This window comes from Onychostoma macrolepis, chromosome 12 (genome assembly GCF_012432095.1).
Source record: "Onychostoma macrolepis isolate SWU-2019 chromosome 12, ASM1243209v1, whole genome shotgun sequence".
NCBI lineage: Eukaryota > Metazoa > Chordata > Actinopteri > Cypriniformes > Cyprinidae > Onychostoma > Onychostoma macrolepis.
Window position 1 is genome coordinate 2275553 of NC_081166.1, and position 72089 is coordinate 2347641.

General features: G+C 38.4%; 5 protein-coding genes across 7 annotated transcripts in view; all 5 read left to right on the plus strand.

Moving 5' to 3' along the window:
- The first annotated feature begins 4164 nt into the window (after nt 1-4164).
- On the plus strand, nt 4165-26002 carry LOC131551495 (uromodulin-like). Its single transcript, XM_058794500.1, has 9 exons — nt 4165-4776; nt 7013-7070; nt 8959-9063; nt 9117-9297; nt 11832-11993; nt 12640-12872; nt 13320-13459; nt 22389-22464; nt 25372-26002. The coding sequence occupies exons 1-9, from the start codon at nt 4165-4167 to the stop codon at nt 25830-25832; spliced, it is 2028 nt and encodes a 675-aa protein (XP_058650483.1). The 3' UTR covers nt 25833-26002.
- A 3130-nt stretch (nt 26003-29132) lies between these two features.
- On the plus strand, nt 29133-34930 carry LOC131550879 (pancreatic secretory granule membrane major glycoprotein GP2-like). 2 transcript variants are annotated; one of them, XM_058793373.1, is made up of 10 exons: nt 29133-29204; nt 29389-29779; nt 29901-30299; nt 30399-30488; nt 30769-31149; nt 31231-31299; nt 31762-31887; nt 31967-32151; nt 32571-32728; nt 34082-34930. In XM_058793373.1, the coding sequence occupies exons 2-10, from the start codon at nt 29461-29463 to the stop codon at nt 34329-34331; spliced, it is 1977 nt and encodes a 658-aa protein (XP_058649356.1). In that variant the 5' UTR covers nt 29133-29204; nt 29389-29460; the 3' UTR covers nt 34332-34930. The 2 variants fall into 2 exon arrangements, with proteins under 2 accessions (XP_058649356.1, XP_058649357.1); XM_058793374.1 differs by lacking the exon at nt 29133-29204 and having other exon boundaries at nt 29657-29779; nt 29911-30299.
- Nucleotides 34931-35508: 578 nt separating this feature from the next.
- On the plus strand, nt 35509-40269 carry LOC131550894 (zinc finger and SCAN domain-containing protein 21-like). Of its 2 annotated transcripts, none has more exons than XM_058793399.1 (2): nt 35509-37313; nt 40211-40269. In XM_058793399.1, the coding sequence occupies exon 1, from the start codon at nt 36410-36412 to the stop codon at nt 37094-37096; it is 687 nt and encodes a 228-aa protein (XP_058649382.1). In that variant the 5' UTR covers nt 35509-36409; the 3' UTR covers nt 37097-37313; nt 40211-40269. The 2 variants fall into 2 exon arrangements, with proteins under 2 accessions (XP_058649382.1, XP_058649381.1); XM_058793398.1 differs by lacking the exon at nt 40211-40269 and adding an exon at nt 39685-40011.
- Nucleotides 40270-50139: 9870 nt separating this feature from the next.
- Nucleotides 50140-72089, plus strand: part of LOC131550904 (alpha-tectorin-like) — a 54353-nt gene continuing 32403 nt past the window's right edge. Inside the window, 4 exon segments of the mRNA XM_058793418.1 lie at nt 50140-50205; nt 50289-50315; nt 52227-52646; nt 53340-53729. Of these exon segments, the coding sequence (XP_058649401.1) occupies nt 50157-50205; nt 50289-50315; nt 52227-52646; nt 53340-53729 (886 nt within the window). The 5' untranslated portion in view covers nt 50140-50156.
- Nucleotides 54536-67093, plus strand: LOC131550867 (uncharacterized). Its single transcript, XM_058793333.1, is given in 20 exon segments — nt 54536-55059; nt 55139-55225; nt 55598-55978; nt 56060-56128; nt 57827-58246; nt 58936-59325; nt 59416-59487; nt 59697-60089; nt 60251-60307; nt 60310-60651; nt 60731-60817; nt 61190-61570; nt 61652-61720; nt 62181-62306; nt 62400-62584; nt 63762-63919; nt 65270-65515; nt 65793-65955; nt 66167-66269; nt 66390-67093. Coding segments are annotated over 20 exon segments (4332 nt in total). The 5' UTR covers nt 54536-54560; the 3' UTR covers nt 66494-67093.

The following is a 72089-nucleotide window of genomic DNA, read 5'->3' on the forward strand; positions in this document are numbered from 1 at the left end:
GGCGGCAAAACTTAAACTGAGAACATGAAACTCGCAATGGAAAAGAAACTAATATAAAAGAAAGAAAGGATATAATGAGACTAGGTGGTTTTTCTTCTCATCGTGGTGTTAAGTAGCAACTGGCCCGTAGGCCAGAACACGCTCAAAGAGTGCTAAAAAGCAGCATCAAAACGCGGTGGCGAGAAGAGAGAAGAGCGAGGAAGAAGAAGAAGAGAGAAGGGCAAGATTTGATGGTGTCCTGAGTTTTTAAACTCGGCTTCTGGACACATCCCATCTGGTGTCTTGACCAATTAGATAGGCTATTATCTTAGCTAGGTGTGTTCCTTCCATCATAAATCAGCATGTTATCAGTCACATGGTCCAAATTTTCCACACTCTTGCAAAGTATACTTTTGGATGTGATTTCTATAACCAGAATATGATACATTTGACAAAGAATCAATTGGAAGAAACGTTTCAAGTGTGGGATTACAAATTTATTTAAATGTTTAATTTAGATCCCTATGTAATAGTGTACAAACTGAAGAAGTTATATACATTGTATTTAGCATTTATGGTGAAGATGATGACATCAGATGAACGATTCAAGAGGTCCCTGCCAGTTCCTGTTCTCTTATTGTAAGTGAAATGAGCCAGACGACGGAGACTCTTGCCTTTTGTTTGTAATTGCTCTTGCTGCCCCTGCCCCCGTCTTTGGGCAGTTAGGCTGATTAGATTAGGAGTCGTTAAATGGGGCAGTATGCTATACCTGAATACTTCATTTGCATGTCTTAAGGTTGTCACCCAGGTGCTTGGGTTCCATTCCTAAGCACTGCCCCCTAAATGTATATAAACTACAATGTATCACTGCTTTAAGTTAGATTTTCGATGACTACAGCTACCGACAGCTTGTGTTCTCAATAAAAGAATCCTGCTGAAGATACAACCCGAAGTCTCCTGGTCTTCACTTCTGAGTTGCCTAAACTTTAGAAGACATAGGTTTACAACAGATGGTGCCGTGACCCGGATAGAGTTCCAGCTTCCTCACCTGAATCCAGATTGAAAACTTCAAGCTCAAACAAAGATCTGCTTCCAGACTGCATCTTTTGGAATCCAGCGAAAACTTCAAGCTGAACAAAAGATTTCCAGACTGAATTTTTCTCTCAACTAAGGTTGTGGTGAGTGCTGTCTCTAATCCAAAAGAACCTTTAAGACCAGTACAAATTTAGTTATCCTCTGCGCACAGAGAAGAGTTAACAGACAGCTGTAGGGTTTGGTTAACTAAGTTTTCCTCTAAAAAAATGAACTTTTAGAGATGAAGTTACCCTCTGTCCAGGCAGGGAAGTTTAGCATCAAGTGCTAATATTGTTTTATCCTCTGTTCTGTGTAGGCAGGGAAGATTGGCATTTACGTGCTAGTTATTTTGTTTTATCCTCTTTTCACAGAGAAGTTTAGCATTTCATGCTAATAATTTTGGTTTATCCTCTGTCCTTGTAGGCAGGGAAGTTAAGTGTGACGTGTTGGTAATTTGGAAAGTTAACAATGGTTAAGCTGTGTTAACAAGTGTACCCTCTGTTGATCAGAGAAGTTTTAGTGTTTTTGATTGTGTGGTAACAAAGAAACTCACAAGATGGTTAGAAGGAATGCTAGGCTGATTCAAACAACAGAAAAGGATGGTCTTGCGACTCCATTGTGGTCAGATAGTGAATTCAAAACACTGTTAGGGGAACAAATGAACCTAATAATCACTGAGAAAGTTAGACAAGAACTAACGCAGAAATATGAGATCCATCCAGACAAGACTTGGTCTGTAGATGAGTGTAAAAAGGTGTTAGGAGCATGTATTCGCAAGAACAATGTTAAAGGCATTATCTGCTGCCACAGAGAATTTGGTTTAGCGCTAGCTACACAACAATCTCAGCGTAACTCAGAGCTAGAGAAACAGAACAAAGAGCTCCGTGCTAGAGTATCCTATTTTACTAAGAAATTGAACCACAACAAAGCTTCAGCAAAAACTGATGTGGAAGAAGTTAGTCAACCGAATGACAATTATCCTGACTTACAAGCTTTCTTTGAAAGAGATGTAATCATCCAATCAGTAATTGATGTGCCTGTAGATTCAGTGAAGGTATGTGGCGCTAAGAGACGATCTCAAGGAATTGAGGGAATTGAAAGTGTTGCTCCCAACTCTTCTGTTGTGCAAGTACAAACTGTTGCCAAAACACTAGGACCTAAAGATATAGAGACTGTCCCAGAGCTTACCCTCAGCACGCACAGATTTTTCTGAATTTAGAAGAGCATTGATCAACAAAATGCGTCTCTCGACATGTCGTTAGCAGAAGTCACACAGCTGATGTCACAAATTCTAACTGAATCTGAATTCAACAGTTTTGAGTCTGCTGTTACTTCTGAACTACAACATGCCAGTAGAGACGATTTGAGAGAAGGTGTTTTGAAAATTCTAAAGAATGTCATGGGACCCAAAATAGACTGGTCCAGAATCACTAACTGTGTGCAAAAGAAAGAAGAAACTGTGAGTGAATACACTGAAAGGTTTTGTCAGTCAGCTGTAACTTACAGTGGAATAGTGGATGATTCTGAAAGTGTGCTTGAAGACAAAGGACCACTAGTTCGAACATGGTTTGATGGCCTTTTATCAGAGTACAGATCAGCTTTGCCGTTCTTAGATCTAACATGGTCCACTGGAAGCTTGCAAAACAGCTTGGACAGGTTAGCTACTTGGGAAAGAGACTCTGATGTTAAAACCAGAGTAAAGATTGCAGCAGCGTCCTTTAAGGTTAACACAGAGAACCGACAGAAACGTAAGTGTCCTAAGAAGGAGGGCAGTTGTTATTACTGTGGTAAACCTGGACACTGGATGAAAGAGTGTAGGAAAAGCAAAAGACATTAGGAGAAATTAACAGCTTTACTCAGCTTCTACTCAGTCTACTTGGTACTCTGAAGCAGCCCCTCCCCGCTTCACCGAACTGTTGGAGCAGTTTGCTCAGGTGTTAACTGTTAGGGCTGTGAGTGCTTAATTCCCCAGTAATGTACAACAAAGCTGAAAGATTCTTTGTAAATAAAACTACAGGAAGGTTACTGTCACTTCCTTCCACTGAGAGAATGCTAGTTAAGTACACTCACAGCCTTCAAAGCTATACTACAGCACACCACAGTCACTCACCTATCCTCTTTGGGTTATGATGTTTGTTATGACTGATGTTCCATTAGAGGATGGAGATGTCACACACTAAAGTTTGCACACCACCTACAGGGATAGGATAGGACACATGGACCAGTAAGGAACCCAGGGAAGAACCGGATGCAACAGGCTTCGGGGGCCAACCCTGTGGTGAACACACCCTCATAGGCCTTTCCCCATCCACTAGTCCACCCTCACCTCACTGTTCTTTAGGTGTCTCGTGAATTAAGAAATAGGGAAAGAAGGAACAACAATAGCAGACTCAGATTGAACAGAGGATACAACCCTAATGTTTGCAGTCTTTAGAACAAATACTGCTCTGTCTTTTGTTTTCTTTCTTCCTCTGTGCAGATACCACTTGATGGCTGTTCCAAGACCCATGCGCACCGAACTCCTCACCTGCGTGTGAAGCCACAACCTCTAAAGACAACGAGACCCACTGCCGAGCCAACTGTCACGAAGACAGAACAAAGAAAAAAATACACAACGCAGAGAATCACATACGGGAACTTCAGTCATCATCAACATGAACAAGATTGTCGTATTATTAACCATCATGGACATCACGCTAAGTGTAGACCCCAGAAACAACATATTCTTAGAGCTGATGAATATGTCAAGAAATGCCTTGTTTGCTGGAAAGAACGTTTGCATGCCACACGCACCTTCAGTAGGAGCAGGAATCCCATGGGTGGCACACCCCATCTCCAAATGTGATACGTGTACCTTATTCGATCATCATACCAGTGGATTATACAACAAGGATACATGTCACAACGTAACGATTCCTCCAGCTTCTACGTGTTGCATTCCTGGACTACCATCCTGCAACCTAACTTCAGCTACTCCCATCATGACAGATCTACTCATGCCAATGATGTTCTATTGGTGCATGGAAAATTATGCTCCAGCATCGACTACACTGGGTGAAATTCCTCGTGAACGTTGCAGCTTTGTGATTAAAGAGGAACCAAATTCAATGTATGCGTTACTACATCAGTTACGAAGAGGAGAATGACTTAAAAGAGTGTCTCTACGGGAACCCATCCCTACCGAAATTTTTTGCTATAAATCAGTTGTGTATGATTCCTCCACCGACTGGCACTTTGTGGTTATGTGGAACTTCTGTCTACAGCATCCTACCCAGCCAATTCAACGGCAGGTGCACCCTGGTTTATGTTCTACCAGCTATCAGAGAAAACACACACTCCACCTCAAATTCTCCACATCTACAAAATTCAGCTTCTACCAACAAAGAGGGCTGCATTCCAGGACTCACTTGTGTACAAACGTGGTGGTCAAGAACTCTTGGAGCATTAATCCCATCGTATGGCGTCATGCAGGCTCTCGATCAAGTCAGAAGCCTGTCGGATTCTGTACAGAAATTGGCCAATGATACGGTTTTGGCCCTGGGCAATATCACGGACACTCTCGCTTCACACAAGATGATGATCTTACAGAACAGAGTGGCCTTGGATTACATTCTTGCAACACAAGGGGGAGCCAGTACCATTATCGGCCCTGAATGCTGCACCGGTTTAATGGATCCAACCAAGAACTTGAACAATATCCAACAAGACATCCTTGATCTTTCAGTAAAATTACACCAGATGACTGAAGATAATTCTTCATGGTTCGGAAACTTGTTAGGTAAACCCTGGCTGTGGATCAAGGACATAGCAATTCTGCTCTGCTGTTGTTTCTCATACTGGTGTACTATCTATGCATCCACAGTATCAAGTGTTTCATTCAGCAAATGACTTCCGCCTCTCACGAGGAAATGACAGTTCCAACCAGAAAAGATTATTACCCGTAAGAACTTCACGGACCATAATTGTATGTTTTGTTTCTGTGTCAGCATGCAGTTCGTCCCTACAGACAATCAACACAGAACAAGTGCTATGTGCCTGTAACGATCACAAGTTACAAGAATAAACTTTTAAGTGTCTAAATTTGTATTTTGTGAGAGTTATTAGAACTCTCAAAGGGGGAATTGTGGGATTACAAATTTATTTAAATGTTTAATTTAGATCCCTATGTAATAGTGTACAAACTGAAGAAGTTATATACATTGTATTTAGCATTTATGGTGAAGATGATGACATCAGATGAACGATTCAAGAGGTCCCTGCCAGTTCCTGTTCTCTTATTGTAAGTGAAATGAGCCAGACGACGGTGACTCTTGCCTTTTGTTTGTAATTGCTCTTGCTGCCCCTGCCCCCGTCTTTGGGCAGTTAGGCTGATTAGATTAGGAGTCGTTAAATGGGGCAGTATGCTATACCTGAATACCTCATTTGCATGTCTTAAGGTTGTCACCCAGGTGCTTGGGTTCCATTCCTAAGCACTGCCCCCTAAATGTATATAAACTACAATGTATCACTGCTTTAAGTTAGATTTTCGATGACTACAGCTACCGACAGCTTGTGTTCTCAATAAAAGAATCCTGCTGAAGATACAACCCGAAGTCTCCTGGTCTTCACTTCTGAGTTGCCTAAACTTTAGAAGACATAGGTTTACAACACAAGCTAGAATTGTCAAACTCATACATACCAAACACGAATAACCCTTAAAGTCATTCAATAGTTATTAAAAAGACATACATAATATGCGCTTAAAACATTATAGTCTAATGTGTGGGTTACATACATAATATGGGGTTATGCATAGAAATGTCCTTTTAGGATGATTTTAGGTGCATATGAAAAAGAAAGTCTCTGTGTAGTTCTATGGAGACCAAAATACATGTTCTTTGGACAAAGGAATTTCAGTCTGGTTCTTTGTCTTCTATGTGTGGGGGAAAGTCAATCTAAAAAAAGCTTGTGATTTCTCTCGTGGAACACATGTGATGGCCATCTCTTTGACCATTAATCTTGATTATTTGCCCCAAATTTGACGATCTCCTTCCCGCGTTGGACTTATCAATAAGTGTTCTTTTGTCTTAATGTTGCAAGCTGTCCTGTGAAAGAGGCTGGTGCTAGGATCTAATTTATGATGTTGTCCTGTTTTCTTGGGGCCTCTCTGCAATTTCGGCTCCTCATGTTTCGATGATCTGATCGAATCTTAAATTATCTGATTTGTTCTGATCCTACAACGTGCATCACATTAGTTTTTTTGAATAATAATGATCTCCTGCTAAAATGTGCAGAGGACGAAAGTGCAGAAGAACATTGCTGGTAAGCATGTGAATATAGTGTTCACTTTCTTAAGGAACAGGCCAGAGTTGATTCTTTTCTTTAGTTTAAATGATCAAATCATGTGACATTAGTCTTATTCTTTGTGGTTCTTGTTAATCAAGTTGGTGTTGGTGGTTAAACATTATTGAAACAGAACAGAATGAGACACCTTTGGTTTACCCATGCAGGTGTTTTAAGGTGACTCACCATCATTCCATCTACAGTCACATCTGTTCACACACAGAAAAGAACGTCTTTCTAAATGATGGGCTCATGCAAAGAAACAATACTGTACAAATATCGTAATAGCTATTGAACAATGAAAAACTGATTTAAGTCACTTTCTTGAGATTACTTTTTGTTCCAGTGATGATCCACCCCCAGTTATTAATAAAGGCACTGATGAGATTGTGAGAGCTGCTGTTCATCATCCCTGTATCCTCAGGTAAAGCTATTTCTCTTCCTTGTTTTATCCTATTTAGATCAAATTACTCTTTAGATCACAGATGATGTTTTGATGGATCTAGTTTAGGCTATTTAAATATCTGTCACATTATAATCAAAGGTGTTTTTTCCCCCAGATTTGCACAAAAACACATCTAAAATAGTGTAAATAAGAAACATTTTATGTGTTTGTATGTTGTATGTGTGTGTGCAGGTGCAGGAGGAGCTGCTCATCACAATGAGGTTTCTGATCTCTCTGTGTGTGATTTATGGTCAGTGATTTACAATCGGTCATTTCCAAATATTCAATCCTAATGTTTACCTTGTTTATTTAACAGGTGAAATAACCAGTGGACAAACATCAAGTATGATCATTCTTTCACTTCATGTAAAAAATGTACTTTAAAATTTACAGGATTTTACTGGCAAAAAAGTTGCCATTAAAATCCTGTAAAAATGATGTTAATTGCAGTATTATACTGTAATCCATTTTACAGCAAAGCAAATTACAGTTAACCCATTTAAGCCCACTGGCAACTATAGTTGTCGCAGTTTATAGTTGTCATTTTCCTTTTGTAAGTATTTTTCTAGATGTTATCCATGTTTTATGTCTCAATGACATGCAAGCTAACAATCAAATAAAGGATTTCAAGGGGGAAAAAAAGGTATTCACTTCCTTCCTTTCACATGAGGCTGTCAACTTCCTACCCCTATTTCTAGCAAGCATGGCAAAGGCAAACCCTCCCAAACAAAGGTCTTTTTCATGCTACTAATAAGTATTTTTTGTTGAAATATATACATCCACATAATCATGAAGGTCTCTAGAATCATTCAAACAAAACAAATCTTACAAGAGATCTATAGTTTTCTTGTATAGGCCTACTTAGTCAAAAGTCCAAGCGGCAACTATAGTTGCCGGTGGGCAAATGACTTGTAAGTACATATAACATACATCATGGGGAAATGGAGGTATACTGTTGCTAGCATCATGCTACTCATGTTACCTTCTTGTTAAAAACAGCTTGTTAGCATCATGCTAGCAACATGCTAATCATGCTAATATGTTAATCATGGTAGTATGTTGCGAGCATCATGCTAATCACATTAACAGCTTGTTTAACATGCTAACATCATGCTAATTTTGTTTTAAAATTTTACTTGTGTTAACATGTTGTTAACATAATGCCAACACGAATATAGTTAATATTAGTGCGAGTGCCAAGTTTTCCCACGGCAAGCACCACTCAAATTTTCTTCAGAAAATGTACAGTGCCCTCCACTATTATTGGCACCCTTGGTAAATATGAGCAAAGGCGGCTGTGAAAATAAATCTGCATTGTTTATGTTTTTGATCTTTCATTCAAAACATTCACAAAAACAATTGAAAGTGGGGAGAAAATCTCATGATGAAACAAATGTTTTTTTCTTTTTTTTTTTCTCCAATGCATGTTGGCCACAATTATTGGCACCCCTAGAAATTCTTATGAGTAAAATATCTCTGAAGGATATCACCATTCGTATTTACATTTTTTTAGCACACCCGGGTGACAATAGGAGCATGAAATTGTCCAGCCATGACTTCCTGTTCCACAGGTTTATAAATGGCAACTGATAAAAAAAAAAAAATCTAAACCTGACTGCCTCTGTTAGAAATCTTATAATGGGCCGTGGTTGGATCTTTCATCAGGACAATAATCCAAAACAAACATCAAAATCAACACAAAAATGTGTCACTGAGCACAAAATGAAGCTTCTGCCATGGTCGTCCAAGTGCCAATTACCTGAACCCTATAGAAAATGAGTGGGGTGAACTGAAGAGGAGAAGCCCCTACATGGAGCTGTGAATCTGTATGAAGGAATGGTCTCTGATCTCTTATCAGGTGTTCTCCAAACTCTTCAGGCATTATAGGAACAAACTCAGAGCTGTTGTCTTGGGAAAAGGACGTTGCAATAATTGGGTGCCAATAATTGTGGCCAACATGAAAGCGCGCCCCCCACATTCAGTTGTTTTTCTTCAATGACTACGTTTACATGCACACAAATAATGCAATTTTTTTCCAATAATCATTTATTAATCTTATTTGCAGATCAATTAAGAACATGATATTAGTTTATGCCCTTATTGTATCATTTAATTCATTCTTTGGTTCTCTTTTTCAGACCTCTGTTCAGAACTCAACTGCACAGAGGATGAATGGTGTGGAGAGAAAAACGGCGTCTATGGCTGTTTGTGTACCGAGAACCAGACCAGACCAGATTATTTAGGTGACTCATTCTACAACAAAAAAAATGTGTTTTTTTTTTGTTTTCTCTCTCAGATTTCTCAGAAACCTGTGAAAGCAGCTCTGGATCCATGTCTGTGTCTCGCTGTCAGCTCTTTGAGGCTGGTTTTCCAGCAGACGTCTTACACCTCAATGATCTCAACTGCAAAGGAACGATCCGGAATGGCAGAGTGGAATTCCATTTTGATAACGATGAACACATCTGTGGTGCAAATCAATCAATCAAAATGCTATCAAAATGCATGTCATCTCAATCTTTGTACTGAATGTTTGGGAAAAAACCCTAAAAGAATAAAGCAAACCTCTATCATCTAGAGTGCTTCTGACTTCTTTTAACATAATGTTCTGTTTTAGCCTTCTTTAGGCCACGGAAGCATGGTAGTGGGTTTAGTCTTATGTACTTAATTCCACAATACGATTTTGCTTTCTTCTTGTTTATTTGATTTTGATAACTGATCAACAAAAAGCATATAAATTAAGATACAAATTATACAAAATGAAATTTGTTCAAAAGAGGGATTTTCTACAAACAAAAATGTATGAAGTGGTCAAAAATGGTCTGACCCACTCCATTTCTCCCAGCGTGCTGCCGTCCAATTCATTACCACGCCCTTTATGACATTTACAATTTTCTTTCAGAATTAACAGATTAAACTCAAAGAAAACACAAACAAATAATATTTAAACATAAATATAAAACAAAAATATGGCTACAACATGTTCACTTAAAAAAGACTTGAGTCAAATCAATGATTTAAGCACAGCTATTCTTTTGTGCAAAGAAGGAAACTTGCCTGTTTATGCAGCACAATGGCCTTTTTTAAAAAGAGAAAACAGATGAAAAGGGGTGTGCCATTCTCTTTTGCAAAAAAAGGCATGACAGCTTCATAATTGCATTGGGATCAGTCTGACAGGTTAAGGGGGCAGATACAAAAAATGCAGAAAAACAAGCTGTATTTTTAACAAATGCTCTGGAGCTGTTAAAAAGACAAAATAAAATGAGAGCTCTTGTTACAGGTAATATAGTGAAAGAATGGTAGATACTGTCAGAGGTGGGTAGTAACGAGTTACATTTACTTCGTTACATTTACTTGAGTAAATTTTTTGGGTAACTAATACTTTTAGAGTATATTTAAAAATGGGTACTTTTACTCTTACTCAAGTACATTTTTAGTGAAAAAACGGTACTTTTACTTCGTTACTGTGGGCGACGCTCCTCTCGTTACTTTATCTTAATGCATTAAAAATCCTTCAATTTATTCCAAGCGCGCCGTCTACTTTTTTTTTTTTTTTTTTTCTGGGCAATGAGCGATGCCCGTTCGCGAATGATTCATTCTTTTGAGTCAATTCTGTTCGAAGGCTTGATCAAACCAGTTGGCAGACCAGTGAATCGGTTCGCGAATCAGTTTGAATGATTCGTTCAGTTCCCTGCCGCACCCCGCACGCGCTGAGTCTGACGCGGCTCGAACGTCAAGAGCGTTGAAGACGTGGAAAGGCTATTGCTAGCTATGAAGATCTTTATTAGATGAACACCGCGTGTGCTGTCGGTTCCACAGGTATAGATTCGATTACAGTACACGATACCATGACATTACCAATTTGTTGTACATGTACCTTCTATACAATGTATAATTTATTCATTGTCACAGAGTATGAAATAAACAGCCGCCAAACCCGCGTTAGTTCCAGGAGGAATGCCTTGCCAAGACACAATTAATATTGATATTTTCACAATATTTACGCTTGCAGAAATAAAGGCTACATTTGTTTACATTTTGCAGAACAGACGGAAGAAGTGCATTTGTTTCGTTATGTTCAGATGTTCTGTAGCGGTCATGTGAGGAGTTTTCACTCTTCTCCGTGTCAGAGGTTATATACATTTATAATACATAATTAAACTTTAAAATATAATTTAATTTAACTCAGTGATGCAAATCAGAATTTGTATCAGCTGTTACTCCAGTTTTCAGAGTCATATGATCCTTCAGAAATCATTCAAATATATTGATTTATAACCAGTGTTGTTGAAAATAAATAAATAAATAAATTAAAAAAAAACAGCATATGCTGGTTAGGTATGTTTTGAAGCTGGGATGTTGGTTTGTGCTGGTCATGTGCTGGTCTTGAGCTGGTGCTCAAACCAGCATCCCATGCTTCAAAACATACCATACCAGCATATACTGTTTTTTTCAACAGGGAACAGTTTTGCTGCTTAATATTTTTTGGAACCTGTGACATTTTGTTCAGGATTCTTTTATGAATAGAAAGCTAAAAAAAAAAAACAGCATTGATAATAAATCAGGCTGATAAAAATTCTGATTTGCATCACTGAAATAAATTACATTAAAAAAAACAAACATTAAAAGTATTTTGAACGGCAGTGTGTGTGTGTATATAAAAAATGTATCTAAATATCTATATATCTAAATAAAAATAGACTATATTCAGTATATCCAAAGTAACTAGTAACTAACTACTTGAGTAGTTTTTTATCCGATACTTTTTTACTCTTACTCAAGTAACTATTCAGACTATTACTTTTACTTTTACTTGAGTAAATATTTCTTCAAGTACTTTTACTTTTACTTGAGTACAGTTTTCGGGTACTCTACCCACCTCTGGATACTGTTGATTTTCATATGCTACTGACATTGTAGCTATACAAAGCTAGTTGTAAATACTGTATGTTAACATTTTATTTAATGAGTGAAATAAAGTGATTGATATGTTCAAATAATATATATGTTGTCCACAGGCCAACGGCACCCACTTCATCTACAGTAACTTTATTCTGGGGACACCGAGGTCAGAAGGTCTCATCAGCAGAGAGAAAATCCTCAAGCTTTCTTTCAGCTGCGTTTATCCTCAAACACAAACTTTTTCTATGAATGCGGAAATCAACCCACTGGAGAGGTGGGAGTTTTTTTAAGCAGGAAAAAAATAATGCACAGTGTAAAAATTTGTAAATATATATTTCAAGAATATGTATGCTATTCTCTTCATTGTTATTTATATAGTACTTTACACAACACAGATTGTGTCAAAGTGCTTCACAGTATTAAATAGTAAAATAGTGTGTCAGTAAAAATTAAATTCTGCTGTAAAGCAGGTCTAAAAATAGGACAATAGTAAAAAGTAATTTTTTAAGTTAAAGTCAGTTCTTTGTTGATTCAGTGATGTTATCGTCCAGTTCAGTTCTCTTCCACACTGTAAAAAAAAAAAAATGTTGAGCCAACTTAAAATTTTAAGGCAACAAACTTCAGCAGATTTTTGAGTTTTCTCAATTTGTTGTTTTAAGTTTATACAACAAAATTTGAGAATCTCCCACAAAAACAAGTTGAGCAAACTCAAAAATCTGCTGAAGCTGGTAAAACATGTTTTTTAAAGTTCGCTCAATTTTTTTTTTTTTTTTTTTTTTACAGTGCAATAGTGTCTGTGCAATCAAGTTGACAATATTGGCAAAAATTAATGCTATTAAAATATTGTTAAATATAGATTAAGTGGAAATCCAGTTTTTTTTTTTTTTTCTTTGTTTTTTTTAACTTGAACATTTTAACAGCATTGTGCACGAGACCCTCCCCGCTGGTGAAGGCAGATATCAGGTTCGGATGACTCCATATGAGGATGATGAGTTTACCCGGCCCTTCACTGGTAGAGTGGATGCAGAGCTCGACCAGAAGATGAATGTGGAAGTTCGTGTTGAGGGGGTTGACAGCCGTCAGTTTGCCCTGGTGATGGACACGTGTTGGGCTACACCTGTGAATGGTCTCCGCTGGGATCTCATCGTTAGAGAGATCGTTTTTTTTTAAGGCTCATTCCTAAAGGGATAGTTCCCCCAAAAATGAAAATTCTGTCATTAATTACTTACCCTCATATCATTCCAAACTTGTTCATCTTCGGAACAGAAAGTAAGATATTTTTGATGAAATCCAAGAGCTTTCTGACCCTGCATAGACAGCAAGGGAACTACCATTCAATGTCTAGAAACTTAGTAAGGACATCGTTGGACATCAGTGGTTCAATCGTAATTTTATAAAGTTATGAGAATACTTTTTGTTCCCCTGTCTAGGCAGGGTCAGAAATCTCAGATTTCATAAAAAATGTTTCAGGACTAAAGCACAAGGTTCCTTTTTTTTTTTTTTTTTTTAACATGGAATGCAAATGTGTGAAGATTCACAGAATCACTTTTGAACTGAATAAAATAATTTGATTTGTTGATTGTCATAATTGTTATTCTCAGGTGTCCCAATCCAAATGATGGCGTCTCGACATCCAGCCGTTTCTCCTTCAGGATGTTCATCTTCACTGAAAACTCCACTAAGCTTTACCTGCACTGTGCTGTTCACCTTTGCCTTCTGTCGAGCACTCGCTGCTCAACGGTGAGTTTACAAAACCTTTCAAAATGATAATGAATAATATTTTTAAATAATTGATTGTAGCATAATGAAGGTTCAATCAGAAAAGATGGAATCACAGTCAGTGAGCTAGTTCAATAACGTTTATCAACTCCAAAAAAACAATCCTCTACAGTCTATAAACAAAAATAAAAAGCTTTTCAGCATCATCTCACAGTCTGTCTAGCTTCCTCTCCCTCATCAGCTCTGGAGCTTTTTAACCTCTCTCTTGCCATCACTGCCTTATGAGGCAATGACTTTGCAGGCAGCGTTTTTGCACAAAGGCACCTCATGAAACTGATTTTGGACAGGCTTCTGAGGCAGTGTAAAGTTTTATTGATCTACAACAAAATAGAACAGGTTTTGGTGATAACTAAACGAATATTTAATTAATATAATACTAATTTCTTGCTACAAATAACATTAAAAGTGCAAAGGTTAATCAGAAATATATTATGCTGAAAATCTAATTGATATCCATTAAAAAAAAAAAATGCCTCAAATGCAAATTCAGCTGTAGTCATTTGTGACCCTGGACCACAAAACCAGTCATAAGGGTCAATTTTTCAAAATTGAGATTTATACATCACATGAAAGCTGAATAAATAAGCTTTCCATTGATGTATGGTTTGTTAGGATCGGACAATATTTGGCTGAGATACAACTATTTGAAAATCTGGAATCTGAGGGTGCAAAAAAAATAAAATCTAAATATGGAGAAAATCACTTTTAAAGTTGTCCAAATGAAGTTCTTAGCAATGCATATTACTAACCAAAAATGAAGTTTTGATATATTTAAAGTAGGACATTTACAAAATCTCTTCACTTTACTTAATATCCTAATGATTTTTGGCATAAAATAAAAATCAATAATTTTGACCCATACAATGTATTTTTGGCTATTGCTACAAATATACCCCAGCAACTTAAGACTGGTTTTGTGGTCCAGGGTCACATTTCAGTTAGAGAATGAAAAACAAACAAACAAAAAAACACCTAGGGTATTTCTCATAAAATTTTACAGTTTTGAAGAATGTTGCATGTTGAAGTGTTCTTTCTTATAAGAAAGGGTTGGGTTCATCCATTTCATAAATAACCAAAGTTTTGAATGAATTTGAGAGATACATTTGCGTATGTTCATACGAGCAGTGTGGCACTCTCTTTGAATATACCAAAGTCACAGTAACCTGAAGTCACCTGAAAAAGCATGTGTTTTTTTTTTGTGATAATGTGCTTAAACTGCAAACAATAAACTTTTCATTGCATGATAACGGAGAATGAAATTACTAACACTGTCCATGCAGTGATGGTCATATAGGTATTGGGGAATCTTGATCAGCTAGTTCTACCAGAAAGACTCGGTGTCACGATTACGCTTGGAGCAAGGAACGAGGAAGCACGGATATTCTTCATATCTATTATCTTTAATCACACAATCACCAGGGAATCCAACAGAGGAAGACAAAAATGACATTTAACAGCGGACGCTAGACTCAGGGAAACACAGGGTTTAAATAATTATCAAACTAAACAAGATAATTAAACACAGCAGGACAGAAATTAACCAATAATGAACTAATAACAGGAAACTAACCAAATAAGGGCACAAGAGGGAGGAAACACAAGACATAGGGACACAGGACTGACACTTGGGAGGTGATTATTTTACAAAACCAAGACATAACAGAATTCTTTGGCGTAGGCCCCAGCCGTAGCTTGAATCTAGGTTGATGATTCAGCTATTACTGCCGAGACGAAGGCAGGGGTGGAGCCTACCCCCCTGCAAACACAAGGAAGGGTGAGTAGAGCGCTTATATATTTCTCGTGTCGATTCACTAGATCTAATTGTAATGTGTGACGTAGCATTAAGTCTTCCTAGTAGAACTTGCACTAAAGCTTCCATTTCCTTAAAAAAACCTGACTATTGAGTTTGACTAAACATTATTTCTCATGAGGTGAAGCTATTTTATGTTATAGTTCAGAATACAGAGGTGTTTTATTGGTTTTCTTTATATGCTTGCTGATAATGAGGAATAACAATATTATAACTTAACTGTCATTGTTGCACACATCAATAATAAATGAAATTCAGTTTACATAATTTATTATTCTAGGTTAATATTAATAAAATATTTAATTGTATTAAATATTTAATTTTATTGTATTATATTTTATTATTTTAATTCACAGTTTATTTTAACCATAATTCTTTTTAATGGTAGGTTTATTTGAACAGTGAGAGACAGAATAACAACAAAAAAAATCCAGAAAAACACATTTCAAAAAAGTTATAAATTGATTTGAATTTTAATGAGTGAAATAAGTATTTGATCCCCTATCAATGAGCAAGATTTCTGGCTCCCAGGTGTCTTTTATACAGGTAACGAGCTGAGATTAGGAGCACTCTCTTAAAGGGAGTTTCAGCTTGTTACCTGTATAAAAGACACCTGTCCACAGAAGCAATCAATCAGATTCCAAACTCTCCTCCACGGTCAAGACCAAAGAGCTGTCCAAGGATGTCAAGGACAAGATTGTAGACCTACACAAGGCTGGAATGGGCTGCAAGACCATCGCCAAGCAGCTTGGTGAGAAGGTGACAACAGTAGGTGCGATTATTCCCAAACAAAATAACTGTCAATCTCCCTCGGACTGGGGCTCCATGCAAGATCTCAGCTCGTGGAGTTTCAATGATCATGAGAACGGTGAGGAATCAGCCCAGAACTACACGGGAGGATCGTAAGGTCTTCAGTTCATCATCACTGTATTCAGCTGCTGAAGAGAGAATCTCCCTGAGTTTGATCTGCAGCAGCATTTGACCTCAGGTAAAGATAAAGTTGGGCTCAAATAATAAGATCCTTGATTTTTCACTGATCCAAACTATTTTTTATTTATTTCTTTTATGAATATTTATAAGTAATGTGCATAATTTAAGTTAAGTTTTCACTAATCAGCACAGTATACACAGAAAATAAAAAATCTAACAAAATAAATAAGCAAATATTTAATGTGTGTAAATGTGTGCAGGTGCTGGAGTTGACGTTGGTCACAGTGAGGTTTCTGATCCCACTGTGTGTCACTACTGCTGCTGATTAATGGTGAGTGATTTACAATCTGTCACGTAAAATGATTAAAGGGGACCAGTTATGCAGAAATCACTTTAAGGTGTTTGAACACAGTTGTGTGGCCGCAGTGTATGAAAACAACCAGCCTATAATGGTCTGCCATTACTGCTGTAGCTATACAATTTCAGTGCCAAAGAGGCATTACAAGTGTTGTGTTTTGGGATGCACCAAATAAATAGACCATAAATAGACAAAGCAGGTGGAATTAATGTAATCTTCTGTAAGAATCGTTTTCCATCCTTTCTGTTAAAATGTAGTAATTAAAAAAAAAAAAAAAAAAAAAAGTGTAGTAGGAATAAATAATGTGGTGAAAGAGTCTGTAGGCAAATGTTCACATAACCCTATGAATGATTATCAGATGATCTGGTCCATGAATAAAGATGAAGACCTCAATTATTGATACTGTCAATATGTTTTGTGTAATTGGATCGAACAGGATGGAAAAAGATGAAGACACTGGAGCTGTGAGAAGTCCCCTCCTGCTTCAAATGTTCCACCATCATCCCTGTATACAAGAAACCAAAAATTACAGGACTTAATGAATACAGACCTGTTACTTTAACATCTGTGGTCATGAAATCATTTGACATTACTGGACCCTTGCTGGACCCCCTGCAGTTTGCTTACCGAGCAAACAGGTCTGTGGATGATGCAGTCAACATGGGACTGCACTACATTCTCCAACATCTGGACAAACCTGAGACTTATGCAAGGATCTGGTTTGTGGACTTCAGCTCCGCTTTCAACACCATCATCCCGGATACCCTTCAGAATAACCTGACCCAGCTCTCTGTACCCACCTCCATCTGTCAGTGGATCACCAGCTTCCTGACAGACAGGCAGCAGCTAATGAGGCTGGGAAAACACATCCAACACCCGCACCATCAGCACTGGAGCTCCTCAGGGCTGCGTTCTCTCCCCACTGCTATTCTCCCTCTACACAAATGACTGCACCTCTAAAGACCCCTCTGTCAAGTGGAGTCATTCAGGTTCCTGGGCAAAACCATCTCTCAGGACCCGAAGTGGGACACTCACATTGACTCCATTGTGAAAAAGGCCCAGCAGAGGTTGTACTTCCTTCGTCAGCTGAAAAAGTTCAACCTGCCACAGGCACAGATGACACAGTTTTACTGTTACTGAGTCAGTTCTGTGCTCTTCTATAACTGTCTGGTTTGGGTCAGCCAGCAAATCAGATTTAAGAGACTACAACGGACTGTTAAGACAGCAGAAAGGATCATTGGTGTCCACCTGTCCAGCCTTCAGGACTTGTACTACTCCAGAGTGAAGAAACGGGCAGGTAACATCAAAGACCCCTCAGACAGATGCTACAGATCTCTGTGCACTAGAACATTTAGGCATAAAAACTGTTTTCCCCCCCCATGCCATCTCCAGCTTAAACAGCTAACACATAACACCTTTGTTCTGTAATTAATTTCTGTAATTCATTCTCCATCCTTAATTATTGCCTCCTTCTCAAGTATTATGTAAATATATATATGCATATCTCTTTATTTATACAGCTGTATATAGAGTAAGTAATGCACAAATCTGTACATAAATCTACTGTTCATACACATTACTATTATTTATTGTTAAGTCTTAATATTTAAATGTTTTTTTGTTCTCATGTCAGATGTGCATGTATGCATGTACCAGGAGCACCTTAAAAAAAAAAAACCCACAAATTCCTCATGTGTTTGCGCACACCTGGCGAATAAAGCTAATTCTGATTCAGAAAGTGACAAACTAGAGGGCATAATGCATTACGTGTTTCCCAAAATGTACTGTAATGTTTATGAGTAAACAAGGAAGCTTCATAGTCTTCCTTTTGTAATCATTTATTGCTTTTAGTAATAGTAAGACAGACAACTATTAGTGATTTATTGCAAACGTTGTTTCCCTTCAATACAGGTACTGTGAAATGCGTGAGAAGTGTGATTCTACTTTCATTTCTATAGGATTTGAAGAAGGTTGCTGCACTGTTTGAAGTCTTCTTTCTGCTAAGATGTGGTGAGGTTCAGTCATTTCTCAAATAATCAAAATGATTAATTTTTGGTCTCACTTTATTTTTGGTGGCCTTAACTATGAACTTGCATTTAAATGAATAATCTGCTACAACTCAAATGTGCACATTCAAGTTTTTACATTGTACTTATTTAAAAAAAAAAAAAAAAAACTGGATGTAAATCAAATACAAGTTAATTTCTGTAATTACACTGTTGACCCATCCCTTCCACTCTAAACCTGAATAAGGTGAGAAAACTCAAAAGAGGTAATCAAAAAAAGAAAGAGGCAATTAACTTTAAGTTACGATGTCTCCAATTTTAAGTAAATAGAGCTGTTAGGTTTTGAATTTATTGTACTTAATTACTCTTAACTTGATGTACTGAGTAACCTAACTCATGCATTTTGATAGCAATTAACAAAACTGATTAAGACCTTCTTTTTTTCTCTAGTTTTCTAGTATTTTTTTTTAGTTTGGGTTTAAACCACTGATCATTTACCAAGGGTGCTGATATTTTTGGCCATGACTGTAGTTATGTGCGAGCCCTCTTTTAGTCTAGAGGTAATGGGCCTAGCAGTAACAAATTTTGGAGAGAGAAAGCACAGGGACCTCTTGTCTCCAGCTCCAATAACACACCTCCAAACAAAAATAACTTAAGTTTTTATTAAATCATAAGAAAAAGATAAAGGGAAACATAAGCTTCAGGAGGGGGAAAAGGCCAACATAAACCAAAAGATTTCAAACTCAGTTTTAACCATAACTTACCTATACATAAACCAAAAGCAAATGAATAACAAGAAAAAGGCACCCACCTCCCTACAAGTTTCCTTACAAAACACTTTAATTCTAAACAAATTTACAAGTCTCCAGCTAAATCCACAGTAGCACCAATGGTTAGCACTCAATAGAAACAAAACATAAAGTTACCTGGTGCCAGAGAAAAGAAGTCCATGTGACAGGTTACAATCTGCAATCCTCTCAGTTTGCTCCAAGACAGTGCTGGCTTTATATGCTGGTTTCCTCCTGAGTGCAGCCAATCAGTGGAGCTGATTAGCTCAGCAACAGGTGAATCCAATCGGTGAATTGGTGAACAGATGAATTCTCACTGGAAACAGTCCACTGATTCAACACAAACCCATTGGCTACAACCATGGTATCGGAAAGATTTGCAACTCTCTGCTCATTTAAATGGACATTTCCAACATTTTCCAGAATACAACTTTTGAAGTCCTCCAGTAAGACCAGCTCTTAAAGCTGATCAAGGTTCATGATCCCACTGGAGAGACACCACCCCTCGAACCTCTAACTTGTTAAAATGCAATGTACAAAGTAATAATAACTAGGGATGGGCATTTTTGGCAATTTCTTATTTCGATCATCAATAGGTTTAAAAAATGATTAATCGAGTAATCGGGGACGGGGCATGGCCGTAATGGAGATAATGAAAATATGTGAAGGCTGTTAAAATGAATGTTACAATTTTTTTTAATGACTATTTACTAAAGATTTCACATCCTATAAAGTTCTCATTAAAATGCTATGTTTACGAAATTCCAGTGAACTTTAAGTTACGCGCTATAGTGAGTGAGAGTGAGAGTGTGAGAGTGTGAGAGTGTGAGAGTGTGAGAGTGTGAGAGTGTGAGAGTGTGTGAGAGTGTGAGAGTGTGTGAGAGTGTGAGAGAGTGTGAGAGTGTGTGTGCTCCCGCCGTGATGCGCTTTAAACAGCGCGTTGAAACATGGGCAAGGACAGGATTTACTATGGATTTCACATTCTATAAAGTTCTTATTATAATACTTATGTCATTAATGTTTATGGCAGATTTGTGCTATATTTTCATCTACATTCCCAGACAGCAACATAGTTTTGGCCCAGATCTGTCCCACATCTGGCCCGCATCGATTTCACACGGGCCAGATGTGGGCTGGATCTGGGCCAAAACTATGTTGCTGTCTGGGAATGTAGATGAAACATTGCTTGCTGTCTGGGTTATCAAGTGATTCCTAAAATTGCCTGAATGTTTTCGAAGCCATACGAAGTAAAAACATCACTGTTGCATTATTATAGGATCGGTATTTAAAAAAAAAAAAAGAAACATCTAAAAGCAATATGACCGTCTCAAATAACTACTCAAATAAGTCAATATCGGGCATTGCATTTCAGCATGAAAATAAATACTGGTAATATGCAGCGCATTCAGCTGCATGTAAATATATGTTAACATCCCAACACAATCCTATTAGATTAATCAGATGTGTATTTAGCTAACCCAGACATCACTATGTGACTTCAAAGCCAAGCTTCTCTCTCTTCTCACATCTATACTTTGAACCCTATTCTGTTGCAAGCTAAACAATCAGAGCCCAGGGTGCCGCCCAAAATGCTGCTATAACCAATCAGAATTTTTTTTCCCCCCACAATCATCGTTTTCATGATCGATCATCGCTGCCACGGCCTAGTAATCGAGTACTCGATCGCTGATGCACATCCCTAATAATAACTTAACTTTTACAGCATTTATAAATTTTTTTTGTTGTTGTTTTTGTTTGTATATTTCTTGAAGAATTATGAAGCTTATTGGTAAAGTGTTCCCCAAAACTCTTAAAAGTGACAAGTAAGATTAGAGAGTTAAGTTTACATGGACATATCTACATCAAATTCCACTGTTTAATTAAACCCTCCCCTCTGTTTGCATTAGTCTGCACACTTCCAAAGGAGACATTGCTATCATTTGAACGAGGAGTTAAATGTGCAGCGGAGGAATGTAGGACATTTCTAAAGAGTGTTACTCTGCACCTTCATTAAACTCGTGAATACAGTGTTCACTTCTTTAAATTCTCCAAGAACAGAGTTGCTTTCTTGTTTCAACAAAATTACCTGGCCTCGGGACATGCCTCTGCACGACATTTAAAAAAAATGTATTTTGTGCGTGTGTGTGACGCATTAGCTTCAGGGAAGTAGTCTACCAACACTTGCCTGCTTAACCTAATTTTATTCTATGCTGTATTTGTAAATCAAGTTCCATTAATGTTATTTGTCACTTTTTCTTTCTTTTGTTCCCCCTTCATTTTCTGTACCTGAATATTAATTTGCCTGATGTTATAATGTTAACCTGCCAACTAGCATGCTTCCCAGCTGCTTTAACGACATTGCAGTTTACTTTTTGGTTTAAGTTTGAGTTATTTGCATTGTTATGCTCTTGTTAGTTTGCACATCTCATAAACCCTCATTACTTGACCACCTGCATGAATCAGTGGTCTTAGTATGAAATAATTATTTTAATGTTATTGGTTAAACATTATTTATAAGCAGAATTAAAATCTAAAATCCAGTAAATCTCTCCAGTCACCTTTAGCTCACTCACTCGTTGTCTTACTTTTTTTTAATTTTTTTTATTTTTTGTTTTGTTTGTTTGTTTGTTTTGTAAAGCTGCTTTGGAAAAAGTACTTGTTCATCATCATTCCATCTACATCTATCTGAGTGCAGAGTGAAGGAATTTCTAAAAGCAGGTGCACACATGAGAAAATAATTAAAATGTTTGTAAACAAATTATTTCTGGTTCCAGTAAAGGCCCACCCACGGTTATTAAAGACACCGATAAGATCGTGAGATCTGCAGTTCATCATCACTGTATTCAGCTGCTGAAGAGAGAATCTCCCTGAGTTTGCTCTGCAGCATTATTTGACCTAAGTTATTTATTTATGCGCAAATATGCTCAAAATAAAGTGTAAAATATGAGAAACATTACACGTGTGCATATGTATATGTATATAAAATATGTGTGTGCAGGTGCAGGAGGAGCCGTTGGACCCAACAATGAGGTTTCTGATCTCTCTGTGTGTGTCACTACTGCTGCTGATTAATGGTGAGTGTTTTACAATCTGTCGTGTGCATTAAAATGTAAGTAGGTGAACTTTCTTAATGCTAATTAGTGTTAGTTAATTATGTTTATAATTAATATAATAGTATATTGTGTATTTAACAGGTGAAATAATCAATGGACAAACTTCAGATGCTATTTATTTAATAATAATAATCTTTTAGATGTACTTAACTGTCTACATTATCAGGTTTTTTTTTGTGACTTTATTTTAAAAATTGCTTACTTAAAAATTGCTCATTTAAAAATCTAAATAAAAACTATATATTTTTCAACAACTTAATTTTTTTTTTTGACCACAAAAAATAGTTTTAGCTAAATATTAACTTAATTACTTCAATATTTTCTTCACCTTGAAAAGTTAGGTTAAGGCTGCACAGTTGACTGATTCAAAGTTGAAGAATGTAATCTGTCCAGATGCCACACATTTGTTTTTCAGAGTGTGTTGTGCTCCATAAAATCAGCAACAACATTCTGTCTCATCTTTTTCAAATGAAATATATGTTGTATAAATAATGGTATTGATACAGCTGTACATATTACAGATTAACCCAGACATTGTGTTTAACACATAAGTCCAAACATTGTGTAAAATCGAACTTTCACCAATGCTATCCTGTATACCTTAATATTTAAGTGTGTTTACACTGTTGTGTCACAAACAGCTGTTACGTTCCCAGTTAATCTAGGGTTCAAGGAACCAGTAACAGAATAAAACGGTGATGTGTGGAGGCAGCAAGGTTCAACTCCCAACTCCAGTGCTTTAACAAATGTCAACAGAATACTCAATCTCAAGAAATACAAGCTCTTTTATTACACAGATATGGGAATGTCTCAAGGCTTCAAGAGGGGGCAAGGCCAAAATAACAAACAAAAACCCTCTAACTACTAGGAAGAAACTAACTAAACTAACACAAAGAAAAAGAAACAAATACAATCAATACTCTAACTCCCTAACTATCATAAACAGGAAAAAACAAGGTATAAAGAAAAATGGCACCCACCTCTCTACGAACATATTCCCAATAAATTAACAATAAGTTCATAAATAAAGAATATCAGAGATAAGTACAAACAAATGATAACTTCTAAACCAAACCAGATTTCTCAACTTAAGCAACAGTTACCACAAAAGTGTTAACACTATAAAGAAATCACTTCAACAACATATTAAATCAAAACAACTAATACAACTTATGGGGTTGAGAATAGAAGCCTCACGATGCAGCCTCCACACACACACCCCGCACAGTGCAATGGTGCAGCTTATATCCAGTTTCTCCTCCAATCACGTCAGATCACCAATCATTCGAATCAGGTGGCAGTCATTACCTCCTGCTTATGGGAAGTAAAGGGAGAGAGAGAGAGAGAAAGAGAGAAAAAACAAAAACAAATACGTCCTTGGACGTAACACAGCTAATTAAGCATATACTCATCTGTAAAAAGATATGGAGAGAATTTGTTCCATTTTGTACAATGGAACTGTTTGTGAAGTATGTGAAGATTCAACCACATGGAAAAACTGTTTTCCTTTGAGTCCAAAGGAATTTAAAATGATCAATTTGATAGGAATAAGAGAGAAAAAGGCAGGAACAGCAGGACCAACTAGAAAACCAACTAAAGTGCATTGAAATCCATAATTTTGACTTCATGGTATCAGTATACTCTCAGAAGAAAGGTACAAAAGCTATCACTGGCGCGTTACCTTTTCCAAAGGTACACCTTTATACCTTATTTACCTCAAAGGTGCATAATAATACCTAAAATGTGCATATTAGTACATACATGGTACATATTTGAACCTTTTAAAAACTTACCAGCCCAGTGTTAGTTTTTGTACCTTTTTTTTGTGAGTGTAAAAGAGAAGAGAAGGTACACTATATGTAAGACTTTTACCAAATTTTTGTTAACTTAATTAGCTAATTTAGCTTCAGCATTCTATCTACATGCGGTGAATCTGAGGTTAATCTGACTCCAATTTCAAATTATTCTAAAATTTAGACTGAGATATTTTTTTCACTTTGACCTATACTGGACACAGATTTGTGGTATTACCTGACTCCAATTAATCTACTAGTCATAATGATTTCAGAAGAATGTAAAATGTATCAAATATAACATTTTGATTGTCAGGGAAAAACGTGATGATGCATATCTGACAGCAGCGAGGCAGCAGCGAGTGAGTGTTCTGTGTGCAACTCACACAACACTGCAAGGGGTTTACTAGTAACGGGAAGGTTTGGGGAATGGATTAACAAGATAGATGTGGGATAAACACATTCTTAGTGAACTTTTGGCATTCTATGTGGTCTTTTGGTGTACTGTATTGTGATCAACTACTGCAGCAAGCCTAATCATGTCCCTTTATTATCAGATATCTGTCATTCAGATATTGACTATTCAGTTTTGGCTAATATGTATTCCAATTCTGACTAGTAGATATTTTTATATATAAATAGCTATTCATTAGGTACATGTTTAGATTTTTTTTAGATACTAGTACTATTAGACACAAAGGTGTCCTTGTTACAGTGTAATTATACATTTAAGTACTGAGTAATATTAATTAACTACATGTACTTACTATATGGTTAGGGTTTGGCTTAGGGTTACCTGCATGTAATTATGCATAATTTATTGTTATTATAATAGAAAGTACATGCAACATGTCATTGTCATTCAAACTTGTAGAATCAAATAGTGATAAAGTTGCTAGAAAATGCTCAGTTAAGATCTAGGTGGCAGGTCTATTTTAAATAGTGAGAATCATAAGATCCATATTATCCAAATATTTCCTCGGTTATAAAGATGCAACTGTATCTGTAATGTACCAATTTTTGACACGTAATCAGTGACTATGTATCATCACAGGACTGTTTTTTGTTCTCACAGAATCTACAGCTTCCAGCTCTGATCCATGTTATGATTACACCACTCTTGATGAATACTGGAGAGACATACGGCAAAGCCCATATGAATATTATGAAAATGATGACACCCTTGTTGAATGGAGTGGCTGGTATCGTCTGTATCTGAATGGAGAAAGTGCCCAGATGTCTGAGTGGTGTGTGAGTCATATGAGATGTGGTGGTGAAACTGGACTGTATCTCAACGACTCTCATCCAACACTTGAGGATGGAGTGGTGACCCTTGAAGTCATGGGAAGTAATTCGTTGTGGAGTTGGGATTGGTGGTGGTGGGCGCCTTCCTCTCAGTGTGGCGACTACACATCCACTTCCATCCAAGTCAAAGCCTGTCCAGGAGATTATTACGTCTATGAATTCATCAAACCCAACATATCATCCCCTGTGCCGACATATTGTTTTTTTTTTCTCTGTAAAATTTTGTCATAATTTGTTTAAAAGTCAATATCAAGAGTAAATGATCAAGGTTAATTATTGGTTAACATATTTTAATTGATTGTTTAATGAAATGAATATGGTTTAAACAGTTAGAATCAATGGCGTGCCATCCATTAACCATTATGTAGGTCTCCCCACACCCTCTCATAGCACATAAAACACAATGCAGTGAAGTGCAAAATTCTAAATATATGTGAAACAACTGTAAAAAAAAAAAAAACAATATGGAAAATTACTTTGTGCCCATTACATTTTTTTTTTTTTTTTTTTTACAGATTTAAAAAAAAAAAAAGTGAATGGTGATAATACAGAGTCAGTAAATTACTTTGTTTATAATGAATTTCTTTTCATAATTGACCTGACCTCTGGCTGATGGTATTGAACCTTTTGCTTAAATTTTAGGCCATTTGTGTGGTATCCTAAACACCAGCTCACATTAGTTTCAACATCAAGTTAGCTCACAAACTAAAGCAATGAAGGCATTGAGAAATTGCACTGCTTTCACTGTTTATATATATATATATGAATGCAGGGGCTTAAATTTCATCTAACAGTAGGGGGGATAATAAACATAAAATTTCTCAAGAGCAATTTTTGAAGGGGACACAAATAATACAGCCAAAATTGTACTTGTAAGGATAGATATGTGTACACAGCATGCACATAGCATGGACTTAGCATGGACTGTGTTTAAATATGAGTTCGGTTCATATGGTTCATATATGGGTATAATTATAATTATTATTTTGCGTTCTCCATAGTATTTTAGGTTTCATCTGAAACCGAGTACGTCTCTTTAGATATTCAACCGCATTAAGCCCACTGATCTGCCACTTAACATCATATTGAGCAAAACCCAACACATTGGTAGGTCTACAATATTAGCCAAATATCAGTTCACACACAGGCTTATCGCTGTGTTAGTTGTAGTGGGTGACAAGCTAAGGTATTAAGCTTGTTAACCTTATAATTGCTCATAGAAAAAACATCGGATATCATAATTTTTTTGTCATGACTAATTTATTAATGATCCAGCATCATCTGTATTAAAGAATCATTTCACCCGATGTTTAGAGAATAAAATAGCCTTGACAGCCTAAGTTACTTACACATAACTGTTACTGAGGAACTTGCTCTCTCCCACCGGAGTGACCGGACTCGTGTACAGTGTTGCCAACTAATTTTCAGGGGAAGTTGCTAAAGGAAGGTCGATTTATTGCTAAAAGTTGCTAAATGACATTGTGATGTCATTGCGCGATGACATCATTGCTTAATTACGACGCAAAGATGTGTCACTACATCAAATCTCAGCAAAAAATATATTTTATATATGTTAATTTAGATTTGTTTGTAAAATAATATAAATGCCTAATAAAATATTAAAATATAAATCCTGTATTTTTAAATACAACAGTTTTTAACCATTAATTTTTTTTTTTTTTATTAGCTAGTGAACTTATAAAACTACACATTTTGAACAGTTATAGTTTTAAGCAGTGTATTAGTAGTTATTTAGTGTGCTACAATCTAAGAAAAGTCTGTAAAAATAGGGTACAATCTACTATGTTAACATTAAGGAATTTTGTTTTACCTGCGTTTTTAATTATGCATTATATTTTGTGTTTTCGGGTTACAGGGTTACAACGGATAATGGATAACACAAATTATGTCCTGAAAAATTACTAATACCTTTTACATTTTTCTAGATATTTTTTTTACAGTGTACTAACTGATCAGCAATCACAGTTACAAGATAAGGTGTATCATAAATGAACAATTATTCAATTATTATTATTATTATCAAATTGAACAATTGCAAATAGCAGCTAACTTAATTCATGTGATGTGTGTACTGCTATGCATCTTTGGTTTACTCATTTTGTTTAATTAAGATGGAAATTGTGTGCCTTTTTATCGTTTGAGTCATTTATCAAAAGTTGCTAAAAAATTGCCAAATAAATGTTAAAAATAGCTAAATTTGTTGCTAGGTGCTTTTGGAAGAAAAAGTTGCTAGGGTAGTGTGAGAAGTTGCTAAATTTAGCAACAAAATTGCTAAATTGGCAACACTGCTGGTGTATGTGTATCGGTAAAAGAGGAAAGCAGGTCGTGGACCAAACCACTGTGAGGCAAGGGCGGGGGGAATAAAAACATTACTGAACTTAAACGTTTTTTTGCGTTTATTTTGTTTTACTACTCACACAGTTATTTTAAGTATATGTCCATTATATTTTTTTCATTACACAGAGTTGCTTGTAATGATATTTTTAGGGGGGACAACCCTCAGTTAGGGATTTACGCCTATGTATGAATGACAAACATAAACATTAACATAATTTATTTGTTTATGTACTCCATGCTAGTACATGAGCAGCCAATGAGAGTAGTTATGATGTTTCTCTGTCCCATTCTGCAGGCTGCAGCCAGATTCGCATACTAGATATACTTTATATTAGGTGTCTAACTAACATGTACTTACAGCTAAAAGATGAATTGTTAGGTACAGTGTTCTCATTGTGTTCATGTTGTGTTATGGAATACCTTTGTTGCTCATTAGGTGGGAAATAGTTAAGGTTTGGGGCAGGTTTAATGGTATGGATATGTTTAAGTGTGTGTTATGTTCTTACAGAACTCAGATGTACTTACAGAATTAATTACAGCTGTAACTAACTGAGTGAATTGTTAAATATGGTTGCAATGTAAATATCATGTATGTGCACAGTAGGTTAAATTATGAATTTGATTTTTAGAATATTAATAAAAAAAAGTGGGTCCCAGTATTTTAACAGCACTTTTGCAAATTCCATGACAGTTTCTTTCAGCAGCATCAGCAGTGATCCCTGCTACAACTATGAGTCTCTGGATCGTCCCTGGAGAGCCAAAAATGAAACTGGAGACTGGATTTGTGATGAATCTTTCTCCTGGAATGGCTGGTACCGGCTTTTCTACAATGGAATGAACATCCAGATGTCAGAGACCTGTATTAGTTCATACACCTGTAACACAGAATATAATCTGTGGCTCAATGGTCCTCATCCTGAGATAGAGGATGGAGTGGTGATCAGAGAGGTCTGTGGAGGATCTTATTGGGGTGGCTGTTGTGATTACAAGTCAAAACCCATCAGAGTGAAAGTGTGTCCAGGCAATTACTATGTTTATGAACTTGTGAATCCACAATTCTGGTGTACAGGATACTGCACGGGTACAGTGCTTTTTTTTTTTTTTTTTTTTCATTTTTTAAGTCTTTCAAAACATTTAAAATTACTTTAATCATGTCTTGAATGTCCTTTTCAGATGCCAACACCATTTCATGGCTGGCGTCCACTGTAAATCCAGATATAATCACTGGACCCAGCATCACCTTGAGTAAGTTACATTTGAATTTATTCATATACCTAGCCCCCCACTACCCCACCCCCCCACTATTTTTATTTATTTTTTGCAGTGAAACTGAAATCTCATGTTTGTTAATATGTTTGATTAGTTCAGATTTACACTTGTGAAGTTCCTCATTGAAATATAACGGTCTGTTTTGGTCTCCCTCTAACAGATTATGAGCCGTGCAATAACTACAACATACTAGACAACTACTGGAGAAGCACATTCAATTACTGGTCTATGTATGGATACACCTCTGATCATGATGACACTCGTGTTGAATGGGATGGCTGGTATCGACTCTTCATTGATGGATCAAGTGCTCAGATGCCTGAGTGGTGTTTTTCATTCTATGTCATGTGGAGGAGTTAGTTCACTGTATCTTGGTGGCTCTCATCCTCGGCTAGAAGATGGTGTTGTTACTCGTGAAGTTTATGGATCTCACCATGATCAGTGCAGTTACTACAGATCCGAACCAATCCAAGTCAAAGCTTGTCCTGGAAATTATGTCTACAAATTTACCAGACCAACTCTTTCGATCCCAGTTCCTGTATATTGTGCAGGTACAGTCATTCATCTTTTCCTTTGCCATGTTTATCATAAATTGTATTGTTTGTATTCATATTATATTGAATAGATGTAATATGCAGTATGCAATGTTCTCTTTCTACTTTCCCCACATAGTACCTTTCAGTACCCCAAGTGTTGATCCCTGCTACAACTACACCAGTCTGGATGAGCCTTGGAGAGCCACTGACAATCCTTATAACAACTATTACTACTATGGCATGTGTGATTATAATGTGGAGTGGAATGGCTGGTACAGGCTGTTCTACAATGGCCAAAATGCCCAGATGCCAGAATCATGTGTTAATTTTGGTATGTGTGGCTCTTATGAGCCTCTGTGGCTCGGCGGCCCTCATCCACAGCTGGAAGATGGAGTGGTCACCCGTCAGGTCTGTGTCTCCTCATGGGATGGCTGCTGTACTTACACGTCCCACCCTATACGAGTCAAATCCTGTCCTGGAAATTACTATGTTTATGAATTTGTGAAGCCATCTTTTTGTGGAGATTACTGTGTAGGTGAGTATTTGCTCATATGTAATTAAGTCAGTTAGTCTTTTCTTGGTTTTGATTAATAATGGCTGAAGTTGATATTAAAAAATAAATTCTTAATACCAGAAGCCACAAGTCAGTCCTTCACATCAGTGTCTACAACAACAGAGACAATTCCACCCATAGAATCCATTACTACACCAATCACAACCACTGGTAAAGTATGGTCTTATTTCCTTTTAAACTCTCATGAATATCTTTATGTATCGCTCCATTGCACAAGAGTGCAGTAAATTCATAGCTAAATGAACTTCAGAAATGAGCAAATGATGTTCAGTGAATGAGATGTTCAACCAGAGACAAACTCTCTTCAGCTTTGAATAACTTGGAGCACAAGTGTAATAGGGAGCCTAAGTTAATAATGTTCTACAGATTTCATACTGATTATTTATATTACATTCAGTCAGTGATTTTTAGAACGTTTCCATATTAACAGCTCTCCCTGTTGACCCCTGCTACAACTACAATGTCCTGGATGATTCATGGAGATCCACCAACAATCAACATTCCTCTCAACTAATGTGTGATGCTGTGGTCAGCTGGAGAGGCTGGTACCGTCTCTTCATTCAGGATCAGAGCGTTCAGATGCCAGACACATGTGTTGAAGAGTATAGTTGTGGCACTAATGCTCCACTCTGGCTGAACGGAGGACATCCAACAGTTGAGGATGGAGTGGTCACTCGAGATGTCTGCGGTCACTGGGACAATAACTGCTGCCATTTCCAATCCAATCCCATTAAAGTCAAAGCCTGTCCAGGAGATTATTATGTCTATGAGTTTGTGAGTCCAACTACCTGCAGTTTGGCATACTGTGCAGGTAAATATATTTACATGTGCCGTCTGTTTAATTTAATAGATCATTGTTTTCATGTAATATTGTTCTTTTTTTCTTTTTCAGATGCAAGGAACATAAACACTACCTCTACTACTGTAATGCCAGAGACAACCACAGAAACTACAACGACTGGTAATACAATGTGTTGTATAAAAATCTCGAGGTTTATAGTTTTAGTGAGCAAATCAGATCCATGTTATGTGTTATGACATATGTAAAGAATTTAACACAGATCAGCATGCCAAACACCTCGATTAATGTTATCAGTGGACCTTAAGGGGAAATACATTATAAATGCTTAAGATTCATTTAATTCACTAGAAAAAAATGTAACTTAAATGAATTAACTTGAGACCAAGAGCAATAATCAGTCAATGGTCCTGAATGTTTAGTATAAGGATATATGGTAATGTAACAGCTTGTATCTGCAACACTTAGTTATAATAATATAATAGTTATAATTTCTGATGGTAGGGTAATATGTAAAGCTGGGAATTGGTTGATTATGACAGTGGGTTACTAATCAGCGCTTATGTTTACATTTACATTTTTGCATTAGCAGACACTGTTTTACAAAACAACTTCTCCTCCTAGTTAACAGAAATCCCTGTTCTGAACTCAGCTGCTCTGAGGATGAAAGGTGCGGGATGATAAATGGTGTTTACGGCTGTTTGTGTGAAAAGGACCATCACAGAAGACAGCAACGTCATGACTCTTTCGGTTGGTATTATTCCACAACAAAATACAAAAAATCAGTCATTAATTACATGTTTTTTTGTTTTGTTTTTGTCTCTCTCAGATTTCTCAGAAACCTGTGAAAGCAGCTCTGGCTCCATGTCTGTGTCTCGCTGTCAGCTCTTTGAGGCTGGTTTTCCAGCAGACGTCTTACACCTCAATGATCCCAGCTGCAAAGGAACGGTCCGGAATGGCAGAGTGGAATTCCATTTTGATAACGATGAACACATCTGTGGCACAAATCTTGTGGTAGGACAAACTATGTATAATCTATTCAAATACACCATCCAAACATTCGTAGTGTCTGATTAAACCAGCAGTTGGATTTGGATGAACAATTGGAGAATCTCTCTGAGACTTTGAGAATATCTAGGGAGGATTGTTTGGGCCCTTCCTGTTGTTATAGATTGATTCTTTGGAGGTGCCTGAACAGACCATCCTAGAGACTACTCAAAGTCTCAAAAGGATTCAGTGGAAGGGTTCACAAGACCACACCACAAAAATGACTGGAACTGTCCATTGGAACTGGACTGGAATCTACCATTATTTCATGATGGTCATTTTTTTTGGTGTGTTTCTAATGTTGTTTTCATAACATTCTTTGAAATACAAATTCAATTTGAGCTAAATTCCAAAAAAAGTATGTATGTTGTATATGTTGTCCACAGGCCAACGGCACCCACTTCATCTACAGTAACTTTATTCTGGGGACACCGAGGTCAGAAGGTCTCATCAGCAGAGAGAAAATCCTTAAGCTTTCTTTCAGCTGCGTTTATCCTCAAACACAAACTTTTACTATGAATGCGGAAATCAACCCACTGGAGACGTGAGAGTCAAATACAAATTCTGATTTCAACTGTACTGTTTTATTAAAGGAGTAGTTCACCAAAATACAATTTTTCTCATCATATTGTTCCAACATGTTCTCACTCCCAACTTGTTAAATATTTCAGTTGTTTGTCTTAATTTAATGGTTTGCATCAATTTGTAAAAAAAAAAAAAAAAAAAGAAATAATTTTATATAAATGTATACTTTCATTGGAGCACCTAACCCCACCCCTACCCTAAACTTACCCTCTTCTGAACAATATAAAACACGCACCAGGCGATTAAAAGTACAGTCACAGGTATTTATTGCAAAAACTGACCATAAAAAAGCAGTATAAAAGCATTACAAACAAGTCGTGTTGTATTCCAAGTCTTCTGAAGACATATGATATCTTTATGCGAAGAAGAGAGTAAAACATAAGGTTTTAACCGCTGGAAATGATCCCGCTCCCTTAATGTGCTCACATCTCATTCAAAAAGATACTCCCTTAGCATGACGCAATCAGTCACGAGACACACAAGAGCCAATAACATTTCACAACCAAAGCTGAAGTAAGGCTTCTCGTGAAGGTGTTTTTTGAATTTCTGCACAGACTGCACACAGGATCTGAGCTTTACGGTGGATGGAGACGGCGATCGCGTCTATTCCTCTGACAAATCAATCGTTTTGCCTGGGAAGACTTGGAATATTAATATTTTTTGAGTAAATTATGACTGTAGCTGTATTTGCCTGTTATATCTTGTGTTTTTGGTGTAATGTAAATTAAACTGTTGTGACTGTTTACATCGACAAATCACAACCCAACATATATGCAATAATGGCAGTATTATTAACCAATATATAATTTAATCATGACGATAAAATTCCCAGTTCCTTTCGCATCGGCATACTGACGCCAAGAGTTTTTTAAAGCAATGGAGGACCCTGCACATCGAAAAATGATGCTAAAGGGGTACCTCGTGCATCAAAAAGTGACGCCAAATGGTCCTGAGCAAGCGTCAATATGTGACGAGTTGGGAGTGGGAATGTGGTGTTTGTTCAAACTCTCATGGCTTTATTTGTTCTGTGGAATTTTACTGGTCACACTTTTCAATGCAGTTAATCATCATGAGAACTTTCAAGCTTCAAAAAGAAAACAAAAGCACCACAAATGCTTTATAAAAATGGTCTATATTACCTATATGAATGAATCATTCTGATAAAAAGATTAGATAAACAAACCTCTACTTCTCTAATAACTTCTGTCATGAAAACGCAAAAGAAAAGAAATGTTAATTTTTTTAAACAAAGTATATATATTTTACCCTTAAAACAGTAATTTTAAAACCGATCTGTCCATTATTTCAACAGCATTGTGCACGAGACCCTCCCCTCTGGTGAAGGCAGATATCAGGTTCGGATGATTCCATATGAGGATGATGAGTTTACCCGGCCCTTCACTGGTAGAGTGGATGCACAGCTCGACCAGAAGATGAATGTGGAAGTTCGTGTTGAGGGGGTTGACAGCCGTCAGTTTGCCCTGGTGATGGACACGTGTTGGGCTACACCTGTGAATGATCCTGATTACAGTCTCCGCTGGGATCTCATCGTCACAGAGTAAAGCTGTTTGTATTCTAATGCTCAGTCTTAACTGTAACTGTAGCATGTTTTAAAAACAACATTTGAACATTTGATAGATCAAATAAGTAATAATCCATATCACTTTTAGGGTTTCCTCAGAATTGCATCTTTCAGTATTTAAGCATAAGATCCCATGTTTTGTGCCTGGAACACAAATGTGTGAAGATTTACAGGATTACTTTTGAATTGAATGAATGGAGCTGCTGCAGTGGAGCTGCTGCAGAACGGCGTCTCGACATCCAGCCGTTTCTCCTTCAGATTGTTCATCTTCACTGAAAACTCCACTAAGCTTTACCTGCACTGTGCTGTTCACCTTTGCCTTCTGTCGAGCAATCGCTGCTCAACGGTGAGTTTAAAATATGTGAAGGTTTACGAATATAACTTTTAAGAAATGCATATGCTTATGTTACAGTTCAGGAACGTATTTCTATAGCAGACTTTGATCTGGTAAATGTACATGATGGAAAGTAATATGTAAAGTTAGCCATATCTCAGCAAGAGAATGACAGTTGGTTTACATGATGTAGGGTAATTATTAAATTTAATTTAGCTCAAAGGGAATTTGAACAGAATCACTGTTTTGCGGCTGATCACCGAGTCGGCCGGCGATTCACTGAACGAGCCGTATAACATCAACTCTGCCCTGGATATTAAAATCCAAAATATAGTGAAAACACTATTAATAAGCACAGTAACAAGATTAATCGGCAGATTAAGACATTAACTTGTAAGCACAAAACACAAGATATCTCTCTTTTTAATATAATTAAGACTTTATTTATATAAACGTCTCGGTTACGTATGTAACCCTCGTTCCCTGAAGAAGGGAACGGAGACGTCACGTCGGATGACCGACGAATTGGGATCTCGCCAGAGAGACCAATCCACTTCGAGTGTAACTAAACGAGCCAATGGACATTGGCATGCGATCATTGCATACAGCTGCCGCTGATCACAGCGTGAGTATAAGAGGCAGCGGGTGCACCGCATTAATTCATGCTTTCGCTGAGGAGCCGAGCCGGTGGCCCGGCCGCCCAGCGGTGGTATAGCGACTGTGGCGACGGGACGTGACGTCTCCGTTCCCTTCTTCAGGGAACGAGGGTTACATACGTAACCGAGACGTTCCCTTTCAGTCGGTCACTCCGAGTCACGTCGGATGACCGACGAATTGGGATCCCTACCAAAGCGCCACAGGAGCTGCCCCTTCCAGTGCCCTGTGTAGGCCTCCTGACCCTTCCTATAAGGCAGACGATAGGACCGGGCTTTACACAGAGAGGGTCAACTACTGTTGTTCCTTGGGCAACCCAGACAGTAGGACTTGAATAACACTGGGAAGCCTGCCCTTCCATTTGGAAGAGGCACACTGCAGAGTCACCTCCTCCCAGAGGGGGTTAAGTGGCATTTAGACATGTGAAGTAACCCCGTAGGGCCCTATTGCACATGGAAGTCTCTGAGATGGCTTAGGCTGCTGTGGCGAGGGGGGCATGGCTCAGCGAGGTCTGCAGCGGGAGAGAGAGCTGGGAGTCGAGCGGTGAGTAAGTGGGTCAAGTGCAAATGACAAACACCTGTGTCTTATTCCAGTAAGTGGCGTGGGGAGAAGGTATAAAAGACACCTGGGAACGTCAGAGAGGAGAGAGAGACCTACTGTGGACTGGAGGCTGCGATCTGGGGATTGTGCGAGTGTGACGTGTGCTCAGGAGAGCAGGACTGTTTCCGTGCGGATGCACGATTATGTTGAGCGCTGAGAGCGCGACTTTCTGTTGTTTGAAAAACTAAATAAAACCCCAGTCTCAGCCTAGCCGACCTCGTCCTCTTCCTTCCTACCCATTGACTTTGTTACACTGGTGCCGAAACCCGGGAAGGAAGCAGGAGGGACGCTGCCATCATGCAGACTCCCACAAGCACGCCGTTTGCGGACGTTATCTCATCTCTTGCGGTCCTCCACCAAGAACAACACCAGGCGCTGCTGGACATGCGGACTGACCAGGAGCACCGCTTCCAGGCCATTTGTCGGGCGCAGCAGGAGGACCGCGAGACGTTCCGGAGCCACTGAACAAGATGGGGGCTCAGGATGACCACAAAGCTTTTTTAGATCTCTTTGAGAAGACCGCGGAAGCGGGGAGGTGGCCTCGTGAACAGTGGCCGGTGCGTCTGATACCCCTCCTATCTGGGGAGGCGCAGGTGGCTGCGCAACAACTGCCCGTGCCGAACCTCCTGGTCTTCGATGATCTGAAGAGAGCCATCCTCCAGCGGGTCGGCCGAAGCCCAGAGCAACATCGCCAGCGGTTCCGTTCGCTGGTCCTGAGCGATAGCGGCCGGCCCTTCGTGATGGCACAACAGCTCCGGGACTCGTGCCGCAAATGGCTGCTGGCTGAGGGAAGCGACGTCGACCACATCATCGACCGGGTGGTACTGGAGCAATTTGTCACTCGCCTGCCAAGGAAGACTGCGGAGTGGGTCCAGTGCCACCGACCGACGTCGCTGGACTCAGCCATCCAGCTGGCGGAGGATCAGATGGTAGCGTGCCCCGGGGTCGGCGAACATCTTCCAGCTGTCTCTCTCTCGTCACCTTTGCTTTCTCCCTCTCTCTCTCTCTCTCCCTCTGCCGCTCGACCTGTTCCCCTTCCTAGGTCCCATCCTCCAGGTCTTCCTCGGGTCCCACCCCGAGGACTGGGTGGGACTGGCCAGGATTATACCGCTGGTCCGAGAATCCCGCCCAGGGGGGGCGGGGCGGACCTCCGCTAGGACCGATACGGGCTCCGTTTCCCCGCTCTCCCCACGCCACTCACTTAACCCACTTCCTGCCACTAGGGCGGCGGGGAGGTCTGGGCCGGCCTGTTGGCGTTGCGGGGATCCGGGGCATTTTATTGACAGGTGTCCGGTGATGGAGGTGGGAACAATGATCCGGGTCCCGGATGCACCGCAGGCTGCCCCCGATCAGGCTGGCAGGTACCAAATACCTGTGAGTATTAAGGGGGGTACCTACCAGGCTTTGGTGGATTCAGGGTGTAACCAAACCTCTATCCATCAAAGCCTGATTCGGCCCGAGGCATTGGATACAAGCCGCATGGTTCCGGTACAGTGTGTGCATGGGGATGTGGTGAGATATCCTTTAATATCCGCTGTGATCCAATTTAGGGGACAAAAGCATAGAGTGGAGGTCGCAGTTAACCCGCACCTCCGACATCCGCTGATTCTGGGAACTAATTGGCCCGCTTTTAGTGAATTATTGGGATGTTTTTGTGCGGATGTTTCTTGGGGAAGAGGAAAACAGGGAAGGGGCGCGCTTGTACAGGTGGGAGAGGTTGAACCGCGACCACTGAGTTCTGAACCAGAGGAACAGAGTGTAATCGAGAGGCTGATCCTCTCGGAACGCGATGATTTTCCTCTGGAACAGACTCAGGATGAGTCATTAAAACATGCTTTTGAACAGGTCCGTTATATCGACGGTCAACCTCTCCAGCCGGCTCGACCGCTCTCCTATCCCTATTTTTCAATTGTGAAAGATCGGTTGTATCGAGTGACTCAAGACGCTCAGACAAAGGAAGATACAACACAGTTGTTAGTGCCAAAAAGCCGTCGGGAAATGCTTTTCCAGGCGGCTCATTGTAATCCCATGGCTGGACATTTAGGCCAAACGACAACATTAAATCGTCTCATGGCCCGTTTTTTTTGGCCGGGCATTCACGAGAATGTTCGCAGGTGGTGCGCGTCTTGTCGCGAATGTCAGCTGGTGAATCCACCGGCCTCCCCAAAAGCGCCTTTGCGCTCGCTACCATTAATGCAGGTCCCCTTCGAAAGAATTGGGATGGACCTCATCAGGCCATTAGAGCGATCAGCGAGAGGACATCGCTTTGCATTAGTCCTGGTGGACTATGCAACCCGATATCCTGAGGCAGTGCCGCTCTTTATGGACGTTTATGAAACTTGGGAGGACGGGCCTTCTCAAAGTAAAAATTAAATTCAGTATGTACTGGACCTGAGAACAAAACTCCACACGCTGGGGTGGCTATCTTGGGAGAATTTGTTGCAGGCCCAGGACAGACAAAGCCGGCTATATAACAGGGGAACCAATTTGCGGAAATTTTCATAGGGAGATAAAGTGCTTGTATTACTCCCAACTTCGAGTTCCAAATTACTTGCGAAGTGGCAAGGACCGTTCGAGGTCACACGGCAAGTGGGAGATCTCGATTATGAGGTGGTACGAACAGATAGGAGTGGGGCACATCAAATCTATCACCTCAACCTCCTAAAAAAATGGAGCGAGGCGGAGTCAGTGATGCTGGTGACGGTGGTGAGTGGAGAGGATGATCTCGGGCCAGAAGTGAGCCTCAAAACGCAGTCTCTCGCTCTGGCCCCGGGAGGAGATCATCTCTCGCCCTCCCAGCTCACTGACGTGGCCAGGTTGCAAGCAGAATTTGCTGATGTGTTCTCGCCCCTACCTGGTCGAACAGATCTCATTCAGCATCATATCGAGACCGAGCCAGGCGTAGTAGTACGCAGTCGGCCGTATCGGTTACCTGAGCACAAGAAAAAGGTGGTTCAGACGGAATTAGAGGCAATGCTCGAAATGGGAGTGATAGAAGAATCCAACAGTGATTGGGCGAGCCCGATAGTCTTAGTTCCTAAGACGGACGGCTCGGTCCGGTTCTGTGTGGATTACCGCAAAGTAAATGCTGTGTCGAAGTTCGACGCGTATCCAATGCCGCGAATCGACGAATTGCTTGATCGGCTGGGCACAGCTCGTTTTTATTCGACACTGGACTTAACGAAAGGTTATTGGCAGATCCCCTTATCGCCGGTATCTAAAGAAAAGACAGCCTTCACAACGCCGTTTGGATTACACCAATTCGTTACGCTTCCGTTCGGCTTGTTCGGGGCGCCGGCTACTTTTCAGCGACTCATGGACCGTATTCTCCGGCCCCATGCTGCATATGGAGCATGTGAGGACTGTCCTGAGAGCGCTGAGGGTGGCCGGGCTCACGGCCAACCCGAGGAAGTGTGCGGTTGGGCGTGTGGAGGTCAGGTATCTGGGCTTCCACTTGGGTTACGGACAAGTGCGTCCCCAAATTGATAAGACTGCAGCCGTTGCAACTTGTCCGAGACCTAAGACCAAAAAGGAGGTGAGACAGTTCCTGGGGCTGGCGGGATACTATAGAAGGTTTGTGCCTAATTATTCGGACCTCACCAGCCCGCTGACTGATCTCACTAAAAAGGAGGCGCCCGATCCGGTCCAGTGGATGGAGCTGTGTCAGGCTTTTACCCAGGTAAAGGCTGCTCTATGTGGCGGGCCGCTATAACACTCTCCTGACTTTTCTCTCCCCTTGTTGCAGACTGACGCGTCGGACAGGGGGCTGGGTGCAGTCCTGTCCCAGGAGATAGAGGGGGAGGAGCGGCCGGTGCTGTACATTAGTCGCAAGCTCTCGAAGAGAGAGACTAAGTACAGCACCATAGAGAAGGAGTGTTTGGCCATCAGGTGGGCCGTCCTCACTCTCCGATATTATCTCCTGGGACGGGAATTCACTCTCTGTTCGGACCACGCCCCTCTGCAGTGGCTCCACCGCATGAAAGATACCAACGCGCGGATCACTCGTTGGTATCTGGCTTTACAGCCTTTTAAGTTCCAGGTGGTCCACAGGCCGGGTGTTCAGATGGCTGTGGCCGACTTCCTCTCCAGGAATGGGGGTGGGGGGGTGGGGGGCTGCAGGCCGGCGGCTCCCCCCGGCCTGAGTCGGGCGGTGGGGGTATGTGGCGAGGGGGGCGTGGCTCAGCGAGGTATGCAGCGGGAGAGAGAGCTGGGAGACGAGCGGTGAGTAAGTGGGTCAAGTGCAAATGACAAACACCTGTGTCTTATTCCAGTAAGTGGCGTGGGGAGACCGTATAAAAGACACCTGGGAACGTCAGAGAGGAGAGAGAGACCTACTGTGGACTGGAGGCTGCGATCTGGGGATTGTGCGAGTGTGACGTGTGCTCAGGAGAGCAGGACTGTTTCCGTGCGGATGCACGATTATGTTGAGCGCTGAGAGCGCGACTTTCTGTTGTTTGAAAAACTAAATAAAACCCCAGTCTCAGCCTAGCCGACCTCGTCCTCTTCCTTCCTACCCATTGACTTTGTTACAGCTGCATCATTAGAGATGGCAGAACGTGGTCTGCCAGAGGAAACACGGCTCTAATAAGCATACCGTGGAATACACATATGGGATCACGGCAGGGTCTCTCATATGGGCACTAGCCTCACATCAGATTTCAAGAATTCATTGGCTGAAAGGCCTGGCGCCGGACGCTCCGCCACGTCCGGACGCCGGAGTGCTGGAGGACTCGACAGGGTTTGCCTGGTTAAGGAACTCTCTGGAGAATTAGGCGAAGGAACGCCGCAAGCCGACTCTGAGCCGGGCCTCTCAGTGCCACTACCCGTTTGAGATGAGAACACAGGAGGAAACCGGTTCGACACGTAGGCTATAAAACCTAGCGAACGTGTTAGGAGTCGCCCAACCCGCAGCTCTACAGATGTCTGCTAGCGAGCAGGCTGAGGGGCTGCAGCCGGAGTGGAAGCAGCAGGTTTCCTCCGGCGCATGATGTGTTTGATCGCCTCAGTTTGCTTCTGGGCTGCCGAGAACTGCTGGGCAAAGCTCTCGACAGCGTCGCCGAAAAGGCCGGTCTGCGACACGGGAGCATTCAGGAACTGTACCTTCTCTTGCTCCTTCATGTCAGCAAGACACAGCCAGAGATGGCGCTCCTGGACCACTAGCGTGGACATCGTACGACCCAGAGACTGTGCGGTCACCTTCGTCGCTCGAAGCGCGAGGTCCGTCGCAGCACGCAGCTCATGTAGAACCGCCAGGTCGTGACCACCCTCGTGCAGGTCTTTCAGGGCTTTGGCCTGGTGGACCTGCAGTAACACCATGGCGTGAAGGGCAGAAGCCGCCTCCCCACAGGCTCTATAAGCACTGCCAGTTAGACCTGACGAATACTTACAGGCCCGCGAGGGGAGACACGGGTCACCTCGCAGAGTGGTAGCGGCTGTTGGACATAGTTGCATGGCCACAGACCGCTCCACAGAGGGGATGCCCGCGTACCCCAAAGCGGCTCCACCATCGAGGGTGGTGAGGGGGGAGGAGCCGCAAGATTTGTTTCGGGCAGTGAAAGGTGCCCTCCACGATCTTGTGAGCTCCTCATGCACTTCCGGGAAGAATGGCACCGGAGGGGGGCGCCGAGAAACCACTCGTCCAGCCTCGAAGGATCGGGACGCGGTGGAGGATTCCACACGAGCCCGACATTCTCGGCGGCCCGGGAAAGCATAGCCGTCATCTCTGGGTCTGGCTCGGACAATGCTACCACACCCGAAGGGGGCAACGCAGCCGGGTCGTCATCCCCGGAGAGAGAGGACTCGCCCTCCGATGCAGCGACCGACATCTGGTCGTCAGAGGGGGCGCCGAAGGAAACGCGTGGTGCACCCTGTCCAGCAGAGGGCCCAGCGCGCTCCTTCGGCAGCTCCACCGGCTGCGGAGTGCTTGAGGGGTGAGGAACTCCTCTTGGGGAAGCCCTCACCGTAACCCTCAGATTACCTCTGACTCCACTGGATCCAGCGCCGCCCCGGGAACGGACACTGGATCGCGGCAGAGGCAGAGGGACTCCGCCATGTTTGACATTACAGAGTCTATTGTGCAACTCCGAGATGGTCATGTCCCCACAAGAAGAACACGAACCTTCCACGAAAGCTTCCTCAGCGTGCTGAATGCCCAGACACGTGAGGCAGCGATCGTGACCGTCCTGAGGCGCCAGGAAACGACCACACCCAGAAACACACGGGTGATAAGACATCTTTAAAAAGACACGATCACCCGTGTTACTCTTTTAGAGAAAATTTGCTCTTTATTAGTGCTGAAGCACGCAGGGGAGCTGGCCACCACACACTCCTAGTGTGACTGCCTTCACGGGAATCGATCTCTTTCTCCCGTGAGACCGCGACCACCGCTGCTGCGCTGTAACGCCCGCGCTCGCTCGTCTTCTCACTCGTTCAGGAAAGAAGAGCAGCAGTAATTCACCGCCGCTCGGCTCCGAAGCGAAAGGATGAATTAATGCGGTGCACCCGCTGCCTCTTATACTCACGCTGTGATCAGCGGCAGCTGGATGCAATGATCGCATGCCAATGTCCATTGGCTCGTTTAGTTACACTCGAAGTGGATTGGTCTCTCAGACGACGTGACTCGGAGTGACCGACTGAATGGGAACCTAAGACATAAACTAATCTAACACATGAACACACGCATTCACACATTCACACATTGCAGAAAGAGAGAAAGTGAGGACAGGATGAGTTTAAGAGAATGGAAATGTGATATCCCAAGTTTAGAGCAATATGGGCTATTGCATAGACCTGAACAACCATCAATCACTTATTTAACCCTCGCATTGAGTTTCTTAATGAGGCTAAAATTTATATTAAATGCATCAGTTCAGCCTGGAAGTTTGTACTTGCATTGCCTTTGTGTTAAGATTCCCTTCAGTCATTGTCTTTGCAAAAAGGGGGTTTCCCAAGTTGCTGATTGGCTGTAAGTTCAGTAGTCGTTGAAGTGATGTCTTGGGCGTTGGCTGAGGATGTGGAGTTGGTCCGGTTGAAGTTTTGAGGCCGTCACAGGCTCGAATTGAACTTGGAGACAAGGCGTGGCGGCAGAACTTAAACTGAGAACACCAAACTCACAACGGAAAAGAAACTAAAATAAAAGAAAGAAAGGATATAATGAGACTAGGTGGTTTTTCTTCTCATCGTGGTGTTAAGTAGCAACTGGCCTGTAGGCCAGAGCATGCTCAAAGAGCACTAAAAAGCAGCATCAAAACGCGGTGGCAAAAGGCAAAAAGAAGAAGAGAGAGAATTTGATGGTGTCCTGAGTTTTTAAACTCGGCTTCTGGACACATCCCATCTGGTGTCTTGACCAATTAGGTAGGCTATTATCTTAGCTAGGGTTGTTCCTTCCTTCATAAATCAGCATGTTATCAGTCACATGGTCCGAATTTGACACACTCTTGCAAAATATACTTTTGGATGTGATTTCTATAACCAGAATATGATACATTTGACAAAGAATCAATTGGAAGAAATGTTTCAAGCTAGAATTGTCAAACTCATATACGTACATACCAAACACGAATAACCCTTAAAGTCATTCAATAGTTATTAAAAAGACATACATAATATGTGCTTAAAACGTGATAGTCTAATGTGTGGGTTACATACATAATATGGGGTTGTGCATAGAAATGTCCTTTTAGGATGATTTTAGGTGCATATGAAAAAGAAAGTCTCTGTGTAGTTCTATGGAGACCAAAAGACATGTTCTTTGGACAAAGGAATTTCAGTCTGGTTCCTTTGTGTGGGGGAAAGTCAATCTAAAGAAGCTCGTGATTTCTATCACAGATCCACATGTGCTGATCACGCGGTGCATCTCTTTGACCATCAGTCTTGATTACTTGCCCCAAATTTGACAGTCTCCTTCCTAGGTTGGAATTATCAATAAGTGTTCCTTATTCCTTCTTCCAACTCCACATCATCACTCTATCTGATTATTGGAGACAAGAAATGATTCCACGAGGTTTGAAAATTAAGAAGTTTCCATCTTTTGGAGCTGATAATTTGGACTTTAAACAACTTTTGTGAAAGAAGAAAAAAGTGCAACAATGCTCCAATGATTATAATCGGGTGTTTTTTTTTCAACAACTTATAGCCGTGAAGCAACACAAATTAAGCGTATAATAAATTCCAATTGGAACATTATTGAAAGTGACAGCACCCTTGGGGAAATATTTCGAGAAAAACCAATGGTCAGTTCATGGACATTCACCAACTATACGAAATAAGGTAGTACGCAGCTATCTTCCTGCCCCTGAAAAGATGGGCTTGGCTTGGTTCTTTAGCAGGAAATTTTAGATGTGGGCGGTGTAAACATTGTGATAATATGGTGAGAACTAATAGTTTTACTGATGTGTCCTCTGGGAAAAATATATCCAATTAAGTATTTTATTAATTGTAATTCCTCGTATGTAGTCTATAGGCTAAAGTGTGAGTGTGGATACTTTTATGTAGGTCAAACTAAGAGAAAATTGCATGGCTGAACACAAATATGCTATTCGTGTGAAAAATACGGCATATCCCATGGCGAGGCATTATAATGAGGTGGGCCATGTCACTGAGAGTTCTCCTAGACTAGGTTCACACTGCAGGCTAAAATGGCCCAAATCTGACTTTTTGCCCAAATGTGACCCATATTTGATTTTCTTATGACAGTCTGAACAGCACAAATCAGATTTTTTTAAATCAGGCCCAGGCCACTTTCATATGTGGTCCTAAATCGGATACATATCCAATGTTTTGCAATGTGACTTCAGTCTGAATGGCCATGTCGCATTTCATGCGATTTTTACGTCGTTGAAATGCGACAGACGTCACAATTCTGCGCTGGAGGAAATCGTGCTCTCCTTCTTCTTAATATTCTTCTTCTTAACACTTCGTTATTTAGGCTCCGATTACACATTAACTTAAAAAATTGCTAAACGTGCGCTAACACGAGCAGCATCCATTTTTATTTCCGCAAACACAGTGTGCTGCGTCTGACATCATGTCTTTTTCTGTGCATGCGGGTCACTTCAGGGCCGTATACGGTTCACACATGAGACTGATGGCAGTCGCATTTAAATGACAACGTGAACAACATGGCAAAAAAATCGGATTTCAGCAAAAAATCCAATCTGAGCATTAAGACCTGCAGTGTGAACTAAGCCTTAAAGTGAATATATCCCTTGTTCAATAAGAGGTGGAAATAGACAGAAACAGCTTCTACAAAGAGAGACTTTTTGGATCCATATGCTCTGTGCGACTAAGTCCCCAGGAGTTAATGAAGAAATTTATTTTTTTACCATTTTTGTAATTTGTACTATTGATGTATAATTTGATATTTGCATTGTTATATGTATAAAAGGTTGTTTTTTTGTTGTTGTTTTTTCTGGACTAAGATACTAATATTAGCCACACCTACATATTAACCAGCTGTCTTGGATGATTCAGTAATTAACACTAGTTTAAGAACACCTGTTTGAGCAATTGATGTGTGTCCTGAAGAAGGATTTGTGCTGAAACACGTAGATCTACTTTTAACTATTTGTAATGATTTAAGCCCAGCAAAAAAGGCTTTTTATCTTACCACATGAGTGCCGTGGAAGTATTTTGTCTACATAATAAGTGTTCCATTTGTTTTAATGTTGCAAGCTGTTCTGGAAGAGGCTTGTTGGTTAGGCTGTCTTCAGACGGGTTGGAGCTAGGGATCTAATTTACGACGTCCTGTTGCTTTGGGGCCTCTCTGGAATTTCGGCTCCTCATGTTTCAATGTTCTGATCAAATCTTAAATTTGTCTGATTCGTTCTGATCCTACAATGAAGACATCAACTTTACATCCAAGATAATGTAGATTTTTATTTTATTTTATTTTTTTGACTCCTTGGCATTATCAAACTAAATTGTATATGATTTCAATGTTTTAAAGTGAAGCAAAGGGTTAAACATAGAAAATTCGATTTACAATTAAAGTAGTTGTTCCTAAGAAAACGTGTTTGGCTATTAACATTTTGATCAATGAAAAGATAAATTAAAATGTGCTTTTTCTTTTAATTTTGTAGATGCAGTACCTCCTTTCATAAAATGTGATTTTAATATTGTTGCCAGTATATTAATAGCATGTAAAACAAGGTCATAAAAACACAAAAGGGAATTCAATTTGAAGTAATTTGATGTAAATTGAAGCAAGGTGGCTTCACATTCGGTATTTTGTAATCAAGTACTTTCAGTAATTGTTTGAATAAGAGATTATTGATAGTGTTATCTTTTTTAATAGTAACTTTGCAATTGTTTCGCTGGTTTTCCATGATGTTAGTACTATCTATAATAATGTGTGAGAAGGATCTTTCAAATTTCATTTCTAAAGGTTTTGAAGAATGTTGCCGCACTGGTTGAGTTGTTCTTAGGTAAGATGAGGTGAGGTTCAGACAATGCTAAAATAAACAAAAGTTTTGTGTTGTTCTAGTTCTTAGTTCAAGAAGAGAAAGCGAAATTGAAGAGCTAGATAGGACAGAATGATACAGATGTTTGCATAAGATCATGTTCGAAAAAGTCATCTGATACTGCTACTTTTTGTTCCTACTTCTCACCTAATTCCCTGTAAAGCACCTGAAAATTCATGTTCAGAGGCCTGCAATGATGCTGCATTGACTTTTCCAGTGAGAGAGAGGCTAAAACATCAGTTCAGGCCAGTTTCTGTCAGTGGACAGTGACCATGTTGTGTGCTGCTGGCTTGCTGAAAGATTTATATGTAGAATGTGAATATGTTCCTTCCAAATTTGTTGTTATGATGAACTTAGCTTAAGATTGTAAACTGTTGTATGTAGGGCTGGGGTTCAAATGTTTTAAAAATATACACCAGTTTATCACTAAATATTCATAGTGATTATGCTACAAGTGGTACTTAATGGGTTAAACTACTGATGTGAGAGAGTACTGTGGCCTCATATATTATTTATCTATTTACCCTAGACACGCAACGGTTAACATAAAAGCTTTTTATGTTAAATACACATATGGATCAAAATTCCAGACCTTTTAATTTAATGAGCATGTAAAAAGACTGACTTATTAGAGAATATTCATCCAGTGCAGCATGTATCTCACCTCTATATGATATTTGTGCCACTCTTTTGATTAAATCTGATCTGATGGTTTTCAATGTTGCCCTGCAATGTATAAAAAATGATGGCAAACCTGACTTTCGAGTTTGACTAAACAAAAAAGAAAACACACACACAGTACTTCTCATGAGATGAAGTCACGCTATGTTGTAGTTCAGAGAACGGATGTGGTGTTGTTTTTTTGCATATTTGCAAAGCACATTGAAAAATGGAGCAGTATTTAGAAAACACAATATGATTAGAAAGCTACATCATCAATGACACGTCCAGATCAAAGTTAAAGCAACATGCATATTTTTATTGTAGATACAGATTGGTTGGTTCACCCAAAATATTATGTGAAAAATCTTGTTCCAATCCTGTTAGGCTTTTGTTCATTTTTGGAACACTAATGAAGATGCTGACAGCTATTGGACCTTAAATTGGTAGTTGCATAGGCTGTCAATGGAGGGACAGAAAGCACAGATATTTCATTAAAAATACTTTTCATTTGTCTTATGGATTTGGAATGGTATGAGGGTGAGTAACTGCAGGTTCTACCTGGTCTCATGGCATTGTCTTTTTAAATAATGTGTTCTCCTGTAGGAAAATGGTGTCAACACTGGAACATTTCACATGACCGTTGACTATAAGTCTGTAGCAATTGTTATTAATGACAGCCCTGTCTTTGTATTCCTTTTTTCCCCCATGTATTTGAAAATATTTTGAATCTTGACTGTTTCACAGTAAAGTTTATCTTTGTAACCACTATTTGGTGCAACACCTATATTGTACAATGTTTTCTTTTTTCTGCCTTTTGCTGTTTAAAACTAAAATGTGTTCCACAATACAAGCATTTTCAATGGTGCTTTACACATTGTCAAATTATTGATGTCATAATATTTTTGTCTTCACCTGTTTATGGCAAACAAAAGCCACTGAATGCACTTTTAATAATGTTTACATGAAGTAAAAATAAACCATGATGTTCAATTTATATTTATTGTGCTGGATTTATTTGCTGTTAAAGATAGGCCTATGCTATAATTTTGAAGAAATCTCTGCACAACGGATTGTCTGTTTATGGTACAGAAGCTAATGTAAATCTACAGATTTTTCAGTTTTAATGTTAAAGGAAATGTCTGTAAATTTAACAGAAAATGTCCTGGTAATTTTCTGCCAACAAATTCTCAGTTTTGTTTTACGGATTATTATTATTATTTTTTTTTTACAGTGCACATTTGACAGTTTCTTTCTCTATTTAAAACAAACGTTTTATAATGGCTCCTATATTTGTATTAGTCTGAACAGTTTCAGAGGATATTTCTGTCAGGACACATGGGTTCTTGAAGACTAATCAGCTCCTGCTGATCTCTAATCATCTGGTAAACCTGTGAATACAGTGTTCACTTTCATGAAGAACAGGCTAAAAGTATTTCTTTACTTTAGTTTAAATGATCAAACCATGGGACATTAGCCTTATTCTATGAAATATTTGTTGTTTCCCTTTAATGTTGCTAAATATTAGATACCCATTCATATGTATAGTGTTAACCTGCTGAGTAGCGTGCTGTTTCCCAGCTGCTTTAAAGGGCATAACAATGATTTTAGGGTGAAGGTTTGATCTTTTAGGTGCAATAAAAATACATTGATATTTATTTCTGCATTTCTGCATTTATTTCTGATCTTGTTAGTTTGCACATCTACCAAACTCCATTTTACTTGACCACTGCTTGAATCTCTACAGTGGTCTTATTATGGACCGAAAAGGATGAAGGTTTTTAAACTTTCTGAAAGTTTTAAATTGTTATATTGTTAAATTGATTAGCATAAGTCTTTAGAGTCACCTTTGGCTTACTCAGATCTTTTTAAGGTGTTAGTTTTGAAAAGGTGTCAATAAAAACAAAACAAACTGACTCTCCATCATTCCAGCTACATTCACATCTATTTGTGTAAGTAAAAGAATGTCTTTCTGAATGGCAGGCGTATACAAAGAAACAATAAGTGCAAACATCTTCATCACAATTTAAAAAAATAATAAAAACTGGTTTGAATTCTTGGGATTTTTTTTTTTTTTTTTCTGGTTCCAATAATGGTACACCCACAGCTATTAACCAAGGCACTAATAAGAGACCTACAGTTCATCATCATTATATTCAGCTGCTGAAGAGAGAATCTCGCAGAGTTTGCTCTGCAGTAGCATTTGACCTCAGGTAAAGTAATTTCACTTCATATATATATATATATATATATATATATACAGTAGGCAACATTTGAAGTGGATCAAAAAAGTTAATCAAAGCTGTCCTAAGACAAGAACACATTTTGGTTCTAGCTTTTAGGACAACTTTGAGGAAAGGTTTTGATCCACTTCAAATGTTGACTACTATATATATATAGAGAGAGAGAGAGAGAGAGAGAGAGAGAGTTCATTTGCAAAAACAGATAACTTCGTTTTTAACAATTCTCAAAAATCATGTTTTTTCATTGTGCATTAAAATTAATCTCAATTAAACTGCAGTTGGGTTATTTTGATTATGGTTAAAAAATAACTAAAAAATATAGCTAACGAACACAATAAAACACAATAAGGTCACACTTTATATTAGGTGGCCTTAACTAATATGTACTTACATCAAAAAATAAGTACAATGTACTTATTGTGTTCATACTGTATTGCAAAACACTATTGCTGCTATTGAGGTGGGATACGGGTAAGGTTATAGGGACAGGTTTGGTGGTATGGGTAGGTTAAGGTGTAAGGGATGGATCAACAGTGTAATTATAAATGTAATTACAGAAATTAATTACAGGTGTAATTAAATATAGGTATTTTTAAAAATATAAGTACAATGTAAAAACATGTATGTACACAATAAGTGCATTGTACCAAATGATTAATTCAAATGTAAGTACATAGTAGTTAAGGCCACCTAGTATAAAGTGGGACCCACAATAAAAACATAGTTATCTGTTTTTGCAAATAAACTCTTCATATATATATATATATATATATATATATATATATATATATAATTTCATGTGTATATATTTTCCATATGTGTGTGTGCAGGTGCAGGAGGAGCCGTTCGTCACAATGAGGTTTCTGATCTCTCTGTGTGTGTCGCTACTGCTGCTGATTAATGGTGAGTGTTTTACAATCTGTATTTAAAATGACAAAATCATTTGCCAATATTAAATCCTAATCTTTATCTTGTTTATTTAACAGGTGAAATAACCAGTGGACAAACATCAGGTATGATCATTCTTTCACTTCATCTAATCTTTCCATCCTTTGCTTTCCATTCCAAATGTAGAAATGAAGGATGTGTAGGAACAATTCTTATATTGACTTCAGACTCCAGAAGAAACTGGGTTGAAATTCTGTATTTCTAAATTCTATTTATTCGATAACTGTTTTATTTCCTATTTGGGTTTATGTATATGCTTTATTTTTTAAGGCAAGACACTGCAGGTGAATAGGGTAAAAAAAAAAAAAAAAAAGGTTATCGCCTTACTTACCCAGTTGATTGATTACATTAATAATTGCAAAAATTTTTTTGCATTACAAGTTTTCAAAAAGCTTAGGTTTAGATATGCAAATGAGTCATTATTTAATGAAATATGTGCTAATTTGCATAAATGTGTAGTACAAAAATCTATACACTGGATGATGTCAGTTTCAAAATTCTTGTTTAATTTTTTTTTAAATATTAGAGTCTAATATTTTTACAGAGGGAATTTTGGGTATCTCATTTTTGTCACTCCATAATTCAGAAAATGCTTAGAACGGACAGAAAACACTACATTTTCAAAATTTTGGGGGGATTAAAATGTTGCATATAATCAAGCAAATTATATATGAACAAATCCCTCTGTAAAAACCTTCAGGATATAGACAGGAATAAACATGTAAAGTTTGGTGTGTTTAAGTGCTACTGAAGTGGAGATTTATAGCTCAGTGTAGGAGAAAAAACTCATTTTGAGAAAACGGCCTTTAAAAATATGTATTGTAATTGAAATCTATTGACACAAATAGATAAAGTGCTAAGAAACACTTAACAGTGTCTTTTGGATGTTTTCTTTCCACTAGTCTGAAAAAACACTTTATGAAAAACCAAAAAACCCAAAATCTCAAACAGTGTTTTTGCCTGCAGTGTCTCCCCTTAAGATTAACTTTAGATTTTTATTTTGTTTTGTTTTTTCTAGGCATTGTTAGATGCCATGTTTCCTGTCATAACTATGCAAAGACTTGATTTCAAAAACAGTATCATAGCTACTAAACTATTTCTTGTTATGGTTTTAAATCTGTATTTAACCTCAGAATAATCTCCAATTAAAAAGAGGTGCTAAAGTCTGATTTTGTGGTGGCTGTGCTTTAAAATTAAATTATTAATCTTAAAGGATTTTGAAAGTCCGACAGTAATCAGTGTTAAGTTCTAGGGTGAGGTTAACCCTGCCTGATTTACCTGTTTGAAAATGATTGAAAACATTAGAAATTTAGAAAAGTAATCAAAAAGTAATCAAATGTAATCAGTTACATTAACATTAAGTAATTGAAATAGTTACACTTAGGGTAACTTGTAATCTGTAACCTATTACATTTCCAAAGTAACCTTTCCAACACTGTTTTTTACTTTATCATTTTAAGATTTAAGTAGATGCTTTTATTCAAAGCTGCTTTAGTACTTTTAGAAATGAAATATTTCTTGTACAAACAGAAACAAGCACTGCTGAATTAATCCTAAAACAGATACTAATATTATACTAATGTACTGTTTCAGTCCCGTGTAGCATTAACTAGAAAGATACTAAAGATGTTTAAGGAAATGCATACCTTCTTTGTCCAAGTGTGAAATTACATGCCGTACATGTTTTAGAGGTTTACTCAGAAGTTTATATCATGCCAATAATATTCATACAAATAACTGAGCCCTTCGAACCTGTGTCCATATCATTCAAATCAGAGGAAACAGATATAAATACAGTTCCTAGAAAACACTGTGGTAACTCTTACTTTATTAGTGAGAAAGCTGTATAAAGCATACATTGTTAGTCAGTCTCATCCATCTTCAGTCTACCATCCAACTTTCTTCTCTTTCAGACAGTTGTTAGATAATGTACTGTAATGTACTTTTGTTGTTGTTTTTTTCTAAACCATATACAGCACTATACAGCACAGAAACTACAACGTCCAACTCTGATCCATGCTATGACTATACCACTCTTGATGAATACTGGAGAGACATACGGCAAAGCTCATATCAGTACAATGGCCATGATGACACCCTTGTTGAATGGAGAGGCTGGTATCGTCTGTATCTGAATGGAGAAAGTGCCCAGATGTCTGAGTGGTGTGTGAGTTATATGGGATGTGGTGGTGAAACTGGACTGTATCTCAACGGCTCTCATCCAACACTTGAAGATGGAGTGGTGACCCGTGATGTCTTGGGAACTTACATATGGTCTAATGAGTGTGGCAACTACAGATCCAACTCAATCCAAGTCAAAGCCTGTCCAGGAGATTATTATGTCTATAAACTTGTCAAGCCAGATGTGTCAATCTACAGCCCTTCATATTGTGCAGGTGCAATTTTAACTTCTTTTCTATGGGATTTTTTGTGAGGATTTATTTTTATTTTTATTATTTTTATGTCAGTATTCAGAGTAAATGCTCTTTTTATTAGACAATATAGCATACATTCTAATGAACTGAGTAATGAAATTATGTTTTAACCAGTTGGACTTAGTGGTGTGCATTCTATTAACCATTCTGTAAATCTTCACATACCCACCCATATAGAACTCACCAAATGCTCATTTTATTTTTAACTCAGTTCCTCAGATCTCACAACTTTAAACCAACCATTTAACATTTAATATGCATACTATATATGAGCATGTTGTAATATTGTCACACAGGACTTATTTGAAGTCCAAATTAGCCAGAAAATGCTTGATGATAATTTTTTAGTTGATAAGATGGTTTAATGAAATTATGCTTGGTCTTTGACTGATGTATGTGTGTATGCATATACAGTATATGTATGTATTCATTCATTCACTCATTCACTCACTCACTCATTCCCCTTATTTTCAAGTCCTGTGAACGTGCAAACCCCTACGTGCCCCATTTTGGCTCTGACTGCACTCTACTAGTTAGAATATAATTGCTCAAAATCGTGAAATTACCCATCACTGTAATTTAGGATGTAATACTCTAAACTGTCTTCCATGTACATACAGTATTTTGACTGTACTTTTGCAAACTCTTTGTCAGTTGCTTTCAGCAACATCAGCAGTGATCCCTGCTACAACTATGAGTCTCTGGATCGTCCCTGGAGAGCCAACAATGAAAGTGGAGACTGGATTTGTGATGAATCTTTCTCCTGGAATGGCTGGTACCGGCTTTTCTACAATGGAATGAACATCCAGATGTCAGAGACCTGTATTAGTTCATACAGCTGTAACACAGAATATAATCTGTGGCTCAATGGTCCTCACCCTCAGATAGAGGATGGAGTGGTGACCAGAGAGGTCTGTGGAGGGTCTTATTGGAGTGGCTGCTGTAATTACAAATCAAAACCCATCAGAGTGAAAGTGTGTCCAGGCAATTACTATGTCTATGAACTTGTGAAACCACAAATCTGGTGTTCAGGATACTGCACAGGTACCATACTTTTTTCCCACAAGTATTTTAAAAATTTTAAAATTATTTCACTATGGTCTAATTTGTTTTATTTTATTTTTTTTACATAAGATGTCAGCACTATTTCACAGGTGGTTTCCACTGTGAGTCCAGAAATAATCACTGGATCCAGCATCACCTTGAGTAAGTTGTACACAGTATATAAATATAGTAGTAGTAGCAGTTATAGCAATTGGCTGTTTTTCTCTCCCAGTGATTATAAGCTTTAAAATCACACCTTTTATGCATTAACTTGTAACATCACTATTTCCTGTCATGCACAGTACAAATGTTTGTGGCATCTCATAATTATTATTACGTTCCTTGTTTGATCTCATCATCTCACACTAACACAGATTATGACCCGTGCAATAACTACAACATACTGGACAACCACTGGAGAAGCACACTCAATTACTGGTATTGGTATGGCTATATAAATGATCATGATGACACTCGTGTTGAATGGGATGGCTGGTATCGACTCTTCATTAATGAGTCGAATGCTCAGATGCCTGAGGGATGTGCGTCTTACATGTCATGTGGAGGTTTTAGTTCACTGTGGCTTGGTGGCTCTCATCCTCGGCTAGAAGATGGTGTTGTTACTCGTGAAATTTATGGCTCTCGCTATCATCAGTGCAGTCGGTACAGATCCGAACCAATCCAAGTCAAAGCTTGTCCTGGAGATTATTATGTCTACAAATTTATCAGACCAACAGTTTCAATCCCAGCTCCTGTATACTGTGCAGGTACATTTATTGATTTTTTTATACTTGATATGCTTATCATGGATTGTATTGTAGAGACTTTTGAATGACAACTGCCTATGCAGACCTATTAAATATGATCTTACACTTGCCCACATTTAACCTTCAGTATATAATAAACTCTTTTTACTGTTTCATAATAGTACCTTTCACAACCCTAAGTGTTGATCCCTGCTACACCTACACCAGTCTGGATGAGTCTTGGAGAGCCACTGACAACTATTACTATAATAATAATTCCTACTATGGCATGTGTGATTATAATGTGGAGTGGAATGGCTGGTACAGGCTGTTCTACAATGGTGAAAATGCCCAGATGCCAGAATCATGTGTTAATTATGGCATGTGTGGCACTTATCACCCACTGTCGCTCAACGGTCCTCACCCACAGCCAGAAGATGGAGTGGTCACCCGTCAGGTCTGTACTTCCATATGGAGTGACTGCTGTGATTACACATCCCACCCTATACGAGTCAAATCCTGTCCTGGAAATTACTACGTTTATGAGTTTGTCAAGCCTTTTTTTTGCGGAGCATACTGTGCAGGTGAGCATTTAGTCGCATTTTGTCTTTTTTGGATTTTGTTTGAAAATGTTGTTGACATAAAGAATGTTCTTAATACCAGAAGCCACGAGTCACAACACATCAGTGTCTGCAACAACAGAGACAATTTCATCCATCGAATCCATTACTCCACCAATCACAACCACTGGTAAAGTATTGTTTTGACATTTTAACTCTCACAAACATTTATTTATTTATTTCATTTGACCCTTTACAAGGGTGTAGAACAATTCACAGTAAAATTAACTTACCTAGAAAAGATAAGTAAAAATCACATTAGACAGAAGTAACACAAAGAAAAGAGACAGGAATTTGATAGATTTTCATACATTTATATAAATTTATAGCACACTTTTTTGCTGACTTAGCTCAAAGAAAACACAAAATGCACTTAAAACACATGTAACTGGGATTTTAAGTAAAGAGTGCTGTATTACAATTCCATACCACAACTACTACAACTACAAATAAGTAACACCACTTAACATAATACATTTGTCTAATGTTTCCATATCAACAGCTCCCCCTGTTGACCCCTGCTACAACTACAATGTCCTGGATGATTCATGGAGATCCACCAACAATCAACATTCCTCTCAACTAATGTGTGATGCTGTGGTCAGCTGGAGAGGCTGGTACCGTCTCTTCATTCAGGATCAGAGCGTTCAGATGCCAGACACATGTGTTGAAGAGTATAGTTGTGGCACTAATGCTCCACTCTGGCTGAACGGAGGACATCCAACAGTTGAGGATGGAGTGGTCACTCGAGATGTCTGCGGTCACTGGGACAATAACTGCTGCCATTTCCAATCCAACCCCATTAAAGTCAAAGCCTGTCCAGGAGATTATTATGTCTATGAGTTTGTGAGTCCAACTGCCTGCCATTTGGCATACTGTGCAGGTAAATATATTTACATGTGCCGTCTGTTTAATGTAATAGATCATTGTTTTCATGTAATATTGTTCCTTTTTTCTTTTTCAGATACAAGGAACATAAACACTACCTCTACTACTGTAATGCCAGAAACAACCACAGAAACTACAACGACTGGTAATACAATGTGTTGTATAAAAATCTCGAGGTTTATTGTTTTAGTGAGCAAATGTTATGTGTTATGACATATGTAAAGAATTTAACACAGATCAGCATGCCAAACACCTCGATTAATGTTATCAGTGGACCTTAAGGGGGCAATTATTATTTAATGAAATATGTGCTAATTTGCATAAATGTGTAGTACAAAAATCTATACACTGGATGATGTCAGTTTCAAAATTCTTGTTTAATTTTTTTTTAAATATTAGAGTCTAATATTTTTACAGAGGGAATTTTGGGTATCTCATTTTTGTCACTCCATAATTCAGAAAATGCTTAGAACGGACAGAAAACACTACATTTTCAAAATTTTGGGGGGATTAAAATGTTGCATATAATCAAGCAAATTATATATGAACAAATCCCTCTGTAAAAACCTTCAGGATATAGACAGGAATAAACATGTAAAGTTTGGTGTGTTTAAGTGCTACTGAAGTGGAGATTTATAGCTCAGTGTAGGAGAAAAAACTCATTTTGAGAAAACGGCCTTTAAAAATATGTATTGTAATTGAAATCTATTGACACAAATAGATAAAGTGCTAAGAAACACTTAACAGTGTCTTTTGGATGTTTTCTTTCCACTAGTCTGAAAAAACACTTTATGAAAAACCAAAACCCAAAATCTCAAACAGTGTTTTTGCCTGCAGTGTCTCCCTTAAGATTAACTTTAGATTTTTATTTTGTTTTGTTTTTCTAGGCATTGTTAGATGCCATGTTTCCTGTCATAACTATGCAAAGACTTGATTTCAAAAACAGTATCATAGCTACTAAACTATTTCTTGTTATGGTTTTAAATCTGTATTTAACCTCAGAATAATCTCCAATTAAAAGAGGTGCTAAAGTCTGATTTTGTGGTGGCTGTGCTTTAAAATTAAATTATTAATCTTAAAGGATTTTGAAAGTCCGACAGTAATCAGTGTTAAGTTCTAGGGTGAGGTTAACCCTGCCTGATTTACCTGTTTGAAAATGATTGAAAACATTAGAAATTTAGAAAAGTAATCAAAAGTAATCAAATGTAATCAGTTACATTAACATTAAGTAATTGAAATAGTTACACTTAGGGTAACTTGTAATCTGTAACCTATTACATTTCCAAAGTAACCTTTCCAACACTGTTTTTTACTTTATCATTTTAAGATTTAAGTAGATGCTTTTATTCAAAGCTGCTTTAGTACTTTTAGAAATGAAATATTTCTTGTACAAACAGAAACAAGCACTGCTGAATTAATCCTAAAACAGATACTAATATTATACTAATGTACTGTTTCAGTCCCGTGTAGCATTAACTAGAAAGATACTAAAGATGTTTAAGGAAATGCATACCTTCTTTGTCCAAGTGTGAAATTACATGCCGTACATGTTTTAGAGGTTTACTCAGAAGTTTATATCATGCCAATAATATTCATACAAATAACTGAGCCCTTCGAACCTGTGTCCATATCATTCAAATCAGAGGAAACAGATATAAATACAGTTCCTAGAAAACACTGTGGTAACTCTTACTTTATTAGTGAGAAAGCTGTATAAAGCATACATTGTTAGTCAGTCTCATCCATCTTCAGTCTACCATCCAACTTTCTTCTCTTTCAGACAGTTGTTAGATAATGTACTGTAATGTACTTTTGTTGTTGTTTTTTTCTAAACCATATACAGCACTATACAGCACAGAAACTACAACGTCCAACTCTGATCCATGCTATGACTATACCACTCTTGATGAATACTGGAGAGACATACGGCAAAGCTCATATCAGTACAATGGCCATGATGACACCCTTGTTGAATGGAGTGGCTGGTATCGTCTGTATCTGAATGGAGAAAGTGCCCAGATGTCTGAGTGGTGTGTGAGTTATATGAGATGTGGTGGTGAAACTGGACTGTATCTCAACGGCTCTCATCCAACACTTGAAGATGGAGTGGTGACCCGTGATGTCTTGGGAACTTACATATGGTCTAATGAGTGTGGCAACTACAGATCCAACTCAATCCAAGTCAAAGCCTGTCCAGGAGATTATTACGTCTATAAACTTGTCAAGCCAGATGTGTCAATCTACAGCCCTTCATATTGTGCAGGTGCAATTTTAACTTCTTTTCTATGGGATTTTTGTGAGGATTTATTTTATTTTATTATTTTTATGTCAGTATTCAGAGTAAATGCTCTTTTATTAGACGATATAGCATACATTCTAATGAACTGAGTAATGAAATTATGTTTTAACCAGTTGGACTTATTGGTGTGCATTCTATTAACCATTCTGTAAATCTTCACATACCCACCCATATAGAACTCACCAAATGCTCATTTTATTTTTAACTCAGTTCCTCAGATCTCACAACTTTAAACCAACCATTTAACATTTAATATGCATACTATATATGAGCATGTTGTAATATTGTCACACAGGACTTATTTGAAGTCCAAATTAGCCAGAAAATGCTTGATTATAATTTTTTAGTTGATAAGATGGTTTAATGAAATTATGCTTGGTCTTTGACTGATGTATGTGTGTATGCATATACAGTATATGTATGTATTCATTCATTCACTCATTCACTCACTCACTCATTCCCCTTATTTTCAAGTCCTGTGAACGTGCAAACCCCTACGTGCCCCATTTTGGCTCTGACTGCACTCTACTAGTTAGAATATAATTGCTCAAAATCGTGAAATTACCCATCACTGTAATTTAGGATGTAATACTCTAAACTGTCTTCCATGTACATACAGTATTTTGACTGTACTTTTGCAAACTCTTTGTCAGTTGCTTTCAGCAACATCAGCAGTGATCCCTGCTACAACTATGAGTCTCTGGATCGTCCCTGGAGAGCCAACAATGAAAGTGGAGACTGGATTTGTGATGAATCTTTCTCCTGGAATGGCTGGTACCGGCTTTTCTACTATGGAATGAACATCCAGATGTCAGAGACCTGTATTAGTTCATACACCTGTAACACAGAATATAATCTGTGGCTCAATGGTCCTCATCCTGAGATAGAGGATGGAGTGGTGGCCAGAGAGGTCTGTATGGGGTCTTATTGGAGCGGCTGCTGTAATTACAAATCAAAACCCATCAGAGTGAAAGTGTGTCCAGGCAATTACTATGTCTATGAACTTGTGAAACCACAAATCTCGTGTTCAGGATACTGCACAGGTACCATACTTTTTTCCCACAAGTATTTTAAAAATTTTAAAATTATTTCACTATGGTCTAATTTGTTTTATTTTATTTTTTTTACATAAGATGTCAGCACTATTTCACAGGTGGTTTCCACTGTGAGTCCAGAAATAATCACTGGATCCAGCATCACCTTGAGTAAGTTGTACACAGTATATAAATATAGTAGTGGTAGTAATAGCAATTAGCTGTTTTTCTCTCCCAGTGATTATAAGCTTTAAAATCACACCTTTTATGCATTAACTTGTAACATCACTATTTCCTGTCATGCACAGTACAAATGTTTGTGGCATCTCATAATTATTATTACGTTCCTTGTTTGATCTCATCATCTCACACTAACACAGATTATGACCCGTGCAATAACTACAACATACTGGACAACCACTGGAGAAGCACACTCAATTACTGGTATTGGTATGGCTATATAAATGATCATGATGACACTCGTGTTGAATGGGATGGCTGGTATCGACTCTTCATTAATGAGTCGAATGCTCAGATGCCTGAGGGATGTGCGTCTTACATGTCATGTGGAGGTTATAGTTCTCTGTGGCTTGGTGGCTCTCATCCTCAGCTAGAAGATGGTGTTGTTACTCGTGAAATTTATGGCTCTCGCTATCATCAGTGCAGTTACTACAGATCCGAACCAATCCAAGTCAAAGCTTGTCCTGGAGATTATTATGTCTACAAATTTACCAGACCAACTCTTTCGATCCCAGCTCCTGTATACTGTGCAGGTACATTTATTGATTTTTTTATACTTGATATGCTTATCATGGATTGTATTGTAGAGACTTTTGAATGACAACTGCCTGTGCAGACCTATTAAATATGATCTTACACTTGCCCACATTTAACCTTCAGTATATAATAAACTCTTTTTACTGTTTCATAATAGTACCTTTCACAACCCTAAGTGTTGATCCCTGCTACACCTACACCAGTCTGGATGAGTCTTGAGAGCCACTGACAACTATTACTATAATAATAATTCCTACTATGGCATGTGTGATTATAATGTGGAGTGGAATGGCTGGTACAGGCTGTTCTACAATGGTGAAAATGCCCAGATGCCAGAATCATGTGTTAATTATGGCATGTGTGGCACTTATCACCCACTGTCGCTCAACGGTCCTCACCCACAGCCAGAAGATGGAGTGGTCACCCGTCAGGTCTGTACTTCCATATGGAGTGACTGCTGTGATTACACATCCCACCCTATACGAGTCAAAGCCTGTCCTGGAAATTACTACGTTTATGAGTTTGTCAAGCCTTTTTTTTGCGGAGCATACTGTGCAGGTGAGCATTTAGTTGCATTTTGTCTTTTTTGGATTTTGTTTGAAAATGTTGTTGACATAAAGAATGTTCTTAATACCAGAAGCCACGAGTCACAACACATCAGTGTCTGCAACAACAGAGACAATTTCATCCATCGAATCCATTACTCCACCAATCACAACCACTGGTAAAGTATTGTTTTGATATTTTAACCCTCACAAACATTTATTTATTTATTTCATTTGACCCTTTACAAGGGTGTAGAACAATTCACAGTAAAATTAACTTACCTAGAAAAGATAAGTAAAAATTACATTAGACAGAAGTAACACAAAGAAAAGAGACAGGAATTTGATAGATTTTCATACATTTATATAAATTTATAGCACACTTTTTTGCTGACTTAGTTCAAAGAAAACACAAAATGCACTTAAAACACATGTAACTGGGATTTTAAGTAAAGAGTGCTGTATTACAATTCCATACCACAACTACTACAACTACAAATAAGTAACACCACTTAACATAATACATTTGTCTAATGTTTCCATATCAACAGCTCCCCCTGTTGACCCCTGCTACAACTACAATGTCCTGGATGATTCATGGAGATCCACCAACAATCAACATTCCTCTCAAATAATGTGTGACGCTTGGTTCAGCTGGAGCGGCTGGTACCGTCTCTTCATTCAGGATCAGAGCGTTCAGATGCCTGACACATGTGTTGAAGAGTATAGTTGTGGCACTCATGCTCCACTCTGGCTGAACGGAGGACATCCAACAGTTGAGGATGGAGTGGTCACTCGAGATGTCTGCGGTCACTGGGACAATAACTGCTGCCATTTCCAATCCAACCCCATTAAAGTCAAAGCCTGTCCAGGAGATTATTATGTCTATGAGTTTGTGAGTCCAACTGCCTGCCATTTGGCATACTGTGCAGGTAAATATATTTACATGTGCCGTCTGTTTAATGTAATAGATCATTGTTTTCATGTAATATTGTTCCTTTTTTCTTTTTCAGATGCAAGGAACATAAACACTACCTCTACTACTGTAATGCCAGAGACAACCACAGAAACTACAACGACTGGTAATACAATGTGTTGTATAAAAATCTCGAGGTTTATTGTTTTAGTGAGCAAATGTTATGTGTTATGACATATGTAAAGAATTTAACACAGATCAGCATGCCAAACACCTCGATTAATGTTATCAGTGGACCTTAAGGGGGAAATTCATTATAAATGCTTAAAAGATTCATTTAATTCACTAGAAAAAATGTAACTTAAATGAATTAACTTGAGACCAAGAGCAATAATCAGTCAATGGTCCTGAATGTTTAGTATAAGGATATATGGTAATGTAACAGCTTGCATCTGCAACACTTAGTTATAATAATATAATATAATAGTTATAATTTCTGATGGTGGGGTAATATGTAAAGCTGGGAATTGGTTGATTATGACAGTGGGTTACTAATCAGCGCTTATGTTTACATTTACATTTTTGCATTAGCAGACACTGTTTTACAAAACAACTTCTCCTCCTAGTTAACAGAAATCCCTGTTCTGAACTCAGCTGCTCTGAGGATGAAAGGTGCGGGATGATAAATGGTGTTTACGGCTGTTTGTGTGAAAATGACCATCACAGAAGACAGCAACGTCATGACTCTTTCGGTTGGTATCATTCCACAACAAAATACAAAAAAATCAGTCATTAGTTACATTGTTTTTTTGTTTTGTTTTTGATTTTGTTTTTGTCTCTCTCAGATTTCTCAGAAACCTGTGAAAGCAGCTCTGGCTCCATGTCTGTGTCTCGCTGTCAGCTCTTTGAGGCTGGTTTTCCAGCAGACGTCTTACACCTCAATGATCCCAGCTGCAAAGGAACGGTCCGGAATGGCAGAGTGGAATTCCATTTTGATAACGATGAACACATCTGTGGTACAATTCTTGTGGTAGGACAAACTATGTATAATCTATTCAAATACACCATCCAAACATTCATAGTGCCTGATTAAACCAGCAGTTGGATTTGGATGAACAATTGGAGAATCTCTCTGAGACTTTGAGTGTAACGTGGCTGACGAGACATGAGATGTGCGGATCCAAATGCAAGCTTTTATTTACAGGCATGGTCATATATACAGGCAGGGTCGAAACAATGGCAAACCGCTATGGCAGGGATAAGACAAAGAGTAATCCTAAGGCAAGCGAAGGTCATCGATGGGCGAACAGTATCCAATAGGGCAAGGCAGAGAGATAATCCAGGTACACAGGCTATAATAAAGGCAAGGGAATAAACAGAGTCCGAACAGTGAGACGGGTAAATACTGGGAACATAGACTAGAAAACAACAAACGTTCCGTAAAGCAGCTAACACTAGGGGAGTGAAAAACGCAGGACAATACAGGAACTGAACAGAAACACGGAATGGCACGGAAAGGGTTAAGCAAGGCAAGGCAAGGCAAGGCAAGGCAAGGCAAGGCAAGGCAAGGCAAGGCAAGGCAAGGCAAGGCAAGGCAAGGCAAGGCAAGGCAAGGCAAGGCAAGGCAAGGCAAGCTAACAAGGTCTCCGTAGAGTAGCTATTGCTAGGAGAGGGATATGTGCATACAATACTCGGCAGAGAGGGAAAGAAAGTCCAGGGTTTAAATAAGGCATGTAATCAGTGTGTGAGTAGGATCAGGTGTGTGTGTGATTAGTGCAATCAGCCGTGTGCAATCAGTGCAATGAATGATGGGAAATGGAGTCCAGTGTGATGGGTGTTGTGAGAGTCAATGTGGTGAGCGAGTGACCTCTGGTGGTGAGTGAACGGAAGTTCATAGACCGGATTCGTGACATTGAGAATATCTAGGGAGGATTGTTTGGGCCCTTCCTTTTGTTATAGATTGATTCTTTGGAGGGCCCGAACAGACCACCCTAAAGACTACTCAAAGTCTCAAAAGGATTCAGTGGAAGGGTTCACAAGACCACACCACAAAAATTACTGGAACTGTCCATTGGAACTGGACTGGAATCTACCATTATTTCACTGGACTTTTTTTGTGTATTTCTAATGTTGTTTTCATAACATTCTTTGAAATACAAATTCAATTTGAGCTAAATTCCAAAAAAAGTTGTATATATTGTCCACAGGCCAACGGCACCCACATCATCTACAGTAACTTTATTCTGGGGACACCGAGGTCAGAAGGTCTCATCAGCAGAGAGAAAATCCTTAAGCTTTCTTTCAGCTGCATTTATCCTCAAACACAAACTTTTTCTATGAATGCGGAAATCAACCCACTGGAGAGGTGAGAGTCAAATACAAATTCTGATTTCAACTGTACTGTTTTATTAAAGGAGTATTTCACCAAAATTTAATTTTTCTCATCATGTTGTTCCAACATGTTCTCACTCCCAACTTGATTAAATATTTCAGTTGTTTGTCTTAATTTAATGGTTTGCATGCATTTGTAAAAATAAAATAAAAATATAAATAATTTTATATAAATGTATACTTTCATTGGAGCACCTAACCCCACCCCTACCCTAAACTTACCCTCTTCTGAACAATATAAAACACGCACCAGGCGATTAAAAGTACAGTCACAGGTATTTATTGCAAAAACTGACCATAAAAAAGCAGTATAAAAGCATTACTAACAAGTCGTGTTGTATTCCAAGTCTTCTGAAGACATATGATATCTTTAAGCGAAGAAGAGAGTAAAACATAAGGTTTTAACCGCTGGAAATGATCCCGCTCCCTTAATGTGCTCACATCTCATTCAAAAAGATACTCCCTTAGCATGACGCAATCAGTCACGAGACACACAAGAGCCAATAACATTTCACAACCAAAGCTGAAGTAAGGCTTCTCGTGAAGGTGTTTTTTGAATTTCTGCACAGACTGCACACAGGATCTGAGCTTTACGGTGGATGGAGACGGCGATCGCGTCTATTCCTCTGACAAATCAATCGTTTTGCCTGGGAAGACTTGGAATATTAATATTTTTTGAGTAAATTATGACTGTAGCTGTATTTGCCTGTTATATCTTGTGTTTTTGGTGTAATGTAAATTAAACTGTTGTGACTGTTTACATCGACAAATCACAACCCAACATATATGCAATAATGGCAGTATTATTAACCAATATATAATTTAATCATGACGATAAAATTCCCAGTTCCTTTCGCATCGGCATACTGATGCCAAGAGTTTTTTAAAGCAATGGAGGACCCTGCACATCGAAAAATGATGCTAAAGGGGTACCTCGTGCATCAAAAAGTGACGCCAAATGGTCCTGAGCAAGCGTCAATGTGACGAGTTGGGAGTGGGAATGTGTTGTTTGTTCAAACTCTCATGGCTTTATTTGTTCTGTGGAATTTTACTGGTCACACTTTTCAATGCAGTTAATCATCATGAGAACTTTCAAGCTTAAAAAGAAAACAAAAGCACCACAAATGCTTTATAAAAATGGTCTATATTACCTATATGAATGAATCATTCTGACAAAAAGATTAGATAAACAAACCTCTACTTCTCTAATAACTTCTGTCACGAAAACGCCAAAGAAAAGAAATGTTAATATTTTTAAACAAAGTATATATATTTTACCCTTAAAACAGTAATTTTAAAACCGATCTGTCCATTATTTCAACAGCATTGTGCACGAGACCCTCCCCTCTGGTGAAGGCAGATATCAGGTTCGGATGACTCCATATGAGGATGATGAGTTTACCCGGCCCTTCACTGGTAGAGTGGATGCAGAGCTCGAGCAGAAGATGAATGTGGAAGTTCGTGTTGAGGGGGTTGACAGCCGTCAGTTTGCCCTGGTGATGGACACGTGTTGGGCTACACCTGTGAATGATCCTGATTACAGTCTCCGCTGGGATCTCATCGTCACAGAGTAAAGCTGTTTGTATTCTAATGCTCAGTCTTAACTGTAACTGTAGCATGTTTAAAAAACAACCTTTGAACATTTGATAGATTAAATAAGTAATAATCCATATAACTTTTAGGGTTTCCTCAGAATTGCATCTTTCAGTATTTCAGAACTTAAGCATAAGATCCCATGTTTTGTGCCTGGAACACAAATGTGTGAAGATTTACAGGATTACTTTTGAATTGAATGAATTTCAAATGAAAGAATTTGATTTGTTGATTATCATAATTGTTATTCTCAGGTGTCCCAATCCAAATGATGACTCAGTGGAGCTGCTGCAGAACGGTGTCTCGACATCCAGCCGTTTCTCCTTCAGGATGTTCATCTTCACTGAAAACTCCACTAAGCTTTACCTGCACTGTGCTGTTCACCTTTGCCTTCTGTCAAGCAATCACTGTTCATTAGTGAGTTGAAAATATGTGAAGGTTTACGAATCTGCCATTAATTAATTTTTAATTTTTTTAATCAAACACTAAATATCAGCAGGGAAATATCACCCTTATTGTGTATGGTGGTGAGGTTTAATGGCCAAAGTTGTTAAACTACTTATTTTGGCTGCTCTCTGCTGGAGACTTTGTGCACTTCTGTTTCATGTTTTCTGTTTTTCTCTTGTAGGACTGTAACTCTGAACACCATCGGAGAGAGCGCAGGTCTCTGGACTTCCATCACAGTGCTTCTATATCCATGGGTCCTCTGATGTTGTCTGAAGGGAACACAGGTGAACATTTCATTTATTTTAATCATTTGTAAATAAAGGTTTATAATGATTTCTTCCATGAATACATTATATATTTTGTTATATGAATACTGTACATTGCATTATTTTCCCTGTTCACAGATAAGTGGGTCCCAGAGCAAGTGAAAGTGTCTGAGGCTTCTTGTCTGTGTGCTTCTCTGATGCTGTTACTTGTTCCTCTGATGAGTGTCCTGACTCTCTTTTAGTATACACACACACACACACACACACACACACATGTCTGGTTTACTATCCTTGCGGGGACTCTCCATAGGCGTAATGCTTTTTCTACTGTACAGACCGTTTATTCTATTGCCCTACACCAACTCTACACCTAAACCTACCCCTTACAGGAAACTTTCTGCATTTTTAGATTTTCAAAATACTTCATTCTGTGTGATTTATTAGCTTGTTTACCCGTGGGGACCTCAATTTAGTGACACGAGTCCCCATGAGTCTGTGTGTATTCAGGTTTAAGTCCCCACCTGAATAGAAAAACAGGTGTACACACACACACACACACACACACACACACACACAAAAGGAGATCTTATTATGGAATTTTAATGAATGTGGTACTGATGCCACGCTGGAGTTTCTTATTGTTACCTTATTTCATGTGGACATTGTCTATTTTCCTATACACATTAAACAATATTGAATCATTTACACAAATTGTTATATAGTACATTCATCTTATTTTACTAAAAAAAAAATTTAAAAAATTCTACAGCAACAAAGGCAATCAGATTCATGTTTATTCAAGTAATGTGAAAAAAAAAAGATTAAAAGTTCCATTCATGATGTATTGTTCCTTTCTGTTCTATAACTTTTAAGAAATGCATATGCTTATGTTACAGTTCAGGAATGTATTTCTATAGCAGACTTTGATCTGGTAAATGTACATGATGGAAAGTAATATGTAAAGTTAGCCATATCTCAGCAAGAGCATGACAGTGGGATTACATGAAGACATCAACTTTACATCCAAGATAATTTAGATTTTTTTTAATAATTTGTTGACTCATTGGCATTATGAAACTAAACTGTATATGATTTCAATGTTTTAAAGTGAAGCAAAGGGTTAAACACAGTAAATCTGATTTACAATTAAAGTAGTTGTTCCTAAGAAAACGTGTTTATTACCATTTTGATCAATGAAAAAATTAATTAAAATGTGCTTTTTCTTTTAATTTTGTAGATGCAGAACCCAATTTCATAAAATGTGATTTTAATATTGTTGCCAGTATATTAATAGCATGTATAACGAGGTCATAAAAACGCAGTAAGAATTACACAAAAGGGAATTCAATTTGAAGTAATTTGAAGTAACTGAAGCAAGGTGGCTTCACATTCTGTGTTTTGTAATCAATTACTTTCAGTAATAGTATGAATAAGAGATTATTGATGGTGTTATCTTTTTTAATAGTATGTTTGCAATTGTTTCGCTTGTTTTCCATGATGTTAGTACTATCCAGGGCCGTCCTTTGCCCCCCATCCCCGAAACGCAATCGTGAATGGACCGAAAAGCAATCGTGAACGGACCGAGGGGGGCCCCTCTCCCTACCTCGCACTGGGCCCCGTGTCGGCCAGGGACGGCCCTGGTACTATCTATAATAAAGTGTGAGAAGGATCTTTCAAATTTCATTTCTAAAGGTTTTGAAGAATGTTGCCGCACTGGTTGAGTTGTTCTTAGGTAAGATGAGGTGAGGTTCAGTCATTGCTCAAATAAACAAAAGTTTTGTGTTGTTCTAGTTCTTAGTTCAAGAAGAGAAAGTGAAATTGAAGAGCTAGATAGGACAGAATGATACAAATGTTTGCATAAGATCATGTTCGAAAAAGTCATCTGATACTACTACTTTTTGTTCCTACTTCTCACCTAATTCCCTGTAAAGCACCTGAAAATTCATGTTCAGAGGCCTGCAGTGATGCTGCATTGACTTTTCCAGTGAGAGAGAGGCTAAAACATCAGTTCAGGCCAGTTTCTGTCAGTGGACAGTGACCATGTTGTGTGCTGCTGGCTTGCTGAAAGATTTATATGTAGAATGTGAATATGTTCCTTCCAAATTTGTTGTTATGATGAACTTAGCTTAAGATTGTAAACTGTTGTATGTAGGGCTGGGGTTCAAATGTTTTAAAAATATAACAACTGAAAATTGTTTGTGACATGGAAAAAGAATATTATGATAGGGACATGGACAAGCAAGCAAGAGGAAGAAAACCAGGAGATCTCTGATGATGAGCAGGAAACTGAATGTGATTCTATGATGCTCAGGACATTTCACTATGCATGCATTTGGGTGGCTTCATCTGATTAGAAATAATATGGTTTTAAATAACTCATTTTTATTTCTCTTCAATGTGATATGTGTTTATATGCTACTTTTGCTGTCTTTATGCTGTATTCTTCAGTAAAGTATTGCACATGGTGTTGGATAATAAAGTATGGTGAATATTCTGTAGGGCCGGTGTTTGGTAAATACACCATTTAATTTTGTAAACAATACATATAATTACTATGATTGTTTAAAGACATGAACATTTGGTCATTTTAATTACTCCATTATGAAGGGAAGGCTGAAAGATGCATTAGAAGAGACTGCATGGACTATATTTCTACAGGCACTTCATGCACAACTGAGGCTGATTCACCAGGGAAAAATCAACATGAATCCTGTACTGTATTATAAGCAAGACGAGCATGAAGAGGACAAAGATGAGACATTTTTGAAACAGAGATACTAATTAGGTCTTTTATAGTGATTATTTGCATTGTATGGCTTTTGCACCATAAACCACACACTGTCTGTACCTTGTCTTACTGAATGATACAATGGCATTGTGTGATTGTACAATAAAGTGTCACAGTATATATTGGCTTTTTTAAATTGGTGTCTTTGATTACTGTGAACACTGTATTCTTATTCCTGATACAGTGAAATAAATGGAGCCCATTCCAAATAAGCACTGATGTGTATTCGTTGGGGTCTATTCTTATTCTAAGATAACTATGACTTGCAACTTACATGTTGACAAGTTTTTGAAAAGACAATCTAAAAAAATGTGACTCAGCACAATTTGTTGTGATATTGAGAATAGATGTGTGTATTTTTTACTGCCCTTCCATCCTCAGGGGCCCAGTAGAGTCCCCTGGAAGAGCAAATAAAACTAACATTTCAAATGGCTGTAAATCAAAGTCTGATTGTAGTTTTAAGGAGAAATTTGGCAGGACAGCTACTTATGCTGTGTTAATTAAATAATGTTGGCCAGAGTTTTCAAACATATATAGAAAGGTGGTATAAAGGTGTTTAAAAAAGTGCTCTTAGTAAAACACCAAATTTCAGCCTACCTCTTAAATATGTCATAAATGTTTGCACAATGAACATGTTTAGATATACCTTTGTTAAAAAAAGATGGTATTTTCCCCCATTTTATTATTAAACATTTTAAACTACATTACCCATAAGCCTCTGCCATTCAAACGCGAAAAACATGGCGCTGGTATTTGTAGTTTAATAAAGTTATGCTCAGGGTTAGGGTTACGATCTCGGTAAAGTGGTAATATCTCACGACATAGCAACACTGCATTGTTAACTGAAGGTATTACCGACGTAATAATAACAGCAAAACGTACTTTGCAACATTAAGCGGTTTTTAATTTGGGTAAAAAGATAGTCCAATCACAGCGACGTCTGCGAGTGCTAAGAGAACTTCAAAGCCAATGGCAACTCAGTTGAGCAGAGGCGTCACACTTACTTGTCCATATATGGTCATCTATGGCAGGTTCTTCTGGGTTCTTGTGGTGAATGGACAGATGAGATTAATATCAATATAAAACTGCAACAACAGATTGCATCGTGTGGTTAACCTGATGCAGTAATAAATTTGTTGATTACAGTGTTTTTATTTTTTCAAACAAGGGTGTAATGGTTCCCATTGCATACATTGTTTACACTAATATAAATGTACAATATTTAAACTCAAAAGTGTGTATATACTATGTGAAAAATAAATGTCAAAATTTGCTTACAAAAAAAAAAAAAAACCTGAAATTTATTCAAACGCAGTATTTTTCTACTATAAAATTTTGCTTCTGTAACATTTATAGTGTATCAAAGGTATACAATGAATCACTTTTATGTTTCCTGGAAATGGACTGTACAAACGTGCCATTCTTAGCTCTGCCAGTTGAACTACATGAATATTAAAAAAAGAAGAAAAAAAACACACACACATTACGAATTTCCCAATGTTTATTGATATATCAAACTTTTCCAAAGACAAACATAGTGCCCAGAACAGCACTCTCTCTCCAGTTTGTAACACTATGAAAATAATAAATAAATAAAAGCAGTTAGAGTGAAATATAACAACTTAAAACAATGACTGATTGATAAAGTAATTCATGGGTACATGGAAACAAATATGTAACTAAGAAATATGCAATATAAAACCCCTTAAAAAAAACACACACACACACAAAATAAAAAGACAATTTGTTTACAGAAAATGTCATAAGATGCCAAATAATATTTTACAAACCGGGAGTTTTGAGGCTCCAGTTGAAAATATATTATTTTCTTACCTTTAATGAAGAAATATTTTAATATTTTACAATTATTATTCTCCTGTAATCATTGTTTGCATCTATTGTGACTAAATGCAGGACCAATTAAAATTGTTAACAATTATAAAAATTCTTTTGACAATTACAATTTTCATCAAGAATATATATATATATATATATATATATATATATACTGTATATATAGTGACAGGAGTGAGAGATGGGAGTGTTGACTGTAAAGTAGAAATTAAAACAAGTAGACATGAAAGAGAATTTATCACATGATGAACAATAAAAACATTGACAATAAAATATAACAGACAACATACTGTAACTGCCAATTTGTAAAGGTTAATAAAGAATACAATGGACTTAAAAACTTTATGATATAAACACTCTGACTACTTACAATGGGCACAATCTGCATGAGAGTTGAGGCAAAGGCCAATGACAGCAGTAAGAGTAAAATTCGTATGAGTAGGTCTGTACAATATCATATGAATTTGCTGATTTAGTAAATTGTATGAATTATTACTCCTTCAACATGACACTTTGTTGAGGGTTCTTCCTGACGGGCCGTGGGGTATGTAAACCAAAGTTAAAGAAACATCAAATGCTGTACAAATAGTCAAGGTGCTCAGACCAACAGACATACCATTGGAAATGTTTTCCTTTGCAGCTTTTGGTCTTCTCCGTAAACGCACAATACGGCCAAATTCAAATCCCATGACAGGCCTTGCTTTGGTCTTCCCTCTCAGCTGAAACGAAGAGAAATATATACATGTTGAGACAGTGTTAAAAATGATCTGTGAGCAAAATATTTGAGAGGAAGGACTATAAGGACAGATATTATTAACACATAATATAAGGATGTGTTCATTAAAGCAAATCAGTTATTACTAAAAGTGTCAAAAAAAACCTGTGAAGGGCTGAACCTTTGAAGGACTTGTTCAGCCTCCTTGGCAGCTTCTTCAAGAACAGCATCGACAGCTTCGAGTTCAAGTTCCCTGTTAATTCCAGCAGCTTTCTGAAAGAATTGGTCAAAATTTTATGCTATGTTTTAAAAATATGCCATGATGAACCAAAGAAAGAGAGCAAGCAAAATATGTGTAAATGAATTACGGATTACAGTTTGGAAAAATAGGCAAGGTAAAGCTGAGAGAGAGAGAGAGAGAGAGAGAGAGAGAAAGACTGAGAGGCTGAGAGGCTGAGAGAGAGAGAGAGAGAGAGAGAGA

Bases quoted from the DNA above. Each gene is read 5' to 3' on its own strand.
- LOC131551495 (XM_058794500.1), top strand. From the start codon at position 4,165: ATGCGTTACTACATCAGTTACGAAGAGGAGAATGACTTAAAAGAGTGT. The intron at 12,873-13,319 runs AGATCGTTTTTT...TTGTTATTCTCA, and splicing joins CTGGGATCTCATCGTTAGAG to GGTGTCCCAATCCAAATGAT. The intron at 22,465-25,371 runs GTGAGTGTTTTA...TTGTTCTCACAG, and splicing joins ACTACTGCTGCTGATTAATG to AATCTACAGCTTCCAGCTCT.
- LOC131550879 (XM_058793373.1), top strand. From the start codon at position 29,461: ATGGATACACCTCTGATCATGATGACACTCGTGTTGAATGGGATGGCT. The intron at 31,300-31,761 runs GTAATACAATGT...TTCTCCTCCTAG, and splicing joins CACAGAAACTACAACGACTG to TTAACAGAAATCCCTGTTCT. The intron at 32,729-34,081 runs GTGAGAGTCAAA...TTATTTCAACAG, and splicing joins GAAATCAACCCACTGGAGAC to CATTGTGCACGAGACCCTCC.
- LOC131550894 (XM_058793399.1), top strand. From the start codon at position 36,410: ATGGGGGCTCAGGATGACCACAAAGCTTTTTTAGATCTCTTTGAGAAG.